General features: G+C 36.7%; 1 protein-coding gene across 2 annotated transcripts; it reads left to right on the top strand.

Moving 5' to 3' along the window:
- Positions 1-11931: 11931 nt before the first annotated feature.
- On the top strand, positions 11932-47071 carry FAM174A (family with sequence similarity 174 member A; the record flags this gene model as incomplete). Of its 2 annotated transcripts, XM_082650486.1 has the most annotated exons (3): positions 11932-12507; positions 34024-34158; positions 46566-47071. In XM_082650486.1, exons 1-3 carry the CDS (start codon positions 12068-12070, stop codon positions 46567-46569), a joined length of 579 nt encoding a protein of 192 aa, XP_082506612.1. In that variant the 5' UTR covers positions 11932-12067. The 2 variants fall into 2 exon arrangements, with proteins under 2 accessions (XP_082506612.1, XP_082506613.1); XM_082650487.1 differs by lacking the exon at positions 46566-47071 and having other exon boundaries at positions 34024-34162.
- Positions 47072-72089: the final 25018 nt, after the last annotated feature.

Below are 72089 nucleotides of genomic sequence, written 5' to 3' on the forward strand. Positions count from 1 at the left end.
CTGTCCTCAGTTCTGGTTCCTAGTTACCAATTCCCAGTTACAGGTAAGACCTATTCACCACCCTGTAATATTGGTTTTCAAAAAGCAATCATATTAACCTCATACATGAAATTCTTAATGCAATTAATTATTGTTTTTTTACTGAAAAATCTGTCCTTTAGATCTAATTAAATATTTTTCTGAAATACATCTGTTTAAAGTTCAAAGAAAGTTGCTCTTAAATATATGAATCGATTTTTTTGCACAGTTTAAAATTATTTAGAAATATATTAGATAGGATGTGTTACAGAACTATCTAATTTGAGGGTTTGAGTTGTATTATGTATTGACAAATCAGAGTTTTAGATAATTTTACACAAAAATATTGCCCTCACAAAATACGTTTAACAAAACGGGACAGTATTGTATGAGTGAGATTTTTGTGTTTCTAAAATTCTCTGCTCTTAAGAGTTTTACATTGAAAGATAAATTGTTTAAATGAGATGCATACAAGAATGTGAGAGTAAATGCAGCTTCAAGTTAAGCTAAGGTTTCAAAATAAAAACAATAAAACAACAAAATGAACAAAAGCAAACAAACCTACAAAAGCAAACAAACTTACAGTCACTATCCACTCCTCATCTTGTTTGTTCCTATCATGTCACTTTTTTTTCAATATTCGTATCAGCTTTGGCTACACCCTAGCTCACATCGCAGAAAGCTTGGCTGAGATTTTACATTTTAACCATTCAATAAACATTCCCAGGTATGAGACCAATCTTAGTGCCAGTTCCAAATTCATTGTAATGAATTATGAATGGCCTACCTTGGGTCAGGTGCCCACCTAGAACTTGCCAGATGTGGATCAAAAGTGGGGTCAGACTGCCCAGTGACCATGGAAGTGTGAGTGTGAAGCATCTTCCAAAGAGGAGGTACTGAAGATGTTCATGCAGTGCTCATACAGGTTTGATAAATTCAAAGGATGAATGAATGAATGAATCACACTAAAGCATAAAATCTATTTTAAAAGTTCTCATCAATAAGGTCTGATATATCCAGGAATGGAAAGTATTTTTCCCCTGGTGATAAGCAAGATAATAATTAAAGCATCATCAAAGATTGACATCATTCTTGGATACTTGTTTTCCTTCCTTTTCCCTCTGCTGTATTTGTCTTGACTTTAAAGTACAGAATTGGCTTTTCATCATTGTTTCTTCTGTTGTGAGAGAATATGTAGTTTTCACATGACAGGATGTTCAGTGTATGTTTTTAGAACTGCTATATTTATTAGCATCCTCCAGTGATGCACACCGAACAGAGTTGTTTGTTTAAAAAACATAGGAACAGTGCAGATATTAAATAATGGAATTCCTAGTTTCTACTTCCCTTAACTGCCTTTACCTAATTTAGTGAAGTTTTCTCGCACAGACACAATAAGATATATGAAAATTTTAATTAATAGTTCTATACATATTCTATAATTTTTCAGAGGTTTTTCTTGAAGCTGCAGTGCACTAAGCCAGGATGCAGGCCAAGTGTAGGGTAAATGCCTTCAAAAGAAACATAAGTAAAACCAAACCAAGAAGTATGCCAAGAAGTAAATGAATAAGTAGAGTGCATAAGCAGGAGAGTGATGCTGGATAAATATCTGAGCTACATCATGAGCTTGTGGCTTGTGATCATTTATTTGATATGCCAAGGTGGGTGGATGTACCACCTGGTTCCGTTTAGAAGTTTTAGGCACAGGCTAATCTCCTCCTCCCCCACCTTTAGGACCCACTCAGCAGATTTATACACACTCTGGGGCATTCCTGAGGTTACAGGTAGGTTGCCATCATAGTTTTATTTTACTGTACCCTTCCTACAAAATCAAAATTGGAAATTGCAATAGCGTTCATGGGAAGGAAATACTTCTTTGACTATCTCCCATATTCCACTTCTTAGTATGCCTGTGCTGATTGCTGGTAGTGATCATGAGCATGGAAGCCTGATTAGCATATCCTTACTAGAGTATCTAATTATAAGATTAATAAATAATTAATTAATTACTTGGGTATCTTTATTAGCATAATAAGGAATCCTTGTTAGGACTGCAACAAAATATTTATATAGCAAATATATCTGATGATGATTTTTAAAGGAAAATTCCTAATTTTTTTAAGCTGCAGATTTACATATTTGCTCAATGATTCTTGTCATCCTTTGAGATGAGCATTATGGATATGCTATATCATTTTCAACTTTAAATTAGATGGGTTTACTTGATAAAACAGGAAGAATCATTCACTGCTGTGAATGATTAACCATGGCAAAACTAGTTTTCAGACCAGTTACAAATTTCATTATGGCTTAAATAATTTTTAATGTATTGTACTCATAAAATCGAACTTTGCTGCATAAATCTGGTAGTTATATTAACTCCATTTAGAATAAGAAAAAACAGTTACTTTTAATTTTAAGCTTTTTTCCTTACTAACAAAAGGTTCAATTTTTAAAAATCTAAACCCCTTATAGATGTAGGAAGTAAGTCCTTTTATTATCCAACTGTTTGTTGACAGATAGCACTAGTGACAGAGTAGAAAACATTGTGTGGTACAAAAGGGTCCAATTTTAAAAATCAGGAGGTTTAAGCTTAGTCATGCCTTCAGTATTTTTGTCCACTAAAAAATTTATAGAACCTCTCTAGACATTCCTCTGCTCTTCAACAAAATTTAGAGGATTACATTTACTTCTATATAGTATGTAAGAATTCTAAGACTCTACATATGAAAATCTATTTAGTGTTAATTTTTTTCCTTCAAGTAATGGAATTTGATTAACCTAAAGAATTTGCACTATATCTTTCTATCTAGAGAGCTGTGGTATATGAATAAAAGAAACATTATTACTACTATTCAAAATTAGAAATCTTACTTTTTATTCATTCTGTATATTAACCTATATTTACTGAACACCAACCACATGCAGGCATACTTGTTAAATACAAAGGCAGTGAAAAATTCCTGTCCTTGAAGAGTTTACACAAAAGTTTCATACTGCCGACCAATGAGTTCTACAGCTTACAGATATATTTGATTTGGTGTGCAGTGTTGACTGCACAGTGTTTTTTTGATATTTTTATTTATTTTACTTGCTAATTAAAAAGTGATGTCACATAAATATATGAATTTATGGTTTATTTTGAGAAAAAAATCAACTTATGCTTTCTTGTCTTGTATGATGAAAACTGACTAAAAGTAAATGACATCTACTTTTAGACAGGACCATCAATCCCTAGTTGATTATATATGCATTTACCTACCCACCCCCAGCCTCATTTAGTTTTAACCGCTGATCTACAAACATAAAATTAATTGGGAAAATATCTCACTGAGAGAAGCCATACTGAGCCAGCTAAGTATGCTGTAAGAGTTTCATGTTAATGCTAAGATAGCCAATATATAGACCTAAGAAATGATTTTGTCAAGAGATAGGCATAAAGGATGGGATAAAGAGAAAGACATAATACAGTTAATAAACTTGTGAGAATCAAGGATATAAGACAATTTGATCATTTCGTTTATAAGACATTTCACAGCATATGAATTAATTTTTGTGTTAGGCTATTTATCTATGAATTCAGCCCAGGGAAATTCTATGCAGGCACATTTCAAATATTAACAATACTGGCCATTTCCTCATCTTTGAATTCTACCAAAATGTTTAAATATAAATAAGCCTTTAGGACAAACTTAAAGAACCAATAGGAAAGAAGGAAGAACTGTAAAGAGAATAGTAATATTAATCTGAATCAAAGGAGGAGGAGGCAAAGAGAAGGGGATGGTGTATGTAGAAAGAAAAAGAAAATAAAAATCATGACAGAGAAACAAAAAGTGCTATTTCACATGCCCCACTAGCACTTGGTGACTATTTGGTTTACTGCCAGCTAAAAAATGCAGGAAAATAAAATAAAATAATAATTTTAGTTTACAAGGTAGTACAATTCTAAATTAGTATGTAAATACTTATTATGTTTGGCTGCATCTTTTTGTTTAGCTTACAGTTTTTAAACTCCTTACTATTAAAAAAAAATCAAAAAGTTTGGAAACAACCTAACTGTTCATCAACAAGGACTTGATTAAAATAATGTCCTTATTATGGAAAACTTTGTAATAATAAAATCAGCCAGAGCTGATTTATCTTTCAATTAGTCACAATAGACATAGTGCCTAAGGCTCACCAGTACTTTTAGGGACCCATGAAAATGTGCTAATTTAAATTTCTTTTAAAATCAGAAAAAATAAATATAATAATAATAAATAATAATGAATCCAACCTTGATTATATTCATCTTTATACCAACACAGTCATAAAATAGAACATTATTATTATTACTATTACCATTACTGTTACTATTACTATTATTTATGGAGAAAGGGGTCAAAGAAGGCAAAAGAACCTAGGGCTCACAAAAATCACAATTCAGCCCTGAATAAAACAGTATGATAAATCTCATGATGTACTGATATGGAAAGATCTCCAAGGTATTTTAAAAAATAACACCAACGGAAAAGCAAAGTACCAAACTGTATGTAAAGAATACTACCATTTCATTTGTGTTAAAAAGGACACTTTTATATAACTTGTATACATATGTTTATCACTGGAAAATGCATGAGAAACTGAAAATATTTAGGCTCTGAGAGAGGAACTGTTTATCTGGTAAATAGGGATGGAAGACAGTTTTTCAGTAAATATCCTTTTGTACATTTTGAATTTTGAACCATATAAATTTAGTATCTGTTCAAATAAAAATATTTTTAAATATTTCTCAAAAATTTAAAAATATTTTTAAAGTATTTAAATAAAAATATTTAAAAACTAGTCGGTTTTCATCATACAGAAGCAACTGATCATTAGGAAGCACTTCTCTCTCTTACATGGCATCAAGTATATCCTTCCAAATTAATGAGCCATTTTAAGATATAATGCTTACTATCCCAATATCATATGCTCTTTCTGGAATTAAAAACACAAGTATATTGTCTCCAACAAATTCTAAATCTGGCTTCAGCTCTATCAAAGAATGGCAAGATCTGTTCACAAAGGCTTGCATATTTAATTGCCTTGGTGAATTTGGTTATTTTCTGAGGTGCCTGCCCTGTTTCTCAGCTTTAAGACATAAACTGCACCTCCTCCCCTGCCCTACTAATATCAACCACCACCCTATATTGCACTGAAGAGGCCCTAGAGCAGACAGTTGCAGACATATCTGTTACAGATTATAAATTTCATGACCCTATGATCCCAATGTCTCTTCATGCCTCGGTAAATTCCCACTGCCCCATAAATGCAGTTTTTAACCCACTTGGTGACACTCGTGCTAAGGAAGATTATACTGTGCACATATAAAGCCAGTCATAACTGCCTTGTCTCACAAAATAATCTCTATTTTCCCCTCAAGCCTGACACTGACTTCTCCTTTTAGGTTCATTGCCAATAGACTATCCCTCACCTTAGGAACACTAAACTGCTGCACAGGCTGAAATGTTAATTAATATAACCCTCCTCAATGAGGCCTTACCTTCTCCCAAGTGATGATGGCAATGAATGGGAGGCAAAGGTGTTATCACCCTACTCCATACTGACTCCACTCTCAGACATCACCCTCCTGTATTCTTGCCTGTACTTAGACCACAGTCTTGGGTTTACTTCCCACAGTTATTATTCACTGGATTGGGTGCTCAGTTACAGCTTATGAGACCATTCACCATTTAGTATTGCCTCAGCTCTATCCACTTCTGCTTTTCAAACAACTGACACAACAAATTTATTTTTTAAATCTTTAAGACAGAGAGACTCTGTCTACCTAAAACCCTAAAATGAGGTCACTGGCATATATTCCCTTAAGAAATAATTCACTGGCAGAGATGCAGAAAATATTTAAATAAAATAATACTTTAGTGATATTTTTCATAACAGTGCTCCAGCTAAAGGGAAACTGTCCAACGTAGTGATTACGTATAATAAATCATTAAAGTTCATGTTTACAAAGATATTTGAGACAAAATATTATTTATGACATAAATATAAAAATAGAATAAAAATTATATATACTTATTGGACTAAATATACAAGCAAAAAATTATATATGTATATATACATACATACAGGCACATATATAATATTGGAATAAAGGAAATTCTCAGGGTGGTAGAATTATTGCTTCTTTAAACTGTAAGTTTCTAAACTTCAATAGTATCAACGTATCACTTTTTTTATTAGAAAAAATGCCATCTTCATGATCTACTGTAAGAAATACTTGACAAAGATATATTTTTATTTGTAGCTATATATTTATATTATCTTTCCATAGATATAACTCTATTCATTATTTTTGGCTGGTTGCTGTAAGTCTAACGATATTTCTCCTTATTATTATTTTAACAATGCCTATTTAGCATCAATATTGTGTTACTTCAATTTTCACTTCTAATCATAGGAGCTTCCTACTTCATAAACCCCACTTCACACCTGACATTTCCCACCTCATATTTCACAAATGTTATAGCCTTACAACAGCATGATTCTACTTATAAACATTCCACTTCTAACCTTAGGAGTTTCCTACTTCATAATCCCACTTCACATCTGACATTTCAAACTTCACATGTCACATGTCATACTTCACAAATGGGAAAGTATATTTCCATTTAGTTCACCTCCCTTGTCCTTTACCTTTATGCTCTATTGCCATGTTTTTACAGGTACATGCATCATAAACGTGGCCTTATGCAAAGCATTAAATTCTTTTTAAGAAAATTAGAAGAGAATTAAAAAATTGATCTTTGCATTTACACAGTGATTTTCCATTTCCACTTGCCATTCTCTCCTTCCTGTAAATCGAAATTTCCATCTTGTATCACTTCCATCCAGCCTGAAAAACATCCTGTAGTGCCGTCTGTTTGAAATGAGTTTCCTCAGCTTTCACTTGCCTGAAAATATCTTTATTTTGCCATATTTTTTGGAAGACAATTTTACTGGATATATAATTCAAGATGGATAACTTTTTAATTTCTTTTTAGCACCTTAAAGATGCTACCGCTCCTGGTCTTCATTGTTTCCGATGAGAACTCTGCCTTCATATATATTATTGTTCTTCTGTAATGAATGCATCTTTTTTCTATGGCTCCTTTCAAGACGTTCTAATTTGGACTCTGATATCTGTGACTCTCTGTGTGACTCTGATATGCCTATATGCAGTTTTCTTGGTATTTATCTTGCTAACTGCTCTCTGACCTTCTTGGAACTGTAAGTGAAAGTTTTTCAATCATTTTTCAAAAATATTTATTGCCTCATTATAATGTTTTTTCTTTTGGAGCTCCAATGCATATATATTACACTGTGTAATATTGGTCCATAAGTTCAAGGGGGTTTGTTCATTTTTTCTTGAATCTTTTTAGATCTCTGTTCTTGAGACTGTATAATTTCTGTTTATCTGTTTTCCAAGTCCCTGTAAATTGGTGAGATCCAATCTCAAAACTCTGCCTCCTCTAAGAATCTCGTTAGGGCTTGGTTTTAAGCTTTGTTAAAGTGGGTATAAACAGGGCCTTTCTCTGGGTGTGGCTTTTATCATAAAGCAGTGATTCAGCTTGATTCCCACTTTGTTAGGAGGTGTTAAAGGGTCTATTCAGGAAGTCTGGGCCCTAAGTTCGAAGTCCCCAGCACTGCTTAATGTCTAATCTCTCTGTTCTGCTCTTACCTCTGTAACAGCCAGTCTCTTATTAACTTTGTGTGGCTGTGTTTGGTGGTACTGCCCAGCTCTCAGTCAAGGGTGTGTGGGAAACCACCACATGAACTTCATGACCTCCACAGACTCCTTCTCTTAATGCCCTGGTCCACAGATCCCAACCACTTCAAAAGCCCAGAACTCTGACCTCTGCCTCTTCAGATAAGAGAGACTTGCACATTCTGATTGAACTCCAGGTTGATGCACTATAGCTGGGAAATCTTCCCCAGGCAGAGATCCAGGGAAACTGTGGGGCTCACCTTGTTTCTTTCCTCTCAGGAACCATAGTCCATTTACATGGTCATTTTCTTTTAGATATTTAACCCTAATATTTATTCATATTCCTACTTGGTTATGTGGTACCTACCGCAACAACACTGTTCCTTCTTATTCTTGAACTGTTGCTCTTTAGTTGTCCTCTGACATTCCAATTCTGCCTTCACGTTTGAGCTCTTTAGTACATTCTCTTGACTTCCTGGTTTTGTGATCAGTTTGTATTCTCTTTTCATATTGAACTCTTTTTCTTTTTGGACTTCAGGGTATAGACAGTCCCACCTGATGTGGAAATAAACTGCCACTTAAAGTATAAGAGACTCAATCTATCAGATGTCGCTATGAATGACCATTCCAGTTGAGCCAACCTCCTACCTTCCCTCTTCCTTAATGGGAGGGGAAGAGGGAAGGTAGGGAATTCTGACACCAGAGAACACTCATTTGAGCCTTGTTCTCTATTAGATAGAACTGAAAATGAAATGCCTATCAATATAAATTGTCTTCTTTTTTGTTGCTAACATAAACAAATTTTGTCAGGGACTAGAATATGCCCATTTTAACATTAAAGTTCCAAGATTCGCAGAAGCTAGAAGTGGCCATGTGACATACCTTCTCTCTCCAGTGAGGTGTGTGTCAGGGCATCAGGTGGGACTTTGGGTAACCAGTTGTTTTCACTGTTTTAAAAAAAAAAAAAGACATACATGGCTCCTCATTTCTCCTTATGCCCATTCCCTATCCCCTTTCCACTTACCCACAAGGTCAACTTAAATTAGTCAATCCCACCTTTACCAAAAACACAGGAGAAAAAATAAATGTTTATTTGCTGTATGCCACTGATATCTTTATAGTTACTGGCTATGCAGCATTAATCTAGCAATAGCTGATTGAGACAATAAGCTAGACTCAAATCATGGAAACCTAGAACTAGGAGAAGATAAAATGCAGCACGCAATAGCCCACCTCTGTTGCTAGACTGCCTGGGTTCACTGCCCAGCTCTATTGTTTTTACTCATGTTGATTTTTACCATTTTGATTATCCTTGATCTCAGTTTCCTTAATTGTAAAACAGAATAATGGTTTAGTTTTAGTTTGTTTTTTTCTGGTAAGGACTAAACAAAGATAGTCATTTAACATTTGATAAAATGATATCTGGTACACAATAGATGCTTAATTAATATTCAAAATTATTATTCAATACTAGAGCAGGGAGGGAGGGTTAGATTTTACTTATCAGGCCAGTGGTATTTTACAGATTTCCACGGAAGACTGTTGTTCTGTCAGCTGGAGTGTTCCCTGATAAATTAGAATAATGGTGGTCTTTTCCTAGTATGCAGATTAATTTAAGTAAATTGATATAAATTACTTGTTCTAATAATTTTTCTCCCCTATATGTTTTTAAATCTCTAGTGATTGGCACAACTTGTTTGTGAGACAAATTAAAACATGTAAATGAACAAATATCATTATTATTAATAGAAAAAATTCAGAAACACCAATTATACTTAGTTTGACAATCTGTCTTTTAAATAGACATGTGTGCCCCCAAATTGTCACTTTATATTATACAAGCAAAATACAATATTTTCTCCCAGGAAACTTGCTCCTAGTTCCTGTGATTGAATTGAAAATACTGTTTCATGCCACTTTACAAATAATACAGTATTATGCAAAAAACACAATAATCTGCAGGTTTAAGATCTCTAGCAATATAAAAATAATCCCTTGTCAGAGGCAGGGAACAGAAAAGAGTTGATTAGTGACAGAGACATTAGGAAAATGGAGAAAATTTGACAACATTTGGACATAGGTGGTGAGAGAGAGAAGAGATTCTTAAACTTTAGTGCAAATAAAAATTACCCTGAGAGCTTAATAAAAATGCATACAGAGTCCATGTCCCCAATCCCAAAAATTCTGGCTTAGAATTTCTGGAATAGTGACCTAGAACCTGCATTTTTAACAAATCCCATTTCTGATTCTGATTCAGGTAGCTAAGAATCACATTTGGAGAAACACTAGAACATGATATGCTCTAACTATTTGGAATCACTAGTTTAACTCTGCTATTTCAGAATTATTTAGCACTTTGCAGTTACTGGCAAGCAATGATGCCAGTGGAAAGCCAAGGATAAAGGATGACTCCAAGATTTTATGCCTGAACACCTGAGTGAAGAATAATGCCATTAATCAAGACAAGGAACAAAATGGTAAAAATGAGATACTGTAAAGAAAGATGATGATGAACTTTTTTTGTTTTTTGATTGTTGAATATTGGACTTTTTTGAGGAGTGGAAGGGAGTGGCATTACATACTAACTCTCTTCCACATATGACTCTGAATAAGGTTGTGAATAAGGGAGAGAAGAAACCCAAGGAGCCACTTCATTACTGATAAATGCCCAGGTTGGAAGCTAAAATTAGGGTGTGTCACCGATGGTCTTCCTCACACTGGAACCCAGCATTAAGAGGCCTAGTCCCTGCAATTCTACGTGGCAAGAGCAATTGCATTGCTCTGCTACCTCCAAGCAGCTAGAAGACACTATCCTCTCCACCTTACCTACAATAGTCCTGTACACAATTTTTACTGTGGACTCTGTACTTGTCATTTATAACACACACTTCAGAATCAGAATGAATGCAAGTGTTTATTCTGTTATCTCCATTTGAACCTAAGTGCTAAGAGAGCAAGGATCATATCTTACTTGCCTACTATTCAATACTCAGACCCAGTGCTAAGAAAGGAGTAGAAAGTCTAAACAATTTGTTGAATGAATAAGTTTTTAAAAGAACAAATACTAACTTTGACTTCTGGTCTGGTGTGTGTTTGTATCTGCTCAAACCAAAGTTCCGTGTTACTGATGTCAAAGTTAAACAGGCAGGGCTTCCCTGGTGGCGCACTGGTTGAGAGTCCGCCTGCCGATTCAGGGGACACGGGTTCGTGCCCCGGTCCAGGAAGATCCCACATGCCGCGGAGCGGCTGGGCCCGGGAGCCATGGCCGCTGAGCCTGCGCGTCCGGAGCCTGTGCTCCGCAACGGGAGAGGCCACAACAGGGAGAGGTCCGCGTACCGCAAAAAAAAAAAAAAAAGTTAAACAGGCAAGGAAGACTTATCCAAGATTACTGCATTAGAGAAGAGGGGCCAGGACTCTGAGCTCAACTCACCAGAAAATAACAAAAAGCTTATGAGATTTTAAGAGTAGGGAGGCTCTTAGGACAATTCTGTTTACTAATTAGCCTTACCCAAAGAAAAAGTAAAATTTTCTCGTAGCTTCGTGGCAGGAGGTAGTTTTACAAATTGAAACAAGATGCCTGCCTAAGTTAGGCTCCTACCCTTCCAAAGAGACTGGGGAATAGGGATATCTTCTTTGTTGACATTTTTCAAAAGGATGGCTCCTTGTTCCTTAAGAAAGACAGCCCTGGGTTGTAACACCGGCAAGAATTTTTTTAAAGATTTATATTTCAAAAATGCAGAGAATCAATGTACACTTACAAGTTTTCTAACGTAAATACCCTAAGGAAAGAGAGGTCAAGGACCTAGAGGCAGGAAGAAACCTGTCTAAAATTTGTACCTGAGCTGAGGGAAACGTCAAGGCGGTCTTAATAAATGATTAGCTGTGTTTCTGCAGTTCTGCACCAACGAACTCAAATTACGAGCTTCCAATCTCTCATATTTTCTTCATGCAAAGAGCTGCTGCACACTTTAAACACCTTTTTTTTTTGCTTACTTTCTTACTTGTGAGCCAACCACGGATCTCTTCCCCGCGCCTCTGGCAAGGCGCGTGCGCAGATGGTCTTGCGCGCCTGACGTCACGGAACGCGCCAGCCCCGGCATGTTAGCAACCGAAAGCGTCCCTGGTAGCAGTGGCCGCTGAGATGTACGAACTTCCGGTTATCCCGGCAGCTGCAGCCGCTGACGCTTCTGCCACCTGCTGTGGCCGGGTCTTAGCCCGGGATTTGGTCACCCTTCGTTCTTCACTGCGCCCATGGTCCCACCTGGAGCCAGGGCGGCGGGCCCGGCAGCTCCCACGTGGTGAGAGGGCGGTCCGGGGAAAATGAAGGCGACGCACTGTAGCTGCTGCCTCAGCCACCTGCTCGCCTCCGCCCTCCTGCTGTTGCTACTGCTGCCTGAGTTGAGAGGGCCCTTGGAGGTACTGCTGCAGGCGGCCGAGGCCGTGCCGGATCCCATGCCTCCGGACCGTGGGCCGCGAACCCTGCCACCTCTGCCGTCCGGCCCCACAGCTGCCCAGTCCCCGGGCCGCGCTCCGGCCGAAGCCGAGGGACCACGGGGCGCCGAGGGCGTCAATAGCAGCACTCCCAGTGCGGGGCTTGCAGCCGAAGACCCAGGCGGGAAAGCGGGGGAAGAAGGCCCGGTGGGTGGCGTCCTCGCTGTGAGCCCCAACCCCGGCGACAAGCCCATGACCCAACGAGCCCTGACCGTGTTGATGGTGGTGAGTGGCGCGGTGCTGGTGTACTTCGTCGTCAGAACGGTCAGGTGAGGCGAAGCCTCGATGAGCCTCCCTCGCAGGCCTGAAATGGGCTATCTTTTGACCTGGCGTTGCCCTCTTCCCACCCCCAGTATCATGGGTGCCTGCCTGAGTGAAAGACTGTGAGGATGAATGTCTTAAAAGCCTGTGGTACCTTTGGGAGTATTTAAACCACCAAGTACTTGCTCCCTTTCATTTATAAGTTATAAATTAGTACCAAACCTCTAAATCAATCTTTATTTGAGTAAATTAATACTAATGCAGAATGACCTTATTATATGGGTACTTTATTTTATAAAATGTAAAAGAAGAAAAGTTCTTTTAGCAGTAGTTTCTTTTTTTTTTTTTACATCTTTATTGGAGTATAATTGCTTTACAATGGTGTGTTAGTTTCTGCTTTATAACAAAGTGAATCAGTTATACATATACATATGTTCCCATATCTCTTCCCTCTTGCGTCTCCCTCCCTCCCACCCTCCCTAGCCCACCCCTCTATGTGGTCACAAAGCACCAAGCTGATCTCACTGTGCTATGTGGCTGCTTCCCACTAGCTATTTTACGTTTGGTAGTGTATATATGTCCATGCAACTCTCTCACTTTGTCACAGCTTACCTTTCCCCCTCCCCATATCCTTAAAACCATTCTCTAGTAGGTCTCTGTCTATTCCTGTCCTACCCCTAGGTTCTTCATGACATTTTTTTTTTAGATTCCATATATCTGTGTTAGCATATGGTATTTGTCTCTTTCTGACTTACTTCACTCTGTATGACAGACTCTAGGTCCATCCACCTCACTACAAATAACTGAATTTCGTTTCTTTTTATGGCTGACTAATATTCCATTGTATATATGTGCCACATCTTCTTTATCCATTCATCTGTCGATGGACACTTAGGTTGTTTCCATCTCCTGGCTATTGTAAATAGAGCTGCAATGAACATTTTGGTACATGACTCTTTTAGAATTATGGTTTTCTCAGGGTATATGCCCAGTAGTGGGATTGCTGGGTCATATGGCAGTTCTATTTGTAGTTTTTTAAGGAACCTCCATACTGTTCTCCATAGTGGCTGTACCAATTCACATTCCCACCTGCAGTGCAAGAGTGTTCCATTTTCTCCACACCCTCTCCAGCATTTATTGTTTCTAGATTTTTTGATGATGGCCATTCTGACCGGTGTGAGATGATATCTCATTGTAGTTTTGATTTGCATTTCTCTAATGATTAAGGATGTTGAGCATTCTTTCATGTGTTTGTTGGCACTCTGTATATCTTCTTTGGAGAAATGTCTATTTAGGTCTTGTGCCCATTTTTGGATTGGGTTGTTTGTTTTTCTGTTGTTGAGCTGCATAAACTGCTTGTAAATTTTGGAGATTAATCCTTTGTCAGTTGATTCATTAGCAAGTATTGTATCCCATTCTGAGGGTTGTCTTTTCGTCTTGTTTATGGTTTCCTTTGCTGTGCACAAGCTTTGAAGTTTCATTATGTCCCATATTTTTATTTTTGTTTTTATTTCCATTTCTCTAGGAGGTGGGTCAAAAAGGATCTTGCTGTGGTTTATGTCATAGAGTGTTCTGCCTATGTTTTCCTCTAAGTGTTTGATAGTTTCTGGCCTTACATTTAGGTCTTTAATCCATTTTGACCTTATTTTTGTGTATGGTGTTAGGGAGTGATCTAATCTCATACTTTTACATGTACCTGTCCAGTTTTCCCAGACCACTTATTGAAGAGGCTGTCTTTTCTCCACTGTACATTCCTGCCTCCTTTATCAAAGATAAGGTGACCATATGTGTGTGGGTTTATCTCTGAGCTTTCTATCCTGTTCCATTGATCTGTATTTCTACTTTTGTGACAGTACCATACTGTCTTGATTACTGTAGCTTTGTAGTACAGTCTGAAGTCAGGGAGCCTGATTCCTCCACCTCCGTTTTTCGTTCTCAAGACTGCTTTGGCTATTCGGGGTCTTTTGTGTTTCCATACAAATTGTGAAATTTTTTGTTCTAGTTCTGTGAAAAATGCCAGTAGTAGTTTGATAGGGATTGCATTGAATCTGTAGATTGCTTTGGGTAGTAGAGTCATTTTCACAATGTTGATTCTTCCAATCCAAGAACATGGTATATCTCTCCATCTATTTGTGTCATCTTTAATTTCTTTCATCAGTGTCTTATAATTTTCTGCATACAGGTCTTTTGTCTCCTTAGGTACGTTTATTCCTAGATATTTTATTCTTTTTGTTGCAATGGTGAATGGGAGCCTTTTCTTGATTTCACATTCAGATTTTTCATTATTAGTGTATCGGAATGCCAGAGATTTCTGTGCATTAATTTTGTATCCTGCTACTTTACCAAATTCATTGATTAGCTCTAGTAGTTCTCTGCTAGCATCTTTAGGATTCTCTATGTATAGTATCATGTCATCTGCCAACAGTGACAACTTTACTTCTTCTTTTCCAATTCGGATTCCTTTTATTTCCTTTTCTTCTCTGATTGCTGTGGCTAAAACTTCCAAAACTATGTTGAATAAGAGTGGTGAGAGGGGGCAACCTTGTCTTGTTCCTGATCTTACTGGAAATGCTTTCAGTTTTTCACCATTGAGGACGATGTTGGCTGTGGGTTTGTCATATATGGCCTTTATTATGTTGAGGAAAGTTCCCTCTATGCCTACTTTCTGCAGGGTTTTTATCATAAATTGGTGTTGAATTTTGTCGAAAGCTTTCTCTGCATCTATTGAGATGACCATATGGTTTTTCTCCTTCAGTTTGTTAATATGGTATATCACATTGATTGATTTGCTTATATTGAAGAATCCTTGAATTCCTGGAATAAACCCCACTTGATCATGGTGTATGATCCTCTTAAGGTGCTGCTGGATTCTGTTTGCTAGTATTTTGTTGAGGATTTTTGCATCTATATTCATCAGTGATATTGGCCTGTAGTTTTCTTTCTTTGTGACATCCTTGTCTGGTTTTGGTATCAGGGTGATGGTGGCCTCATAGAATGAGTTTGGGATGTTCCTCCCTCTGCTATATTTTGGAAGACTTTGAGAAAGGTGTTAGCTCTTCTCTAAATGTTTGATAGAATTCACCTGTGAAGCCATCTGGTCCTGGGCTTTTGTTTTTTGGAAGATTTTTAATCACAGTTTCAGTTTCAGTGCTTGTGATTTGTCTGTTCATATTTTCTATTTCTTCTTGATTGAGTCTTGGCAGATTGTGCATTTCTAAGAATTTGTCCATTTCTTCCAGATTGTCCATTTTATTGGCATAGAGTTGCTTGTAGTAATCTCTCATGATCTTTTTTATTTCTGCAGTGTCAGTTGTTACTTCTCCTTTTTCATTTCTAATTCTATTGATTTGAGTCTTCTCCCTTTTTTTCTTGATTAGTCTGGCTAATGGTTTGTCTATTTTGTTTATCTTCTCAAAGAACCAGCTTTTAGATTTTTTGATCTTTGCTATCGTTTCCTTCATTTCTTTTTCATTTATTTCTGATCTGATCTTTATGATTTCTTTCCTTCTGCTAACTTTGGGGATTTTTTGTTCTTCTTTCTCTAATTGCTTTAGGTGCAAGGTTTGGTTGTTTATTTGAGATGTTTCCTGTTTAATAAGGTAGGATTGTATTGCTACTTCCCTCTTAGAACTGTTTTTGCTGCATCCCATAGGTTTTGGGTCGTCGTGTCTCCATTGTCATTTGTTTCTAGGTATTTTTTTATTTCCTCTTTGATTTCTTCAGTGATCACTTCGTTATTAAGTAGTGTATTGTTTAGCCTCCATGTGTTTGTATTTTTTACAGATCTTTTCCTGTAATTGATATCTAGTCTCATAGTGCTGTGGAAGGAAAACATACTTGATACAATTTCAGTTTTCTTAAATTTACCAAGGCTTGATTTGTGACCCAAGAGATGATCTATCCTGGAGAATGTTCCATGAGCACTTGAGAAAAATGTGTATTCTGTTGTTTTTGGATGGAGTGTCCTATAAATATCAATTAAGTCCATCTTTTTTAATGTATCATTTAAAGCTTGTGGTTCCTTATTTATTTTCATTTTGGATGATCTGTCCATTGGTGAAAGAGGGGTGTTAAAGTCCCCTACAATGAATGTGTTACTGTCGATTTCCCCTTTTATGGCTGTTAGTATTTGCCTTATGTATTGAGGTCCTCCTATGTTAGGTGCATAAATATTTACAATTATTATATCTTCTTCTTGGATTGATCCCTTGATCATTATGTAGTGTCCTTCTTTGTCTCTTCTAATAGTCTTTATTTTAAAGTCTATTTTGTCTGATATGAGAATTGCTACTCCAGTTTTCTTTTGTTTTCCATTTGCATGGAATATATTTTTCCATCCCCTCACTTTAAGTCTGTATGTGTCTCTAGGTCTGAAGTGGGTCTCTTGTAGACAGCATATATATGGGTCTTGTTTTTGTATCCATTCAGCCAGTCTATGTATTTTTGTTGGAGCATTTATCCATTTACATTGAAGGTAATTATCGATATGTATGTTCCTATTCCCATTTACTTAATTGTTTTGGGTTTGTTATTGTAGGTCTTTTCGTTCTCTTGTGTTTCCTGCCTAGAGAAGTTCCTTTAGCATTTCTTGTAAAGCTGGTTTGGTGGTGCTGAACTCTCTCAGCTTTTGCTTGTCTGTAAAGGTTTTAATTTCTCCATCAAATCTGAATGAGATCCTTGCTGGGTAGAGTAATCTTGGTTGTAGGTTTTTCTCCTTCATCACTTTAAATGTGTCCTGCCAGTCCCTTCTGGCTTGCAGAGTTTCTGCTGAAACATCAGCTGTTAACCTTATGGGGGTTCCCTTGTGTGTTATTTGTTGTTTTTCCCTTGCTGCTTTTAATATGTTTTCTTTGTATTTAATTTTTGACAGTTTGATTAATATGTGTCTTGGCGTGTTTCTCCTTGGATTTATCCCGTACGGGACTCTCTGTGCTTCCTGGACTTGATTTACTATTTCCTTTCCCATGTTAGGGAAGTTTTCAACTATAATCTCTTCAAATATTTTCTCAGTCCCTTTCTTTTCCTCTTCTTTCTCTGGAACCCCTATAATTCGAATGTTTGTGCGTTTAATGTTGTCCCGGAGTTCTCTGAGACTGTCCCAACTTCTTTTCATTTTTTTTTCTTTATTCTGCTCTGCAGTAGTTATTTCCACTATTTTATCTTCCAGGTCACTTATCCGTTCTTCTGCCTCAGATATTCTGCTATTGATCCCTTCTAGAGTATTTTTAATTTCATTTATTTTGTTGTTCATCGTTGCTTGTTTCCTCTTTAGTTTTTCTAGGTCCTTGTTAAATGTTTCTTGCATTTTCTCTATTCTATTTCCAAGATCTTGGATCATCTTTACTATCATTCTGAATTCTTTTTCAGGTAGACTGCCTATTTACTCTTCATTTGTTAGGTCTGGTGGGTTTTTATCTTGCTCCTTCTTCTGCTATGTGTTTTTCTTTCTTCTCATTTTGCTTATCTTACTGTGTTTGGGTTCTCCTTTTTGCGGGCTGCAGGTTCGTCGTTCCCATTGTTTTTGGTGTCTGTCCCCAGTGGGTAAAGTTGGTTCAGTGGGTTGTGTAGGCTTCCTGGTGGAGGGGACTAGTGCCTGTGTTCTGGTGGATGAGGCTGGATCCTGTCTTTATGGTGAGCAGGTCCACGTCTGGTGGTATGTTTTGGGGTGTCTGTGGACTTATTATGATTTTAGGCAGCCTCTCTGCTAATGGGTGGGGTTGTGTTCCTGTCTTGCTAGTTGTTTGGCATAGGGTGTCCAGCACTGTAGCTTGCTGGTCATTGAATGAAGCTGGGTGTTGGTGTTGAGATGGAGATCTCTGGGAGATTTTCGCCATTTGATATTACGTGGAGCTGGGAGGCTGCAGCACCAAGAGCCTTTCATCCACACGGCTCAGAATAAAAGGGAGAAAAAGTAGAAAGAAACAAAGAAAGAAAGAAAGAAAGGGAGGAAAGATGGAGATAAAAGAAAATAAAGTAAGATAAAATAAAATAAATATTTTATTTAAAATAAATATTTTAGTAAAATAATTATTAAGAAAAAATTTTTTTCAAAAAGTAAATAAAAATACGGACGGAAAGAACCCTAGGACAAGTGGTGAAAGCAAAGCTATACAGACGAAATCTCACACAGAAGCATACACATACACACTCACAAAAAGAGGAAAAAGGGAAAAAATAATAAATATTGCTCTCAAAGTCCACCTCCTCAATTTGGGATGATTCGTTGTCTATTCAGGTATTCCACAGATGCAGGGTACGTCAGGTTGATTGTGGAGCTTTAATCCGCTGCTCCTGAGGCTGCTGGGAGAGATTTCCCTTTCTCTTCTTTGTTCGCACAGCTCCTGGGGCTCAGCTTTGGATTTGGCCCCCCCTCTGCGTGTAGGTCACTGGAGGGCATCTGTTCTTCGCTCAGACAGGACGGGGTTAAGGGAGCCGCTGATTCGGGGTCTCTGGCTCACTCAGGCCGGGTGGGAGGGAGGGGCACGATGCAGGGCGAGCCTGCGCTGGCAGAGGCCGGCGTGATGTTGCATCAGCCTGAGGCGCGCCATGCGTTCTCCCGGGGAAGTTGTCCCTGGATCCCGGGACCCTGGCAGTGGCGGGCTGCACAGGCTCCCAGGAGGGGGGTGTGGATAGTGACCTGTGGTTGCACACAGGCTTCTTGTTGGCGGCAGCAGCAGCCTTAGCGTCTCGTGCCCGTCTCTGGGGTCCGCACTGTTAGCCGCGGCTCGCGCCAGTCTCTGGAGCTCCTTTAAGCAAGGCTCTTAATCCCCTCTCCTCGCGCAACAGGAAACAAAGAGGGAAGAAAAAGTCTCTTGCCTCTTTGGCAGGTCCAGACTTTTCCCCGAACTCCCTCCCGGCTAGCCGTGGCGCACTAACCCCCTGCAGGCTGTGTTCACGCCGCCAACCCCAGTCGTCTCCCTGAGCTCCGACCTCTCCCTGAAGCCCAAGCCTCAGCTCCCAGCCCCGCCCACCCCGGCGGGTGAGCAGACAAGCCTCTGGGCTTCTGGGGCTAGTGAGTGCCAGTCGGCACTGATCCTGTGTGCGGGAATCTCTCCGCTTTGCCCTCCGCACCCCTGTTGCTGTGCTCTCCTCCGCGGCTCCGAAGCTTCCCCCCTCTGCCACCTGCAGTCTCCGCCCGTGAAGGGGCTTCCTAGTGTGTGGAAACCTTTCCTCCTTCACAGCTCCCTCCCACTGGTGCAGGTCCCGTCCCTATCCTTTTGTCTCTGTTTATTCTTTTTTCTTTTGCCCTATCCAGCTACGTGGGGGAGTTTCTTGCCTTTTGGGAGGTCTGAAGTCTTCTGCCAGCGTTCAGTAGGTGTTCTGTAGGAGTTGTTCCACGTGTAAATGTATTTCTGATATATCTGTGGGGAGGAAGGTGATCTCCATATCTTACTCTTCTGCCATCTTCCCCCTCCACCACCTTAGTAATTCAGTTGTACCATATGAAATTTCTTACATTCCACCTTTTTAACCGGGAATACTGACAATTTTGTATGATTCACTCTTTGTCATAGCCCCTATTAGAAACATCTAGCATTCTTTCGCATGGCACTAAATATTTCAATGCAAAGTGTTACCGGTTGCATGATTAGATGGAAAACTGATACCTATGCGGGGGGGATGTCATAAATATGATCCTGTTTTAATATTGGTACATATGTTTAATATCCTAACTATCCTATCCTGATTTTAAATTTACAAAAATTTGAATTAGTAAATGGATAAATTTGATATCTTACACACAAAAAACCTTTGCAAAGTGAATTCATCTATAAATCTAAGTCATTCAAAAGTTGAAACTTACAAATGAATAGTTTTTTTAGCCTATTCTTACTACAGAATGTTAGATTATAGAATTACTTAAATTTCAGATTTGGTACAGATACGGACATGTAAATGACATCTTTCACTTTATATATGATGAAACTGACCTAGAAGACTAAAGTGGTTTAATTTGTGTCCCATGGAGTCTAATGACCATCTATGATTGTAAAATCCATTGTTTGCTTTGTTTGACTTTTTTTCCCATTAACGTGATGTCTGTGTCCTAAGACTATGATCAACCTTTAGATGAAGTAGACCAGGTCTTTATGTTGTACCAGGTTATGAGTAAAAGTAGAAGACTGTCACTTATTTTTCTACTCCTCTTAATGCCTTATCAAGTAGAAAAGGAATTATATAATTCAATTAGTGACACTTGTTACTGTTGTAAGTAACTTCCACTTGATACATTCCACTGTTACTGAAGTAAAGTTATTTTATGGCATCAATCATGATATTAAAATATTTCAACTATGTAGTAAGACTGATTTGGAAATCTATAATAAAGCCTCTTTAACTGGGTTAGTTGTGTACCACCTCTCTGAAGAGCTGACATGCAGAGCCAAGACGTCACTGTTAAAAGGAGCCAGCCAAGAGAAGAGCTGAGGAAGCACTGTGTAGTTTCCTCCTGTATAAATACAGTAGAGGGTAGGTTTATAGGAATGCACTGGTTTGTTTTCTAAACTATTTCACATTTTTTCCTGTAACTGCCTACCCTCTACTATTTCATATATTTCTTTAAGTGGATTTATTTTAAACTGAAAGTTTCCTTTTAAACATATCTATTTATTATTTTGTGAACAGAAAACCAACATCCCTTGGCTTAAATAACTGATTGAAGAAGTACAGTGTAAGCCAGTGGTAGACATGTGGTCCAGGGAACCCTGGAGGGTGGGAGGGTTCTCTGAGACCTCTTCAGGGGATCTGCAAGATCAAAACTACTTTCAAAATAATACATGCTAAGTTTATAGGGTACAAGAAGTTCATTGATACAGTTTCAAACTGCACATTGCAACTAGCTTTTAAGAAACTACTTCTTGTTGAGTTTTGGTGTACTATCAAAATAGCATAAACACCAGTATCTGAAAACACTATTAAAATGCACCTCCCTTTTCCAAGCTCATATCTACATGAACCTGGATTTTCTTTATATCCTTCAACCAAACAACACATTGCAAATGATTGAAGGCAGAAGCAGATATGAAAATCTAGCTGTTTTCTATTTTCTCTCTTTTCATTTTCTATCTAGTTCTATCCATTTAAGCCAGACATTAAAGGGATTTGAAAAAATCTAAATCTATGCCAATTTTCATTTTTCTGTTTTCTTTTTGATAATGTATTTTTCACAAAAAACTATGTTAATATGTAGTAGATTTATTCTAATTTTAAAAAGCAAATGATATTTTAAAGTTTTCTTAGGTTTAATTAACATATTAATAATCCACATAATTGATATATATATAATCCACATATTTATAAGCTCTTTGGGGTCCTGAATAATTTTTAAGAACGGAAAGGAATTTTAAGATCAAAACATTTGAGAACCACTGGTGGAAACAATATTATTTGAGTTATATACTGTTGGTTCACAAAACCCAGCAAATCCAGGCCCACTTTCTATTAAAGAGGAAGTTAGAAAATGAGGTGTTACAGACATATTACCACTAAACTGAGACTTCTGTCTTGATATAAAGAAATATTAGAAGAAAATTGAAGCAGTAATTACTTTTCCCACTATATAATTGTTAGTTAATGGTGTCTGTATATTTTCTATAAATATCCAGAGTATCCTAAGTGTTATGTTTCATATACATATAAATAATGAGTCTGATGATAACTTTTTGGGGATGATCTTTTTTCATTTTGCTTCCGCCTTATGTATAATCTTATATATAATTGTTTATCGCCATTGATTTTCTATCTTCATTTCTGTAAAGCTCAGAAGGGTACAGTCTTTTCAGTCTAATTCTGTTGGATGACTCACTAATATTGTGTGTTAACAGCCAAATTCTGAACCTATGGCTAAGAAAAACTGGACTCTTTAACCAGCATCTAGTACATTCATTTAGTCCGAGTCCTAAATTTAGTTGGCCACCTGATGTCCAAAGCTTGACTGATGCTTACAATGTCTGGGCAATGTTCAGAACTTATGCTTTTTGCTTCCAGATTATGGGATGAAAACTATTCATTTTGGTGAATGCCCATTTTGACCCCCCAACTTCCAAAATAGTTGTGACAACAAAGCAGCATTATTTATTTGTGCCAAGGGGGAAGAATGGGCCAAAATCATCATTTCATTAACTGATATGTGAAAACACAGAATATTTTACTTGTAAAGTAGTTGAAGTCCATGAAATGTCCATATTGTTTTACTTTAATCTAATTCAGTTATAATGAATGTGTAACTAGAGATAACTTTCACTTTGAGTCTGGAAATATTCCAAATAACAATTAGATTCTCTCTGTAGAAATTGAAATATATAGAGAGAGAAGGAACAGAGTAGGCTTCCTAAGATTAATACATAGTCTTTATGAGAAGAGGCTGTCTCATTCTCTGTTATATCCCCAGTGCTGAACGTTATGTACAAAATAGGGTAGGCACTGAGTCAGTAGTTGCCTAATGAATGAGCGTTCTTAGTTCTTGTCGGGGATCAGTGTGAGTCTGGGGAAGACTCAAAAACATGAGAACAAAGGCTATTTACTTATCTTTTCTTTTTTTTTTTTTTTTTTTTTTTTTGCGGTATGCGGGCCTTTCACTGTTGTGGCCTCTCTCGTTGCGAAGCACGGGCTCCGGACGTGCAGGCCCAGCGGCCATGGCTCACAGGCCCAGCCGCTCTGCAGCATGTGGGATCTTCCCAGACGGGGGCACAAACTCGTGTCCCCTGCATCGGCAGGCGGACTTCCAACCACTGCGCCACCAGGGAAGCCCTACTTATCATTTTTTATCCAAGGCTAAGTACAGTGTTTGCACTCAGACATTTAGTAAATGAACTAAGTTTGATTAGACTGAGAAAATAAATGTTTGGGTAGGGAAAACAATTATTTTATTACGTTTTTCAAAAGAAATAACATTCCCCATCTTTCTCCTCCTGTACACTTTTCCTTTCATGCTTCATTCTAATATTAAAGGAATATTAGATTACTGCTTCTATCAGTTACTATTTTAGTTAAACAGATAGAACAAGCCTGGCTAACTTAAACTAATGGGGATTTACTGGAAGAATGTTGAGATCTCAGAAAGTTAAAGAGAAACTGGAGAATCGGTTCTGGGAACAGGCAGAAACTAAGTCAGCTTAGGAGACAAGACATCAAAATACCACACAGGTTTCTTTGCAGGAACATACCATTGTATAGATACGCAGTAATTTTCAGTTTCTTTGTCCCTCAGCTTAGGAATCAAATTCCATGGAAGGAGAAATAAATTAAGTCTCTCTATTGGCAGAGGTGGTGGGAATCTTAATTATCATCTCACCAGACAGTTTATTGTGGTAGAGATACTACCAATAAAGGAATATGGGTGCAAAAAGAAAAGAATACTATCACCGAAACAACATATTTACACCTCCCTGATCCATCTTTGCTCTAGGAATCAAGGAGGAATATGAACTATTCATACCCACCTTGCTAGATATTTTTTAGCCTAGCGGTTTAAAATGCCAGTCCCTATGAGTGGCTCAAAAAGTGTCATGCAATTTGACCAGCAGTCTGTAAGGTCACTAATCACCTCCAAGCTACCAAATGTTCTTTATTCTACCAGAAGGGTCTTTATTCTGAATAGCTCTACTGCATTTGTTACCAATCATTTAATTCTTGAGTAATTTTCCTCTATTGGCTTCTGATCCTTTTTACTATTTTAACCCCTTTTCAGTATAGTCTTATGGGAAGTCAGACTTTCTGAGTTCTAATCCCAAGAGCTGTGTACTCTTGAGTAAGTTACACAGCAGCTCTAAAGTTCAGCTCAGGTTTTGTAAAATAGAGAAAATGATAGTATTTACCAGAACCGATTGTTTCAAGGACCTATATCAAGTACTTAGCACAGTTCCTGGCACATAATAACTGCTCAATGAATTTTACTAGTGATAATGATTATTATTTTTCTTATCACTCTTTTCTGGTCTTTTCCATGGATCTTTTCCATTTTCTCTTATAATAAGGACAAAAATCTAGGCTTCTGAGAGTGCTTCTTTTAATTATTTATTTGTAATTGAATGAAAGAGTCCTTAAATTCTATAGTGATTTACAATTTTCAGAAGTTTCACACAGATGATTTCGTGCTTCTAAAGCTATCTCTTTAGTCTGTTCTTCTACATATGATAATGGGGTTTTCTGTATTTAAACAATATTTATCATGTGCAGTTCTGGGAGATAAAAGTAATGAGGTGAATTTGTTGGGGAATTTGGGCCAGGGTAGTGCTCCCCCACCTTTTTCGTGCCATGCCACACTTAGAAATTGATATTCATGTAGGGTAAATGCTTGAGACTATTTGCCCTGATCTCTGTCTACGTTGGACCCTGTTAGCTACTCCAAAGGGCTAAGGAGATCTTTGTTTTGGCACATCAGTAAACCATTTGCGTGTATGACACAGTCGTTGTGAAGTGTTTATAGAATGGTGCTGAATATGGACTATGTAAAGAAGTAGTTGGACAAGTTATCATATGGGCCACCTTTAAATCCAGATTCTTAAAATGAAGAGAATCATATGGAAACATACAAGTGGGTGATGGAACACTGGTAACCTAACTCAGAGAAGCTAGGATGCTCAACGCCCTTATCAGTTAGGAGGTTTTTACCTGTGAGTAATAGAATATCCAATTAAACGTGACTTTAACATAAGGACATGTTTTGTAGTTGATTCTTATCATGAATATGAGCAGGCTTAGGCTTAGTTCAGTGACTTTGTGAGATTATCAAGGATTCTGGCTTTTTCTTTCCTTGTCTCACCATGGGTTGGCTACCTCAGCTTTAAGCATTATGTTCCCACACAATAGTATCTCAAATAGGAAAGAGGGAAGGGGGCCTGAAAAGAGGCCTTCTCTTCCTATGTTCTTTTTTTATCAAGGAGAAAAATCTTTCCCAGAAACCCCACTACTTGAGTTAACCCCTTCTGTCTCATTTGTCTGAACTGCTTCATCTACTTAGCCCTAGACAATGACTGGCAAAAGGGAAATTATATTTTCATGATTGGTTGCACCAATTATTATGATCATTATGTATCTCTTCGGGCTGGGCTCAATTGCTGTCTAACCAAAATCATGGTACTGTTAAGGCAGAAGAGAGTTTCCTTTAGGATAAACAAAAAGCAGATACTGTTACAGTGATCAAAACTAAGAGATGGCCTAACCAGAACATCATAAATGTACTTATTATTGTAAGTAGCTACCAAGTCATTACTTTTTACCATGAAAGGATGAACCCGAAAATGCAATTCACTTAAAACAATATATCCAGACTGGTATAATGTAAGATCATTGTATAAGGGATCAGAAGACTGTTTGGTAGCTAATTTTGGACGTTGGTTAGAATTACTTTGAATCATTAGGAAGACAATATAGCTTAATGTTTAAGAACCTAGACTTGAGAATCAACCTGCTTGTATTTGGATCCTAGCTCTACCATTTACTGTCCCAAATTTAATTTTTCCTGAGCTTTGACTTTCTATGTTTAGAATGAGGATACTTATAGGATTGTTGTGAGGATTACATCACGTAATGCTTGCAAGCTGCTTAGCTCAATGCCTGACATATGTGTACACTCGGTAAATAGTAATATTCTTAGTGAAATTTTTCTGTATCTAGAATTGCTATTGTAATATATTTGGGGGTTTTTTACAGTATTTTCTGTAAAAAAATGTATTTCCCCCATTACCATACTCTGTGGTGTTTGACCTCTTAAACTATAATCAGCAAGAGGTTAGGTCTGACAAGGCTAGAGATGGGGTGGGAGCAAGGAGAAAAAAGGAGGTTGTAAGAGAAATCTGCTAGAATGTTGGTCATAGAGCCAGTCAAAGGTGAGGCGGGATGAATCTTAGAGGCGCTGGTTTGTAAATAAGACTTTAAAGTCGGTTGGGGAATAAACCCATGCTGAACTGTTAGAGGTGAAGGTCAGGAGAATTATCAGTCTTCACATCCCAAATTCTAGGGCCTAAAAGAGAACACTAGGAAATCTATATAAAGACAAAGAGGAAAGATGACAAGGGAGCTATGTGCTATGCACCTTCATGTAGGATACTTCATAGCTAAGCTATATGACATTTACTTAAGGTTTACTTCACCTGGGGGTATCCACCAGAATACCATCAAATGGGAGACAGACCTAAACACAAGAACTGATTGTACATGCTGAATTACAGGGAGCTTGTTTAGAAAAGGGGTCTATCAGAGAAAGCAACATTCCAATAACCTAAACATAGATAAACATGCATTTGATCTTTTCTTTTTTAACTTTTAGGTATTAGCAGTGAACATGTTACGGGAGATGAAGAGTGGCAGGATACCTTGCTGGGGAATCTTCTATTTAGTGCTGCACTTGGTCAAGCTTGTGATAGTGACAGAGCCTGGTAACTTATAAGCCAAAAGAGAGGACCCAAGAATAATTATGAAAAGAAGCCAAAAAGATTCAAAAGTTCTGTAGTCTATCAACTTGGAGTCAATAACTTATGACAGCACCATTGCTTTACACTAAAGTGGTATAATTACAATGATCCTTGAGAGATCAAAAAGAGTAGAATTAACTCATTTTATCCTATATATTAAGGCATGGATAGCTCTAGTGTTGGATATGGCTCCATGTAGAATGCTGAGATTTTAAAAGAAAAACAATAGTTTGGCTTTTGAAAGGATAAACTTCAATTATTTAGTGTGTAAATGAAGAATAACTACATGTTATAATATGGTAAATTTACATACCCAAAAGATAAAAATGAAACTCCACAGCACAGGATACAAGTTGAATATTGGTGGTTCTAATTGAGGTAGCATATGAGAATCACCTGGGCTAAAGCAGGTAGGCTAATCTACCTAACACATCCTAAATGAGTATCTTAGAGGTCCTGGAGTGAATGCATGTTTAATATGCTTAATTATTCTAGCACTGTGTGTGTGTGTCCTGAGCCAGGGGGCTATTATCCAAATTACAATATAAAAATTGGCTAGATCCCTTAGGTTTTGCTGTGGTATGGTTCTGGAGATGGTGTTCTTTCTGGCTTCTCTTATACCAGAGGTGATGATTTGCATATAAAATTGTAGGTGTCTTTGTTATACAGAGAAAATGCAAGACCTATTGTGAATCTGAATATTTCAGTTAAATAATTTAACAGATATTTATTAGGCATATGCTTTTTTTTTTTTTTTGCGGTACGCGGGCCTCTCACCGCTGCGGCCTCTCCCGGATGTGCAGGCTCAGCGGCCATGGCCCACAGGCCCAGCCGCTCCACGGCATGCAGGATCCTCCCAGAACAGGGCACAAACCCGCGTCCCCTGCATCGCCAGGCAGACCCCCAACCACTGCGCCACCAGGGAAGCCCTAGGCATATGCTTTATGCCAGTCCTTGTGTGCTGTAGGCAGAGGGATAAGAACAGATCTATTTCCTGTTCCCATGAAATTAATGGTCTAATAGAGAAGGTAAAAAGTTACAAAAATAAGTGTGCAAGTACATCTTTGATAAGTTCTTCAAAGGATATGTGTATGGGTGGTATGGAAGCCAATAATAGGTGCTTGTGACCTAGCTGGGTAGATTAGGGAAGCCTTCCTTGTAAAATGAATGGGCAGTACCACAGCAATATTGTGGTGCCAATGTCAGAGAAAGCATAGCTGTTATGAGGGAATGAGGGAAGGCTTTGTCAATGGAGTATAGAAAGTGAAGTAGAATGTAGAGTCAAGAGCAAGGTGAGGCTAGAGAGAAAAGTATGAGCCATCCTGTGTTGAACTTTATAGGCCTTATTACAGAATCATTTACTGCCAAGCAGTAGGAGACCACTGGTAATTTTAGAGGGGAGACTGCTGAGTGACCAGAGTAGACACAGGTAGACAGTTATAAAGCTATTTTAATAATTAAGGCAATAGATAGTAGCAGTGGTAAGCACTATAAGTGAACTTCAGTGATTCTTAGGAAGTTCAGTCAATTGGACTTTGTGATTGTGGCAGCCGTGGAAGTACACTGATCAAACCTCCCTTTAAGAGACCCTGCTGTGGGGATAGCCTCTAGTTTCCACAGCTTTGGATCTGTCACAACATCCATGCCAGTGCCATGATTCCTAAACCTGCTTCCAGCCAATGATTGAATGTAGCCAAATCTGGTCATCGTGACTGAAAGAGGACTCCCTTCTCTAATAGGCAACCTTTGCTTAAGGACATACCATTGGTCTGGTCAAAACTTTCTCAGAATTGTATTGCACTGGTACTGCTGTTCCTATCCTGTCATCCTTCCTTTCTACTCTCACAGGTGTCAGACCTGTATCACCCTCTGTAGGATTTCTTCCTCATCTCCAGCTTCCTCCCTCTTTATCCTTCAGAAGCCTTTCCCCTGATAAATCTTCTGCATACTGTATTAGTTTGCCAGGGCTGCTATAACAAAGTACCACAAACTAGGTGAACTTAACAAAATTTTATCATGTCGCAGTTTTGGAGGCTAGACATTCGAAATCAAGGTATTGGCAGTGTCGGTTTCTTCTGAGAGTTATGAGGGAGTGACTGAATGTTTACGTCCCACCCCCCACCAAATTCATATGTGACTGTACTTGAAGATAAAGCCTGTGAGGAGGCAAAAAAGGTTCAATGAGGTCATAGGGGAGGGGCCCTCTCTAATAGAGCTGATCCCTTATAAGGAAAGGAAAAGACTCCAGATTGCTCTCTTTCTCTTCCTTTATACTCGAAGAAGAGATCATGTGAGCACACAGTGAAATGACAGCTGCCTACAAGCCAAGGGAAGACGCCTCAGAATGAAACCTATCTTGCGGTACCTTTATCTTAGACTTCCCAGACACAAGAATGGTGATAAATAAATTTCTGTTGTTTGAGCCATCAAGACTATGGTATTTTGTTATGACAAACTGAGCAGACTAATATAGAGAAGGTTCTTTTCCAGGTCTCTCTCCTTGGCTTTTAGATGGGCCAGCTTCATGATCACTTGGTGTTCTCTCTGTATCCTTATCTGTCTCCAGATTTCATCTTTTTATAAGGACACTGGTCATGTTGGAGTAGGGCTCATTCTGATGACTTCATTTTAACTTGACTGACTCTGTGAAAACCCTGTTTTCAAACAACATCACATTCTGAGCAACTAAGGATTAGGATTTAAACATATGAATTTTCAGGGGACACAATTCAACTCATAACATACTCATCTCTTACTGGTGTCTGCTTCTTGAAAAACGTGATTAGGTTTGGTGAATGGGAGATGAAGATGAAAGAGATTTCAGATAAAATAATTTTTACTGTGTGTTATATATTGGGTTGAATTTCTTCATGAATATCATAGACAACTAAAATTGTGGCTCACCAATTTTTATTTAGTTATGTCTCAGTGCAAAAAAAATGAGTTCCAAAACCATTCTTGATCAGTAATTCACTTTTCTTGCCAAAAAAAGTCAAGGCAAACAAATTCTGTATCATTAGTCGTACCTTTATTAAGATTTACTCTGCTTTATCATTGTGCCTAATCATATAGGAGAGTGTATGTCTATAAAATATACACTAAATACTATATTCCTCAGTCAGTTTTGAATGCGTAATAGAAGAAATTAAGAAATAATATTACTTATATAATTCCTTACTTAATAATACCCTACAGGCATTCAGTTAAAACAAGAAAATCAGATCGGTACAGCAAGTTACAGCAGGTTACATTGATTGGTTTTCTCCCTTTCACAGAGTAGTAAAATGAAATGGAGTTTTATTCTGTTGTGTTTATTTTATGTGGCACCATACATTTTTACATAAAATTTTATCAACCTTACTTAGTAGTTTAGTTTTATTTTTCTACTGTAGCTTTTACATGTTATTTAAACAGAAATAATTCTTACCGACCTGAGTATAATGGAACATAGAGGAATCTGCATCTATTTTAGATAGCTATTTGAATAATAACTTGAATACCTGGAAGGTATCTAATCAAGATCATTTACCTGTGATTGCCATGTGATGAATGAATATAATTCAATATAATAATAAACCATATTGCTATTTTCTTTTGCCTTCTTAGGCGTCCATATTTTCCTCTCTACACATTTATAGATAAAGTCCCAATTTTTTTGTTAACTGAAGAGCCAACAAAATATTTTTTCATGTTGCAGTTATGCGTTTACTATGTCTGGTAGAAAACTGTGCATATCTATGATTATATGTATGTAGTTATTAACATACTTGGACAAATTGGGCATCATGAGCTTAATGAAAACATTAATTTGTAGGATAAGAGCCATAGCTGTTAGAATTGCATGAATTTTAAATCCTCCTCTCTTTTGTTTAAAAATAATGTACACTGCATATTAAAAAATGGAAGTAGCCTTTTTACTTAAAGTTTCAGTATATTTTTATGTGTATTGTATTTTTCACTTCATATTTATTAGTATTTTAAGTAGGCGGTTCATTGAATCAGCCCAATAATTTTAAAGCTTTATAAGTGTTTCTGGCTTTCCCTGAGAAAAATCACTGCATATGGATGTGTTTTATTATATTTGATGTTTTTATGGCCATAAAGCTGTCATGACCATGCAGCCATCACCGCCTATATCCTTGGACTTAGGAAAGACATTCTTAGGGAAGTTGCATTTCAAGCTTAAATTCTATTTAACAATATATAGTTTTTTATTTGACTTATTCTTGTATGAATTAGTGACGTTTACTAAAATACCACATTCATTTTAACTGAACTGCATTCCCCTATTTATTTGGTGCCTGAGAGTACACAGTCTTTGCATATGAAGTAGGTTCTTATTAAAGAGTTTGGATTCAGAAAGTGGTATTTATATACACGTTAAAAGACAGTAGAAGCTGAAATAAATGATAAAGTGCTCACACCAATGCAGTCAAATGTTTAAACAGAAAGAGAAAACAGTGTTATTGGGCAGATTAGATTAGCCACTCATTGAAAGATTGGAAAATCATTCAAGGTATGATGATGACCTTGGAAAGTGGAGAAGAGTGTCAGCTGAGATGTCAAAAGTCCTTAAACTCTATGTTCATATCATTTCCTTTTTAAAGACTTGGCAAGGTATCCTGTGACTGACAATGACCTGGTTATTAACATATTGACTATTTGATATGTAATATGTGACTTGAAAGAATCTAGTTTATTTCCAAAAATAATATCACATGACTGAAAATGCCAGAATGTTTGGAAGCCATATGGTTTAGAAAGTTGAGCAACAGACTGGCAAAAGGGAAGAGAAGAAATTATGACTCTGAATATTCTTAACTTAAGCTACCAAGTGGCTTCACTCATTCTTATGTATTCACTTTTTAAAATCAAAGCAATGCGTGCAAATGTTATTAAATCACGTGGTTCAAAAAGACCAATAGTGAATTATAATTCCCCTGTACCTTTCTATTCCTACTTCCAGTGTCAGTACTTCTATCATTTCTGTTCTTAGTTCTTCTGTGAATTACTTTCATAAGTCTAAATCAGAGATTGGCAAACTGACCCATAGGCCATATCCAGTCTGCTGACCTGTTTTTCTAAGGCCTATGAGCCAAGAATGTGTCTTACATTTTTAAAGCGTTGTAAAAAAATCAAAATAATAACTGAAGAAGTTAAGATGAATGTGTGACAGAGACCATATGTGATGTACAGTGCCTAAAATATTTACTGCCTGATCCTTTACAGAAAAAAGTTTAGATTTCTGGTCTACATAAGGTGTGTGTGGATGTGTATGTTTATCAGCATACACACATATTCAATGCATAGAAACATGCACACATATATATACTTGTAAATTTAACAACTAAACACATGTAATTTTTCACTATATAAAGACAGGCTTATACTTCATACCATCACCAGTTCTACCTCATTTTTGCCAGTTATTAGTATTAACTCTTTCACTGGTTATATTTGTAGCTCTAAATACTATACTTAAACCTCGGTTTCCTTTTCTACCATCTTTGGGTGGGCACATAGAATAGATTTTTAGGCAGTAATTAGTGGAAATTATCTTGGTTTTTACCTAAAGTTAGTAATATTTTGTAAATTTTGATCACTCAGCCAGGTACTTTATACCCAGAAGCTAGCACAATGCCTGATGCTTAGTAAGACTCAAATATTTCTTAGTAAGGCTCAAATATATATACACACACGGGACAGTTGGTCTCCTAGGGGTCCCCACTATGATTTTTACAGAGGCTCGTATTGCTCTATACTTGGTGCTATAGTTGTAGTATTTCTTATCACACTTATTACCTCACACAAAGTGAATCAGAATTTAAGTAAACTTATTTGTTATTACTTGCTATCTTCTGTTTTGTTTTTAAACTCCCATAGATACTTGTGTGAAACATTTTTCTGTATTTTTCTGTATAGAAACATTTTTCTGTGTATAGAGTTGAGGTTGTTACGTTGGAGGTGATATAGGCATTGATTTCAGGGTCAGATTTGGATCACTGAACTAGAATATGATGTCACTCAGACCCTCAACAAATATTTAAGGAGAATCTTAATCAGACACTGTACTACAAAGTAGTAATACAGTGCTGAACATGATAGGCATGGCTTCTCCCCTCATGCAACTTAGTGGGAGAGACAGGCAAATAAACACTCAAATAAATACATACGCAGCACACATAAATGCAAACTTCTAAATAATTAGAAGGAAAAGACAAGTTATTTGAGAGAGAAGGAGACAGCGGGGTTCTAAATCATGAGACGCCTTCATATATATACAGATAATAGTTAAATATTAAAATATTTTCTCTCCTCTAGAGCAGTAGTTCTCAAACTTTAGTTTGCATCAAACTCACAAGGAGTGGTTGTTCAAACACTGGTTTCTGGGCCCCAAATTCAAAGTTTCTTACTCACTAGGTCCGGGTGGGCATGAGGATTTGCATTTCTAATAAGCCCCTAGATGACTGTGATTCTGCTGATCCAGAGAACCACACTTCAAGAACCATTGATCTAGGATAGTGGCTTTCAGTACATTGGAGACACTTGTAGAACGTTAATAAGCTATTGATGTCTAGTTCCTATCCCTGGAAATTATAATTTAATTGTATGGCGATACGGCCCGAGTAAGGAGCTTTTTAAAATACCCTAGGTGATTCTGATATGCAGCCAGGAGTGTACGCTACACAGTCTAGAATTTGAGTGCATATATACATACAGTTTCATAGTGGGGCAGAAAGTACCTAACGCTGCACAGTGGTAAGGCATGGAGGAGATGGGGAAAAGGCTGGAACATAAGCCTTCAGTAAAAATATTGTACCAGAACTAAGACTTGAGGAATTATCTGTCAACATTATACGTTGACAGAAAGAGAAGAAGGTATGTCAGACAGAAGAAATGGTGATGGCACACAAACATACAGGAGTAGCTTTTGTTTAATTGATAATCCTAGGTGGTAAATTGGTTTCGTTTCTGAAATGTAACCATTCTGATATTGAATGCCTCCAATGTCAGAAACTGGGATAATTTATTTTTAGTTTACAAGTAAGTATAAAGATCATGTATTACCATATTCAAATAATTTTTATTCATTAATGTTCTATTTAATAGGATGAGAAGAAGAAACCGAAAGACTAGGAGATACGGAGTTTTGGACACTAACATAGAAAACATGGAATTGACACCTTTAGAACAAGATGATGAGGATGATGATAACACATTGTTTGATGTCAATCATCCTCGAAGGTAAGTGTTGAGCAGTTTAATTCCATGAGTCAAGAGGTACTTTGACAAGTAAACTGAAAAAATAAAGTAGAATTTCATTTAACAGTTTGTATCCTAAATGATTATTTTCAGTTCTATTTAATGAAGTTCTTTGTGATACCCAACAAATAGCTCACATTCGCATTGCTTTGCTAAAAGAGATGTAAACAATAGAATATCATCCCCCAAAGAAATCATTATTGTAAATCTCCTTGAAGAGCTTGGTCCTTTTAACTGCTGCATAATAATAATTCTGTGTGTGTGTGTGTGTGTGTGTGTGTGTGTGTGAGAGAGAGAGAGAGAGGGAGAGAGGGAGAGAGGGAGAGAGGGAGGGAGGGAGGGAGGGAGGGAGATTAGTAAACTTGATTTTCTTTTTGCATTCTGAAAATATTTTGGTTTTAGTCTGGGTTATTCTATTTGTAAACAGTGTTTTTTGCAGAATTGTGGGACTAATCGTCAGTGGTCTGACAGTGTGGCTATAACGTCTATTCTCAGATCTATTCTCACTGAGTGTTAAGACCTTTCCTAAAAGGTTTGGATAAACAAAGTTATATGGATATAGACTAGTTTCAATGCAAATAGAATGAGGAAAGGAGGCAATAAAGGTTCCACTCAATAGGGAAAGACATGTTGAAATAGAGGAGGAAATTAGTTGGATGAAGGAAAACTGGAGTCCAGAATCAGGTGCATATAGAAAGAGTACAGAAATCTGGGGGTTAAAAAAAAGACTCAACAAAAATTGGGCTATTAAATCAAATACATATGAGCTTTTAGTTGCTGGTAATTCATTCATTTAATAAAAATACATTCATGAAATGCCATAAAATAGTATTAGAGACCTGATATATAAACATGAACAAAACAACTGTATTTGTTCATTAGGGATTCAGTCTCTTAGTGAAAATAAACATGAATAGAATACATAAAAATGTTTTTATTTAGAATATTCTAAAGTTTATTTAGAACATTCAAATATACCCCCTGAAAGACCTTAAATTGCCTATAAAGTATTGTACAATGCCCATTAAGTCTAATATTGCCAGTTGTTGACTGCTTCTTTAGGTGTGAACCTGATGAAGTTGCTTGCATGCATTTAGGAGCCACTGTGTGTAATAGATACTAATCTTTACACACTAGAATGACAGTAATTGTGAAATACAGTTGGGAACTGAGACTGACTGAGGGAACACCTCACCATTTCTCTCATCTTGGGCTCACCCTACAGAAGGTGCTCATTGAGGAGGATGGGGGGTGAAGTCTCACTTTTTATATAATTATTTTCCTTTAATTTTCAGCAAAGTTTTTATAGTATTTAAAGAGTGTGGTATTTGTAGTATTTTAAAAAGCTAAATGCATACGAGGTACCTCTTCTGTACACACACAGAAAGGGAACACAAAAAAGGAAGCTGTTGACTTAGGAAGTCGGGGTTGTTTCCAAAGAGGAACTGAATTTGAAGCCCAGTTTGTCTATTTTAAGTGTGCTTGACAGTCAGAAGCAACCACCCAGAGCTTAGTAGTTGTGAAAAATGATAGTTGTTCAGAATGTAAGCAGCAGAAAATGTCTGGAATGCAGCCTGTTGTGTGTGCACATGTATTTATACATGAAAGGTGTTATACCTGGGGATCAGCTGTGACAAGTCATGGGGATGGGCAAGGTCTTTTTTTTTTTAGCAAAATAGGAAGAATTTTTTTTTTTTTTTTTTTTTTTTTTTTGCGGTATGCGGGCCTCTCACTGTTGTGGCCTCTCCTGTTGCAGAGCACAGGCTCCGGACGCACAGGCTCAGTGGCCGTGGCTCACGGGCCCAGCCGCTCCACGGCATGTGGGATCTTCCCGGACCAGGGCACGAACCTGTGTCCCCTGCATCGGCAGGCAGACTCTCAACCACTGCGCCACCAGGGAAGCCGGGAAGAATTTTGTAGTCTTTTAAGGAGTTTGGTAGTGCCCTGCTATCATTGGAGAACTATTGATGCCGCTTGACTGAAATATATGTAATCAGATAACGAGATCTGTGTTGTAGTAGGGGGGAAAGTGGCCTAGGAGTGATGAAGAGGGACAGAACTAGGGAAGGTAGGAGGGGCATAAAGAAGGGGACAGTTTCCATGAGATATAGTTACCTGTATCCATCTTTTATTCTGTATTTTGCTTCATCACAGACCTTTCTCCCATATTTATCCCTCTCTTATGCCCTGCTTCTCATGAATCTTGCATTCCATTAGGCAGCTAGACATTAATCAGAGTTACATAAACAGAGAAAGAATAAAAATAGGGTGGTGTGAGAACCAATAGTGGGGGCACAGAACACTTAACCAAAAACACATGGTCCAGAAAAGCCTCTTGGAAGTGACATGTAAACTGAGACTTGAGACATGAGTAAAAATTAGCTAAATGAAAGGTGGATACAGGGGCAGGAGTTGGAGACAGAACTGCAGTCACAAAGTACCAGAAGCAAAAGAGTATAGTATAGTGTATTCAAGAAACTCAAAGAAGTTAAATATATGCTATATTAATATGTGTGAAATAAATGAATGGGTGGATGAATGATTTTTGAGCTTTGAATGCAAAAGGAAGAGGGTAAGGCAGAACAAAGAATCAGAAGGCAGGCTGTGATCCATGTTAATCAGTTCGAAATTATTCTACAGGTTACAAAGAGACACTTGGAAAATTTTAAGACAGGGAAAACAATCAAAGCTATAGTTCGAAGATTACTGTGCATAAATTGGAGAAGAGTAAGATAAGGAGTAAGGTGACCAGGAAGAAGACCCGTTAGATGGTACACGTACATGGGGTGGCCTGTGCTAGGTGATAGCAAGAGAAGTAGAGAGGAGTGAATTATTCAAGAGGCTTTGAAAGGTATTATCAACAAGATTTAGGTATTGTGTTTGGGGGGTGAAAGAGAGAGAAATGGTAATAATGGAGAAGCAGTTTTGGGAGTAATGATAATGATAATTATCAGTGATAATTGATAGTGAAATCAGCTTGAAATTTTTAGTATTATGATACCATTTACTTAAAAAACTTAGAATAAACTTTAACGTACATATGTCTAGATTAAGTAAGGAGAACAGCACACTGTTAAGTGTACTTACCTATTCATTCATTCATTCATCCAATAAATGAATGATGTAGCAACTAGTTTATACAGCAACTATTTAATGCCTGGCACTAGTCTAGGTGCTTGGAACACATTAAAGCAACAGAATAGAAAAGACAAATTTTTTAAATCCTGACTTTGTGAAGCTTAGCTTCTAGTGGGGAAGAGGTGAGATTGGGGGGTTGACAGTTCATTTTCATTTTTACTTTTCCTTCTATATACTTCTATGTTATTTGATTTTTTTTTCTTCAAAGAGCATATGTTCATACATTACTTAAAAAGAAAAAACTTTCTGTCTGGGAATAATTTCAAATCTACAGAAAAGTTATAGGAATAAAAATAGTACAAAGAGTATCCTAAACTTTTTATCTAGAATCACCTTTCCTTAACATTTTACTTTATTTGTTCTCTTGTGTTCTCTCTTTCCTCACATAATATAGATATGGAAGATTGCATCCCTCTCATTTTATATTTAAGTGATGTTCCGGTATTTCCTTATAATTAGATTCAGAGTATGCATTCTTGGTGGAAATACTACATAGATCTTTCTACATCCTTCTCAGGATATTGTATCTGGAGACACATAGTGTCCATCTGTCCTTCAGTAGCAGTGGTAATTGTGATGTACCTCTTCAAGGTTTTGTCTAATTTCTCTAGTATGCACTGTTTTTTTCCCCTTTGCAACTAATAAATAGACATTTTAAAATCATGAAAATATTTTGCTTATCATCAACATTTCCCCCTAGGTTTAGTACCCATTTGTCATGATTCTTGCCTAATCTAATCTTCACTATGTTAGTTGCAAAATAATGATTTTCCAACCACAACATTTCCTCCATATTTACCATTCAGCATTGACACTGTACTGTAAGCAAGAGCTTACCCTCATTTCTTCTTTTTCTACCTATCCGTGTGCCTATCTAACTATCTATCTATCTTATCTATCTACTTACCTATCTATCTACTTATTGACATTATGGAATCATGATTTTCTCTTTTTTCAAAGGTTTATAATTCACTGATGTACTTGCCAGTGGGAGCCTCTTCAAGCTGGCTTCTGTGCACTTGTGATTTGCTCCCTTTTTTTTTTAAGCACTTCCTTACATTTTGGCCTAACAAGGTGTTCCAGGCTCATTTTGTACCTACCCTGCTACAGCCATGGAATCAACCATTTCTCCAAGGAGGCTTAGTTCCTTTGGGTACTAGGTGAGCTCTTTGTTACTGGGCGTCCTTGCTTCTTGGCCCTGTCAGCAGACAAGCTTATGAAATGTATACATAAGCACACATGCGCACGCACACACACACACACACACTCGTGCACACTTATACATGCATATTTGCATATATGTGCATACTTTAGATATTATTACTTCACACCTCCCATTCTACCATTCCAGTCCATCCCCACTGGGTTCTGTCTTGCCTTCTTCCTTTTCCATAGTGGCATTTTTCTTGTTCATTGTGTTAAGAATGTCTCCCAGCAACATCCTGGCTCCCAGCAACATCAATATGTTTACTTCTTTGCTCAATCTTATAATAAAACTAATATAGTTTCAGAATTGCTTTGCCTAGAGCACTACAATAAACAAATCTACCAAGAAGAGTTTAGGATTTGTTTGCAGTTTTCTCCTCAGAGCCTCATCCTGCCCAGGACTGAGGGTAGTCAGATACAGTAAATAATTTGGCTTAGTTCTTTTTTTTCTCCCCTCTTCTATGTGGTTGTAATAGTCATTTGAAATATAATTTAAGTCATTTCCTTGCTTCTGTTTTAGATTTATTCTGTCCTTCCCATTTTTATTGTTTTTTTTTAAAATATGAAAAACACTAACATGCTTCCAAAAGTAAAAACTATACCAAAAAATTTTAAGAATATACACCCACTCACTCTCTGGCACACTCAGAGAAGTAGCACTCCCTCATATCCCTTCCACTCCATTCTTCCCATCTCACCCATTGTAGATAATCAACTTCATTATTTTCTGGTTTGTCCTCCTGTGGTTCTTTTGATGAAAGTTGGTTGGAATATGTTATTTCTTATGTTTCTCTTCTTTCTTACACAAGAGGTAGCATATAGTGTATATTCTTTTATATTTTTTGGTTGCACTTAATAGTATCTCTTGTAAGTCATGCCACATAAGTTCATAGAGATTTTATTTTTCACAGCTACATAGTACTCCACGTTGTGTATGTATCATGATTTATTGAATCAGTTGCCTATGCTCTGATGTTTAGGTAGTTTTCAATGATTTTGCAATTACAAATTATACTGCAATGAATAAACCTGCACATACATATTTTTATATTATTAGAGGTGTATGCTCAGGGTAAATTTATAGGAGTGGGATTATTATCAAAGGGTGTGAGGTCAGTTTTAACCATGAATATTGGAGGTGCCTATGATATCCCAGAGGACATAGCAAATTGGATGGATTCATTTTTTCACTAAGAGCAATGATAGACTATCTGCCATGTATCCCCAGGCACTCTACTAAGCTCTGGGGATACAGTGGTGAACAAAAATGGACAAAATGCCCAGCCTCATGTTGTTAACAATAGATATACATACATAGGCCAGAAATACAGAACAAAGAAGTCTGAGCTAGACTTAGGATTCCCAATTATTGTTTTTTGACCTTGCTAAAACCAGAGGTAATGCTCTTCTCTAAGCCCGACCTACTTTTGCACCTTTTAAAATGAGCAATAAGATGGATATTTCAGGGTGCCAAGAAGCAAAGACCAGTTTTTCTATTCCCCTTTTATTTTCTTCTTCAAACAGCATTAAATAACACCTACACTGATTTTAGATCTCTACTGTGATTTTTTTTCAAGGTCTATGCACACATCGACCTCTTTTTCTGTCTCTCACTTTGAGGAAGGTAGACTCATTTCTTTTCTAGTAATGGACAGAAGTTTCAGAGAAGTGTGGATAGAGGTGTGTTTGTATTCCTATTACCTTCTGTAACTTAGAGATTATTTTCTGTTGAGATATACAGTCCAAATTCTATTACTTCATTTGAAGTAGATTCAATGGCAGGACTTTCTCTGATCTTCCAATGTTGGTATTAGATATTAAACATGCATTATGCCATCAATTTATTCAACATTTCAAATTTATCTTGTGGGAAAGATGCACAGATCTTCCTCAACTTACAATGGGGATATGTCCTGATAAAGCCAGTGTAAATTGATGATATCGTAAGTCGGAAATGCATTTAATAAACCAAACTTAACTGAACATCATAGCTTAGCCTGGCCTACCTTAAATGTGCTCAGAGCACTTATATCAGCCTATAGTTGGGCAAAATCATCTAACACAAAGCCTGTTTTATAATAAAGTGTTGAATATCTCATGTAATTTATTGAGTACCACCCTGAAAGTGAAAAACAGATTGGTTGTATGAGGACAAAATGGTTTTAAGTGTATCATTTGTTTACCCTCGTGATCACATGGCTGATTGGGAACCATGGTTCCCTGCCACTGCCCCGCATCACAAAAGAGGAAAGATAATACTAGCCTGAGAAAAGATCTAATTCAAAATTTGAAGTATGGTTTCAACTGAATGCATATTATTTTCACACCATGATAAAGTCAAAAAAAATTGTTAAGTCAAACCATCATAAGTTGGGGACTATCTGTATAGATCCTATTGTAACTCACTTTAATAACAGCTGATAATCATGGTTAATGCCATTTGTTGCTCTCAATAAAAGGGAAAAATCAATACTTATATGGAGAGTGTATCACAAGGTCTTCGTAGGCCCTGAAAGGATTTTCAGGAAGGGCTTCCCAGAGCAGTCACATAAATGGTAGAAAAAAGCAAAGGAATGTATGACAGTGGTAGAGAGAATGTCTTTAGAGGGATAAAATCAGGCAGGGGTCCTATCACTGAGCCAGGGGGAAACCTGGACAGAGTGGGGTAGCAGAACTATAATAGGTGTAATTATAATAATCACTTGATAGTAAATACCTGCCTTAGTGCAGGATGTACCAGACACTGTGCTAGGCTCCTTAACAATGAAATCATCAAGACCATCTTGCAGGGTAGTTTCTATTGCTCTCACTTTAAAGATAGGAAAACTGGGGCTTCCCAGGTGGCGCAGTGGTTGAGAGTCCGCCTGCCGATGAAGGGGACACGGGTTCATGCCCCGGTCTGGGAAGATCCCACACGCCACGGAGCGGCTGGGCTCGTGAGCCATGGCCGCTGAGCCTGCGTGTCCGGAGCCTGTGCTCCGCAATGGGAGAGGCCACAACAGTGAGAGACCCGCGTACCGCAAAAAAAAAAAAAAAAAAAAGCTTTAGGGCTTCCCTGATGGCGCAGTGGTTGAGAGTCCGCCTGCCGATGCAGTGGACACGGGTTCGTGCCCCGGTCCGGGAAGATCCCACATGCCGCGGAGCGGCTGGGCCCATGGGCCAGGCCACTGAGCCTGCGCATCCGGAGCCTGTGCTCTGCAGAGGAAAAGATAGGAAAACTGAGGCTCAGAGAGTTTAAGTAATCTAGGCTTCTCTTCCTGATGAAATCTCATTTCATTTTTCAAATATTTATTTGATTTATACCCATAAAAAGAATAATTCTAAAGTCTGTTCATTCTGTCTTCTGTACAAGCACTCGCTATTGTTCATTTTTCAAATGGGACCCCCAAAATTAGGAATATAAATATTATTATTTGCCTGCCTTGCCAACTGCAGTGCAGAATCATATTAGTCTACAGTATAACTGCTGGTGATTCTTGTTGGATCATGTCTTACTGATGGTTCTTTCATTGTTTAAGTGCTTTCTAAAATTAGTTCATCTTCATTTTCCAAATTCTATCCACAAAATAACGGGAAGCAAGTCATTTCCAGAGAGGTAAATTAATTTCCTTGCTTAAAATTTCATCACAGTATAAAACTATCCTTTTGTAGTCAGCTCTTTCTGAGAGGGGTATTTTTAATGTGGCTTTTAGTACATAAAAATTTTAATAGTAATTGTTGATGGCTAGAATTTGGAGTACTTATTTTTAACTTTCTTTGCATTAGATTGAACCATATGAAACTGCTAGTATATGGTTTAACCTAAATTTCCTGAAGGAAGTTTATTATTTCATGTAATAAGATATAACAGGTAGGGCCAACTCCAGGCACAGTACATCAGGGCTCTTGGCTTCTGTTCTTTATGATCCCTTTGACTCTGACCATCTTCAAGTGCGGGCTTCATTCTGAGGCCAATAATAGGATGGTGCCAGCAGTTCCTATAATCATGCCCAGAATAGTAATTTTCAGTGGAAGTTAGGGACCAGCTATCTTGTGTCTCCTTCTTAGGAATGAGAATAGTTTCCCCAGAAACTCTGTTTAACAGAGTTTTGTTTTTGTTTTTCATATCATTGGTTATGTGATCGTTCCTAAACTAAACACTTGCAAGAAAAATGGAAGTACCATGATTAGTTCAGAATTATTATCTGGGGTTGAATGGATATTGAGGAGTTAACCATCCTTACCACTAGATTTAAGCATTGAGGTTAATACAGTCAAATTGGGAAAATTTGTAGGTATGTGGAAAAAAAATAGCTCAAGCAGTTTAGTTAATATGACTTCTCTTGAATTTGCTATTGATATCCTAATTTTGTATATTAGAGGTAATTTCTTTTGTTTGGTTACTGAAACATTTTGTGCAAAGGAATTATAAAACTGAAAACCAAATATCAATTCTTTAACAATTGTGTAGGACGTTTTAGCTCTCTCAGATAGAAAAACCGATGAGTAATCAGAGACAGCTGTATATTAACTAAAAATTACCTTCATTTTTCTTTAAAAAAATGTTGGAAATAAATACTCATAAGCAGTCTCAAAAACGCAGTTTAAAACAGTGCTTTACAACACAAAACAAGTGGAAAAAATACCTTGTTATTCTGTTTGATTTCTGCTGAACAGTAAAGTTATTATTATTGTTTTATATTGATGTACACTAAAGGACATTTTGGCAATCTTGGTAGCAGCTTCTAAAAGCTAGTACTGCTATCACTTCAAGGCTATTCTAGTGATTTCTGCCAAGTATGTAATTTTAAAAACTCTATATTTGCTTTTTAGCTACTTCCATTCTGCTTCATTAAATTTAGTATTGTATTGTATGTGTTCATTACATTTGTGCTCAATGTTACTTGGCTACAAAGTATTTTCTGGTTATTAACATCAGCATATCATAGTCAGGAAGCAGATTTGATATAAGTGTGTTAACCAGAAACTCTCATTAAGAAGATCTTATTCAAACAGTTATCAATTTGAAAATAGTTCTAATTTCTAAATCACTACTTTCAATGTGGAGCATAACATTTTATCAGAATAAACACTAAGGTTATTCAAAGTAAATAGAATATGTATAGGAATATGTCAAAGTACTAATGCTTATTTTAGATAGAAATTGGTATTTAAGGATGTCCAGTGTGTGTTACTAGTAGGATAGTCTGTAGTTTACCCATTTAAAGGGAACTATGCTGTCTTTGTCATTATTTAAACAGGTAATAAAAGAGAACCTTCATGTAGGGTTTTGGGGTTTTTTGTATGTTTTACTTTTTTGTGGACATTGAGCCTTAGAAGAAAATTTGCCTTGCTCCATTCATCATCACAGTGTCCTTATTGGTTAAGAACATGAATAATTTGTATATTATTTCAACAAATGATATGTAACATTAAATTCTGTTTGGTAATGCTGTTTTCTCATCTCAGCACATGGTCTAGAGTTGCCTGTCTAATATGATAGCCGCTAGCCATATGTGGCTCTTCAACATTTGAAATTTGACTAGTGTGACTGAGGAACTGAATGTTTAATTTTATTGGGTTTTAACTAATTGAAATTTTAATTTAAATTGCCAGATTGCTATTGTGTTGGACAGTACAGACCTAGAACAAAAGTGTTTGACTGATCTGGTCTAAACTAATTCTGTCAAATGGAAACTTACAGAACAGTTAAATCACAAGTTTCTGTTCATATAGCAGTCGATCTATTTAATAAAATGTTTACTTACTGCTTTGGTTCAGGATTTATATTCTGCCGTGATAGTCTGGATTGCAGACTCTCTGAGGTATATAGTGGGATAGTTGGGCGTGGGACGCAGAGCATAGCCACCTGTAAGGTTGATTTATGTGAATGGAGCTGCAGGACAGTACAGGGACAAGGACCTCAAGTTTATGGACAGAAAAAGTCCTAAACACAATTATTAAGGCATTAACCTTTCCCATCATTCTCAGATAGTGTTCATTCTTTAAAATCCAAAGATATTATCTCTTCTTTAAAAGGACCAGGGAGGAAAAAAAACTCCAGTAATCTAATATTTGCAAATGTATTTAAATGAACAAAGAATAACAATACTCTTGACTACACTAGGACAGTTTTTCCTTTCAAACTTGATTTGGTTTAATAGCCATTTTGATAGTTTAAGATTTTCCCAGTGAGCTCTTAGTTTGTCCTTGAAAATGTCTTTTTTTATTGTATCATTGCATAATGTGTAGAGACAGAACATTCTTGAAGCTTGAAAAATACTCACACTGAGGTTTCCATAAAATGTATTGATACTACAGACTTGCTTTACCTCATAGAAAAACATGTGGTAAAAATATTTAACATGAGATTTACCCTCTCAAATTTTTAGTTACATAATACACTATTGTTAACCTTAGGTGCAATGTTATTTAACAGGTCTCTAGAACTTATTCATCTTGCATAACTGAAACTCATACCCTTTAGAGTAGCAATTCCCCATTTCCCTTTCCCCTCAGTCCCTGGTAACCACCATTCTACTTTCTGCTTCTGTTAGATTGACTATTTCTTGCTACAAGTAGTAGAGAACCTAGAATTACAGAGACTCGAAAGTCTTTTCCTATCATAAGAAGTATGCAGGAGTTGACTCCTGGCATCTATTCAATGGCAGTTTGATTACAGGATCTCTACATCTATGCAGTTTTCCCAAATCTTTTCTGATGTGTTTTATCGTGGTTATATGGCTGCTTCCATTTTAGCCATCACATCTGTATTCCAGAAAACAAAATAGTGAGAGGCAAGAACCCAAGCCACATCTGTCTCTTTATCAGGAAATCAAAATTTCTCAGAACTCTCCCCTTCCCCCCAACAGACTGCCACCCTACTTTGCTCACAAAAAAAATCAGTATTTTTATTAGCAAACAGAAAGGAGATAATAAATATTGAGCAGACAGCTTATAATATGTCACTCTGGCTATTCAGAGTATTTTCTGAAGGTTAAATTTGGCAACTGGCAAAAGAGAAATGTTGGGTTTGGAGTTGGGTGTCACTAAATATAGGCATGAATTCCGAGGAATTATTTATTGTTCATGAGTAGCAGGTTTTTTAATGACCTTCAATATATATTTTTAAAAAGCTTAAATTTACCCTCAAATTAAAATTTATTAGAATCTCATTAGCTTGTAATAATCTAATCATTTAGAGGTCTATTATAGATTGCTTACTAAAGATTCAGACAGAACAATAAGTTGGAAGAGAGTATTACTCATTCTCATAGGTATCTCCAGTGAAGTTCTATGTGTTAATGATGATTATAAAGGACGGTTTATTAAGTTAGTAAAATCTGCACACCTTTGGCTTTGGTTGGACTACGTGCTTTTGGTTGTAATGGCTCTTATTAGCAGAAGTTTCTTGGAATCTATGGTTTGGATTAAGTAGCAGTAAAGCCTGATGTATAATTAGAATTAAAGTCTATAAAAATATGTGATGAAAATATAGCCTCATATTACCATAAACTAGTCAATAAGGTAAGAAAATGGGCAAATTTGCCCATTATATAGTTTAGAGAAAACCTTATCTTCTGTATGGATAAATTTTGTAACTGTATTATAAATATTAAAAGCATTTTTTATTTGTTTCATTGAATATACTTCCAGGCCTGCAACTTCAATTAATCCTCATTTCTGAAGGTTTAGACATAGGATCAGTTAAGAATTGTGTTTATAGAAACTATACATAAATAACTACATTGTATACTTAAGTCAACTAAAGTTGTTTATGAATATTATATAAGGATATAACTTTAGTATGACTATGAAATAGCCTTTAATTACTCACAATAATTATATATAAAATTCCTTTGAAAAAGTTAGAATTATAATTTGAAGAATATTATCTGATATAATTAATATAGACAAAGTAATCATGTGTTTTATTGGTGCCATTCATTATCATTTCCTTAAATACTTTCATTATCTTCTGTCATTTCAAATCTTTGGGAATATTTTTAAATGTGTTTAAATTTGTTCCAGTATGGGCATTTATAGTATTTTTATTTTCCTTGCAGATAAAAATGTGCCTTTTGATGAGAGGACTTCATCTTTCTACAATGAAGAGCAGAATTTCTATGTTTAAGGAATAAAAAGCCACTTTATCAATGGGGGGGTATTTAAGTTACATATATTATGATAACCTTTAATTAATTTCTTGTTGCAATAAATACTGTATCATTTTATTATGTATTTCTCTGTGTAGAAGTGCTCTTAATGGGCTCAGAGTTGTTGGGAATAAATTGTACCATAATAGAAATTTGAAAATTACTTTAAAGCAGGGTATTTTCTGATCAGTTTTTCTTTCTTGCTTACCTTATTATTGTAAACTGTTTACATACTAATCAGTTAATTTTTTTTTTTTTTTGGCCAGTTAAGGTTTTGTTTTGTTTTGTTTTTTTTCCTGGAACTATAATTCCCAACAAACAACTGGTGTGTAAAAACAATTTAAAAATTTCTTTACCAAGATGTATTTCCCATTTTTGTGGGGAAAAGAAGCCAAATTTATTACTTTGCATTTGGGTTTTTTGAATATTAAAAATGTCTGAGTTGTATGCAAAACAATAAATATGATTTAAAATACTTTTAAAGTGGTACAGAATGTGTTTACAAGATAAACACAACACTATAGAATTACATATTAACATATGTATTTTATTTGATTTCTAGAAAAATCTGTCAAAAAGAGTTATTGTATTTTAGCAACTTCCTTGTTAAATTATGATACTACTTTGATTAGATATTTCAGAAACCAGTGAATTTCAAAGCCATTTAATATATTTACAGTATTGTGAGAGAGAGAAAAGTAACGGTGAAAACATTCCCATCACATTATGACATAGGAGAGTAAGGAATTAAAGTATGTGTATAGACCTTGGAGTCAGACAGACCTAGATACAGAGACTGACTTCATTATCTTCTGAACATGTATTTAACACTACTGAGCTTCAGTTTTTCACATTCTAAAAATTAGAGGAGAACTTAAAAGTATGGGTCACAAACTCCTTTGCCAAGAGGGGCCATGGAGGTAATTTAAATGTGTGTGTCAGGATAGGCTAGTCATATAGTAGTAACAGATGGTCCCCAAATCACAGTGGACTAACAGCAAAGATTTATTTCTCATTACCCTGCCCATTTGTTATGGACTGTGATTCTGCTCTTCATTGTCTTTTCTCCAGGGCCAAGGCTGATGGAGAAACCTCTGCCTGGAATACTGCCTCGTAGCTAAATGTCCAGATGTGGTGAACTGCATGCTAGTTCACAAGCTTCTGCCCTAAAGTGATATATTTCATTTCCATCTACATTTTATTGGCCAAAACAAACCCTGGAGCCACTCTAGAGTTCAGCAAGGCAAGGTTAGGTAATCCTCTAGCAATGAGGTAAGTTGGAGTATTTGGCCACTTAAAATGCCAACTTAGTTGGCATTTTACCTACATGCTAACTGGCAACTTTATAAGAAATATATAGTTTCTCTAGGTTACTACTTTAAAAAGAGTATCTTTTAACTGAATGTGAAATTCTGACATGTTGGTTAAAAACGCTCTTATTTCATTACTTTCATATAGTCATTCCTGAACTGCAAATCTATTTTAATCATCATCATAAGTCACACTTTGATTAAAGTGCCAGATAGTACACAAAATTTTATTTAGCTATGTAAATAAATTTTCATTAGATGTGTAACAGGCATGCTGATAAAATGGTTAGGATTTTCACCTACAAAGCTAAATACACATTATAAAATAGCTGGTGATATCTTGATGTTTGAAAACATGTTAACTATTCTCCTTTCCCTTTTGTACCTCCTTTTGGCTGTTTTATTAGTAAGAGTCTAACCAAAATTAGAGATCAATGGAAACTAGTGTAATTGCATTCACAGCTCAGGAGGGGAGTAAATGGAGGGAAAGAATAGGTTTGGAGTATATAGCTGTTCTACACTTGATCTGGAAGCCTGACCAACCACTGCATGTGGCTAGAAAATCAAGTCACTTCTTTCTGCCTAATTTCTCATAATTATAATTATTAGGCAAGTAACTACTACTGTGAAATCAAATCCTTGGGTTGGGTACTCAACCTACACCTTATCAGCTTCTTGCTGGTTCTGGAGTTTAGTTGTTTACCAAGGATATAATCTATTACCTTTAATCAACTATCCTCTTTTTTTTTCTTTCTTTCTTTTCTCTTTTAATTTTAGTTTTATTCGTATTTGCTTATTCAATATAGTTTTACCTAATTTACTTTCTAAAGTGAAGCAATAAAGGAAAAATTGTTTCATGTTGTAAGGTAAAAGAACTTGTAAGAAAAATTATTGAAGGGATGAGTGTAGTTAAAATAATCCATTTCATAAACATGTGTGATTGGAATACTTATTTCCCCAATACTCCTCAGCCTATCCCAGCACTTTCAAGGATGGCTTTCATAAACAGCTTTATCCTCAGTGACTTATAAAAATCCAGCAAAAATTATTCTCAGTACAGACGCTATGCTTGACTTACTAAGATAGATGTTTGATAGTCCCTGTAATTTCACATCAGTCCCTACATCAGAAGTTGAACATTTTTAAATCCACAGTCTATAATATATTTTGCCTGCCTGTATCAATAGCATGTTACAAGGCAAGAGGTAAAGGCAGAAGGGAAGAAGATAGAAGAGGGACCTTCCCCAAAACTTTCATGTCTGTCTGGCTGGTTAAGAAACAATGGATGCTGCGTATTTCATTAAAAGATCCTATTATAGAGCATAGTATAGGATCTCTAGCCAGGTTTCTGGCTCTTATTTTTCATCTGACTCTAAATATATGTGTTTTTACTTGGATTTCTCTCCATTCTAATTATACAGGTTCCTTCAATACTCATGTCATCAGGGATGAGGCAAAATTAGGGCGTTTTTCTCAAATAGGCATTTGAAGCAAAGTAAGCAAACATCTCTGATAGTTATTCCTCTTAATCTGCCAGGGTCCTTTTTAGGGCAACCTGGCCCCATACCTATTTTCATTACTTAAAAAGGATTAGGAATATATTTTATCCTTTGACTCTGTTCGCCCACTAGCCTGAAGAAAGTTCTTTACATAGGGTGATTAGGCTGTTTTTTTTGTTTTGTTTTTTAATCCTTTATCTCCAAAACAGGAAGGATGGCAATCTTTAAGCTTCAGACTTTAGCTCTTATCTCTTTGTTTTACGTATATTTCCCACTGACTCTGTTGTTACTCTTCATCTGTGCATGGTCTAATCTCCCTTCCTAAAATTCCAACTGTATTTTACCCAGTAGGCTTCATGTGGGCTAATAGCTTCTTGTGGATAAATGACCTAAATTTTAGGTAGACAAGCACCAGTGTAGTCAAGGAGGTCCAAGAAGCCTGCAGATATACTTGTTTCTAAGCAACAAACATGTGACCTTTAATTAGATGCCCTTGGCTTGTCAAATTTGCATTACACCATGCCCAGAGCTATGGATTTAACAAATCCTAAGATCTAAGGTAAAATCAATAGGTGTAGGCTTTCAGAGAAGATAAACTCTATATCATTTCTGTTGGTAATTATTTCTTTCTTGGAATATGGCAAGCTGGGCTTCAAAAAGTAATCATTCCAATTCTCTGGCTCATCTTTTCTAATGGATTTCAATATTCTGTTTTCAAGATATGGATAAGTGAATTTAATTTCACAATATCCCATAGTTTTGAGTTTTTTTCTTTTTTCAACTTTCTGGTAAAATAGACTTTGAGGGGTAGATCAATCAAACTTATTTTTAGCATCCATAAAGGTCCACTGTTACTGTTCCTGAATTAGTTGCCTATCAAGGTACTTAACATTATTCCTAGAAAAAAACCCACTCTGGATATCTGTTCGTAGTTTTATTTACTTTTAACTCCTTTATGATGTACACAGTATAAAAAACAAATATATCTGGGGACCTGAAAGTCAAAACTATTAGCAGGACCAAAGGGACTCTTTATAGAAGTGTTAAAAAATAAGATTTCTTTTCTGCAGAAAGTATGATGGTTCCTAGCCTATGGAAATTTTAAAAACTATATACATGTGCTGATCCCACACTGAAGAATTCATGTTATATCAGCATAGGGAGTGGCCTAAGTATCTGTACAATTAGAAAGCTCCATAAAAGATTCTGTTGTAATCTCAGATTGAGATCCTCTACCAGTCTGAAGATTAACCACATCATGATTAAGAGCAGAGCTTCAGAGACTAACAGATTTGTACTGTATTCTGGCTCCATCATTTTCTTCAACTTAGTTGTCTTCCGTATTTCGTTTTCCACAGTCTCTTATTCTCCACATATAACTAACAGTTCAGACTAACAACACAAGTGTGCTAAATGCTTTAGACTTGTTAATTCATTCAGTCCTCACAATAGCTCTTTCAGATTATTATTTTCATTTTGCAGACAAATATACTGAGGCTCAGAAAATTTGAAGAATTTGCTCCAAATCAAACAGCTATAAAGTAGCAGAATGGCCTACTGAATATGAGTTTAAGAAATTTATTTTTACTAATGTAAATCTCAGTTTCCAAAGAAAGGATAAGGTTGTTTATAAATGTATATACAATAAAAAGATAAAATAAATTTGAGGAGTTGAGGAAATTGAGGCACAGGGAGACAAACAGTAGGAAAATAAGGTCATACTATGATTTTATTGCCTCACATCTATGCTCTGAAATTCCATACATTTGTTATAAAGGTGTCATAAATGTCACTCAGTGTCACTCTGTTGCTAGTACAGAGACCAGAGGGAAAGTCAGCCTTAGCATTTCCCTCACCTCCTGTATCCAAATCAACACCATGTTCATATATACATACAGTCCAAGAGGACACTTGGCAGTACCCAATCTAATTTTTTTCCAAGTTAAAATTATTGGACATATACTCTATGGGCTTGATCATTAGTATATTAGTTTGCCATTTTTGTTGTGAAATGAACAGAAATGTTCTAAGAGAAAACCCTTATTTTGTTACTGGTTACTATCTCAGCCAATCTCCAGATTGAATTAGAATCTCCTATCTACGTACATATCCTAACTAGGCTCTTCAGTTTTCTTAAGAAAATGCTAACTCTATCTCCACATCAGCATTTGTGTCTATCTTTAATTATATGCAATACTTATACTGCTGGATTTTATCAGACTGATTTATCAACAGCTTAGTAGCAAGAAGGTTTTTATAAAGATTGATAGTAGAAATCACTGGCCACCACTTTCTCTATATTCTGAATTTTATTCTTAGATTAATTTGGACTGCCAACAACTGTAAAACTTCATTGTTTTTCATTTTGTAGAATTGCTTTGGACTGTCTGGCATTATGAGAGAGATGTTATAAAAATATATAGCTGTGAAAGATATGTCATATTTAACTTGTTAACAATGAGTAAATTGTATACTGCATCACACCATATCTTTTTTTTTACAAGGATCTATGAGAGATATTTACTTCAATTCAGTATCAGAAATGTTTGGGTTCCCATTGAACAGCTAGTTTGATTTTTTATTTTATATACTCTGGCAATTTTGTAGCTGTGTGACTGATTCTTTTTCTTTGCACAAAACTCAAAGCTGAACCAGCAGCCTCTGTTTAGCGAAGTACAACACGTTATGGTATCATTTTGTGTATTCACCTCATCCCTGGAGTATGTTTGTGTACATGGCTGTGTGTAACCAAAAGCCCAAATAGGAGATTCTTTTTCCTAATGTGTTGAAGTCAGGAAGTTTGTGGTTGATAGTGCTTCATTTATAGCTCAAGGAATTCAGGGTCAAGGTCTCTAAAAATGTTTTGGTATTTCCTTCATGGGCTTAAGATGATTGTTCCAGCTGTAGGCATCATTCCTTTGTTTGCAAAAGGAAGGAGGAAAAGACCAGAAGAAACATGGCTGGTCCTGATAAGAGGTGTTCCTACCGTCTATTATTTCACATCAAACCTCCTCAAAACTTAGTAGCTTAAAACAATTTATCATCATCACATACGCTTCTGTGTATTGACTAGGCTCAACTGACTGTCCTTACTTGGGATATCTCATGTGATTGCAGTCAGACTGTGGCTGGTGCTGGAGGCATCTGAAGGCTTAACTGGGCTCAGAGTCCAAGGTGACTCGCTCACGTGGCTCAGTTGATGCTGACTGTTGGCCAGGAACTCAGCTGAAATGCCTACATATGGCTTTGGCTTCTCATAGCCTGGCAGCTGGGTTCTGAGAGCGAACATCCCAAGAGTAAGTGTTAAAAATGAAAGCTGCAAGACTTTTAATGACCTGGTCTCAGGTGTTTTTGAATATTGCTTCTGACACATATTCTGGTCAAGAAAATAACTAAAGTGTCCTCAGATTCAAGGGGAGGAAATTACAGCCTACCTTGTCATGTGAGGAGCAGCATGTGTGGGCATGGAGACAAGGGATCAGTGGAGACCATTTCTGAAGACTACCTACCACAGTCTGTTCTCTTGCTACCAGTATTCATGTTCGTTCATTCCACATGCAAAATAGACTTATTCCTCTACAATATCTCCCAGGTTGTATTCCATTATGACATTGGTTTAAAGTGTAGGATCTGTCATTTAAATGATGTTCAGGGGATGATGAGGGTCCAGTTTCTCAAATGCAGTTTCTCAAGCATGATTTTTCTCTAATGGAAGATCTTGGAACTAAAGAGACAAGTTATCTGCTCAGTAAATTCAGTAAGTTATCTACTCAACACAATATTACAATGGTGATACAAGGGTATGAAATTTGCAAAGCAAACAACAACTCCGATTTTAAAAGGGAGCGGGGTCTGACAGGAGGCACATAGCAGTCACTCATCCACAAAAGGCTGAAATCTAGCTGAGCACATGTCACCAGTTCCTTGATTGAGGCTGAGTCCTGCTTCCTGAGAATGAGTCTGACACTTGGGTCTGCCTTCTAGTTTTCTGGCTATGCTCTCTATCACTTCCCTTCTTTTCATTTAGAACTGGCCTATGTTTGCTGCTGAGTAGCTTTCTCAGCCTACTTGCTGCTTTTAGAAGGTTGGAGTCCCCAAGGGCTCTTTTTTATTGTGAATTGCTTCTATTCCTTTCAGTCCAGTTTTATTAGGGTTCACTCTATTAGACAAAAGCCATCCCCACAATTCTTTTTCTTTTATTTTAGGCTGAAAGACTCAATAGTGTGGAATTATATCCTTAATATTCTTAGGAGCCCTATTTTCTGTAAGACACTCTGTGATAGTCATAGAAGCTTTTTTGTTTTGGTTAAGGCCCTATCAGAAATGTTTCTGAGGTGTCAGTAAAGTGTGCTCTAAAGGCACCATTGAACTGAAATTTATTCTCCTGTTACGTGTTATTAGAAATATTCTGGGTTTGAGTTTTGCCCTGAAGACATTTCTTGTTTTGAGAAACCTCTTGCTGCCTACAAAGACTGGAGATGATAAACAGTTCTATTTCTGAGCCCAATAAATCCTATCTCTTTTATTTTCCCTCTAAATTCTTCTATAAAACACTGAATATTGTCTTTTTTAGCTCATTCTTTCTCTATCTGTATCTTATCCTATTCATCTAACAGAAAACAATTGGCACTTTCAACATTCTTCCTGGAAATCTCCTTTGCCTGATATATCAGTTCATTAGGACCATTTTCTATTTTCTACATTACTTGGAGCATGTCGTTACTAAACTTTGTCTAACTAAAAGGTTTCATATGACCCGGTTTCAAAAATTCCTGACCATCACTCCTGCTATATCCTATCAGTCAAATCAGTCACACAAAAAATAGGAGTTATAATGAGGAAGAAGGGAATGGGTATTTGGTAGGGAACTAACAACATTTGCTATCTTGAATAGAGCCACCTCTTTTCCAATGAAGACATCTCAAACTCTCTTCTAGTTGCTGCATGCAAATCAAAGTTTAAGATATGTAATCTTGATGATAGGTAATTTCACCAGCAGGGCCATGTGTAGTTCCTGGCTGTCTGGCAATTTATTAACTAAAAGGTAAATTGTCCCCAAAATAGGCACAATGTTGGAGAAAGTATAGATTAACAATTATGAAACCTTCCATTTGGAAAAAGATAAGATTAAGAAAATACAGAGAAGTAACATCCATAGACATTTTCAAATTCTGCTGATAAGAATAGCAAGGACTCCCTGAACTAGTGGCAGAGTAAGCTCTGGGTCAGCCAATCTTGTACTCATTCCATTTTTATGGTCCCTGGCTCTGCTGAGATGCTGCACAGATCTGATACTTCAGGCTGTTGTACTTTTCAAAAGCAATTGCCTATTATTGTGTGTTGGGGGAGACTGGGAATTGTTTCATACCTTTTTTAGTGGAGCAATGACAGTCACAAGATTTTGCAATCTAGACTGAGTGTTTGGTCACCTACTGTTTTGTCCGAAAGTTAGGAGATTACCTGTGTCCAGTCAGTATCCTGTAGATGTAACTGTAGCTAAAGATCTTACCTAGTGAAGGTTTTTAATCTTGAATATTCTCTTTACTGAATAGCCTTTACATTCTGCCCATTCCCCCTCCCTTAACTTAATGGTCATTGCCTTGGAGTAATTTAAAATAATGTATATGGGGTAAGGCCAAATCCTTAATCGCATTTTTGCCTTCATACTAGTTGCATTTGCCTGGCTGCCTACCAGTTTTATCTCTTGCTAAGGTTGCTGCTTTGCTGCCATTGCAATGGCTTCTATTTAGGGTGTGAAATATGTTTGTTTGTTTCTAGGCCCCAAATTAGGGGATTCTCTGCCAATATAGATGTTACACTGTAGGAAGAGAGTGTTTCTCTTACAAAAGTGGCCTTTCCTCCCATCTGTGCTTCCAAGCTATCTACCTCTCACCTGGGTTCATCTAGCTCTTGTAGAATTTTCTTAAAGGTGGCAATAGAGCTAGCACTAGCCAACATTCCAATCAGTCCTCACTCTTCCCAACAGTACAGCCTCAGTCAATGTATAGTTTGATTCAACAAAGTTCATCAGATAACAATTTGACCAAATATTTTCCATTGTATCTGAAGTGTGACCAATTTTCCAGTGTCAAGTATCTAAGAGTTGACTTTTCATCTTTCCACTTTCTCCATTAAGTCAAGTCCATATTTTAGTCCCTGTTACTTATTTGTAGTAACAATTACTGAATCAGTCGCAGTGCTTGTGTGCAGAACAATGCATTTTAAATAATTTAATTAGCAATAGTTAGTTCATAAAATCCCCAGAAGAGCCAGAGAAAAACCTGTTCACAGAGAAACATTACTGCTACCATGGCTTGTCACCTAACACTTATAACACTAGGAACTTGATAACAGAAACTTCTCCAGCTGCCCCAGAAAAACATACCTCTGATTATACATGCCAGAAGATCGGATCGCCCTGCCCGAAGGCTGACTCATTTTGCTTCATTCTATTGCCAAACTTCTGCTTGGTATCGCAAAGCAGTCTGGGGATTGTAGTTTTTAGCTTTACAGCCTCTATTTTACAGAAAAGCAAGCTAAAAAGGATGCAAGTGGATGTGTAGAATCTGCCACACCTGTTTGTTTTGTTTTTTTTATTTTTGGCTGCATTGGGTCTTCGTTGCTGCGCGCGGGCTTCTCATTGCGGTGGCGTCTCTTGTTGCGGAGCACTGGCTCTAGGCACGTGGGCTGCAGTAGTTGTGGCTCGCTGGCTTCAGTAGTTGTGGCTCGCAGGCTCCAGAGCGCAGGCTCAGTGGTTGTGGCACACGGGCTTAGTTGCTTCGCGGCATGTGGGATCTTCCTGGAACCCGTGTCCCCTGCATTGGCAGGCAGATTCTTAACCACTGCGCCACCAGGGAAGCCCTGCCACACCTGTTTTTTATTGTATTTTCCTTCCTGGTTAAGCAACATAGCAGAGTGGCAAATGCAACACAGTAGGTTCAATAGTCAGAGTTCATATGCCACAGGCTGTGTGCCCCTGGGTATTACTTAATTTTTATAAACTTTAGTATCCCTATTTTGAAAAACTGGGATAATAATACCACATCATAAGCTTACTGTGACAACCATATAGGAATAGTACAAGTACTAGTTATTTGCATAGTGTCTACATGAAACCAATTCTCACTAATAGTTGTAATTCTCAAGAATAGTAATACTTATTGCTGTTATAGATTATTTTCACTTTGAAGCAATCTCCCAAGTTTTTATTCAATTTGAAGTTTTTCTGTATTTATTTTGAAAAGGTACTTCAGGGATTTGAAGTTTCTTTTTGAAATGAGACATGGCTTAAATATAAATAATTCTGAGTATTAAAATATTTTTAAAGTTGCATGAAAATTTAAGACTTAGTAGTTAGAAAGTATCTCAGGATTTTTCTGGGAGAGCTATAAAGGTCTTATGTAAACAAGTTTATCAGCTCACATTTCTCTTTGGGCCATGGATAACTTTATTGAGTCTATTGAGTCAATATTTAGTCACTAATTCCACAAAATTTTTTTAAGCACTTACTTATGTGCTAGTCACTTTGCCTAAAGGTGAAAAGACTGACAAGATCTCCACTCACATAGAGTTTATATTCCAATAAGGGAGACAGACAATATGCCAGTAAACAAACATGGGTAAAATGATTACTGATTTTGATAAGTCCTGTGAAAGAAATACCTAGTTGCTATGTTAGACAAGTGTTGGTAGGGGCAGGGTAAGCTACTTAGCATGGAATTTAAGAAATGCATCCCAAAGAGGGTACATTTAAAATGAGACCTAAAGGAATGAAAAGAGACAGATGTGTGAAAAAATGGTGGGAAAGCATTCCAGGGAATTACAATGTCAAGTTCCCTAAATGGAAACTAATTCGAACCATTATAGAAACTGAGAGAACACCAGGCTGCCTGGGGTTTAACGAGTTAGAAGAGACTAGTGCAAAGTTAGAAAGCCAACATGGGCCGGATTATGCAGAGTTATAAAGGCCTGGCAAGAAGTTTGGATTTTATTATAACTGCAATGCAAATGGGAAGCTATGGAAAGGTTTTTAAAGTAGAGAAGTTGTCTCATCTAATTTGTGTTTAAAAAGATCCCTCTGGCTGTTAGATAGAAACTAGACTGGAGTGAAGTAAGAGAAAATTGGAGAAACTAGTTAGGAGGCTTCTGAAATAAGTAGGTGGTGTATGGGACTAAGGTGGTGAGAAATGAAATGGATTAAGAAAAGGATACTTGATACGATTTAGACATATAAACCAACTGGACCTATTGATAGATTGGAGGGGGAGATAAAAAAAGGAGAAGTCAAAATGAATCCCAGGTTTTTTGCCTTAGTAATTGCGTCAGTTGTAGTATTGTAACTGAGATACGGGAAATTAACAGAAGATTAGGTTTGAAGTAAGTATTTTGTGAGGGAGGGGGAGGTGACCAATATTGACCAAATCAATATTTTCATTTTGCTCATGTTGACCTTAAGATTTCAATGAGATGGGCAAGTAAGGATCTCAAGTAGACAGTTGGGTCTGGGTCAGGAACACAGAGGTAGTAAAATATGAATTTGAGTATTGCCAAAATGCAATGATATCTAAATCCATGACTCTTGGTTGGAGATAAAAATGTTGTGCATTATCGACATAAAGAAAATACTTATTTTGGGGTGGAAAATGAAATTACCTAGGGAGATTATATAAATTTAGAGAATAAAAGTCATAAGATCACAGTCCAAGGAACCTCAATGTACAAAGTTTGTAAAGAGTTCTGTTATGCATGTTCTTAGATTACAGACTGCAGAAAAAGAGTCGGTATGTTTCTGTGCAAGTAATATTTGATTTTGAAAAAGTCTTAGAGATGGATGGGGTCACCAGTCACCTAGGGAGAGTGTATAGATTTAGAAGAGTAGAGGGCCCCAGACTGAGCTCAGAGAAACTTCAACTTTCAAAGGTTTAGTGGAGAAGGATACACAAAAGAATTTTTTTAAAAGAGAAAAACCATGAGTTAGTGACACAATGGCTGAGAAAGGAAAATGGAAAATACTTTAGGAGAGATGGAGTGGTTAACTGAATCAGATACTTCTGAAAGTTTTAATAACATGACATAGAAGTATATAATGAGTTTAGGAACATGAAATTTACTGGTGGCTTTACTAGATTCCTATCAATTAAATGATGGAGACTTAAGCCAGAAAAAGTAAGTTTAATCCTGAGTTTGAGATCAAGTAGTTACAATATAGAAAACAAGAGTGAAGAAATGGAACCTAGAGAAGGAACCAAAGTCCTTTAGAAAGCAAGGATTATGGGGATCTTGAATTCAATGGGGAAGGCTTGATATTTTATAGGAGCACAAAATTTTCTTTAGATGCAACAAGAGGGAAGGGGAAGTTGAACACAGACACTGATAGGATTGAGAAATTAGTCATGAAAAAATGAGAGATTGCACATTTGATTTTGATAACATAATCAGTAAGAACAGAGCTAAGAAAATGATAAGGAAATCTTTTTAAAAAAGGCAGGGGCGAGATGGTATAAAATAGCAATTTGAGCCAGTAGAAAAGCAAAATTACTAAGAAGGATATGGGATTGCTCAGTGCTCAGTGGTACATAATGTCTATTCAAAGTTATTGATCATAATTTGAAAGGAAAACCAGGTATGTGATTACTTAATAGTTATTATTTCAGGTTTCTCAGAATATTTTTGACCACAAACGACAAAATCCCAAATAAACCAGTAAGGAAGATTTATTTTCTCAATAAAAAAGTCTCAACATTACATTGGTCCAGGGTCCATTAAATCAGTGGTTTATAGTAACCAAAGCTCATTCAACTTCCCTGGCTAGTCTCCAAATGTTGGCATTTTCTATGACTAGCTCCCTCATGGATACAAAATGGCTGCCCCAGTTTTAGGAGCCATATGCAGACATCTAGGCAAAAAAAGATGTACCATAACACCACTATCTCTTTGTAAGAGTTTCCACTGTTTCTGGAAACCACTTAGAAAACTTTCTTTTATTGGCCAAAGTTCTGTCATATTTTCAAGCTTCAGCCACTCCCCAGCAAGAGGAATGGGTAAACATGGTAGCTTGGTCTAGTCAGAACCTACATCTGGGATTGAGTCAGCCTTTCCTAAATTACCTGCTCATGAAGAATAGTATGGTGATAATAATAATAGTAGTAATAATAAATAGACTTCTTTTTGAAAGGGAATGGGGAATGACTGTTGTGTAGGCACTAAGCTGTTTATGTTATAATTGGGTATAACTAAGTTTAGGTTCTGCCAAGTGAATGCAAAAGAAAAAATGGAAGACAAGGCATTTGGGAGTATTTGCAAGTGAAGATTAAAATGATTAACAATGGGATCTAAGCTGGACAGTGAGAGAAAAGAAAACATGACAGTCTTGATGGACTGTGAGAAAGTGAAGATATCAATGGGTTGGTGATCTCAAAGAAATTAAAATATTGTGGAAGTGGTGGGAATATTAAAAACAACTTTCCAGATGGAAAATGTTTTGAGGTTGTGAGATATTTGAAATTATGATTGTGAGGTTGGTAGACTTTCTGGTATTAATTCTGGTTAATCTTTTGATATTTATCTTGTGATGGGATGTGGTTTTTAAAAATGGGTCAGGGGCTTCCCTGGTGGCACAGTGGTTGAGAGTCCGCCTGCCGATTCAGGGGACACGGGTTTGTTCCCCAGTCTGGGAAGATCCCACATGCCGCGGAGCGGCTAGGCCCGTGAGCCATGGCCGCTGAGCCTGCGCGTCCGGAGCCTGTGCTCCGCAACGGGAGAGGCCACAACAGTGAGAGGCCTGCGTACCGCAAAAAAAACAGTGGGTCATAGGGCCCAAGACTATTTCTTCTATAGGTTACAAAAGTTGGGCTTAAAGACAGGTTTCAACTATTAAAAAATAGAGATCACTACTGAAATGCAGTTCCTTAAGATTTTCGTGGTATCTCAGTTAATAATGGTGGGGAATAACTAGATACTTCATGGGAGAATACTAAAAATAAAAGGATATATAGTTTATCATATATAGGATGTATGCAAAATATTTATCTTTTGTAGACATAAAAACGAGATGGTATAAAAAGAAACAACCTTGGAGTTAACTGTAGTTTGTCACCGATGCATTGCCATTAAATAACAAATACCGTTGTCCAAAATTTTGGGCTAAAGAAAATTAGACACAATGAGGGATGATATTTGATATGACGGATATCAGGAAGGGACCTTTAACAAGCTGTGTTCCTTAGTGGAGACCTAGATTTTATTTTCTTTTCATTTCTTTCTTTTGTCTTTGTACCCAGGCAGCATGCTTTTTGTCCTCAGCATGCTCCCTTGCAGAGTGCTTACCCATGGATATGAGCTGAAGCAACATGAAAACCCGCCAAGGCTGCTGTTTGAATCAGGCTCTGTGTTGCAGCTGTGTCTCACCATCGAAGCTGGCGGACTAACATGATTTAGGTTTATGTGTCCACGGTTAGCAGGCCTTGTTTTAGGCAAAAATATCTATCGGCTGAGCTTCAGGGTTCATAAACACAGCTGTCCCCTACTTGGAGGCTTGCTTTTCTTTCTTTTTTCTCTTTACCCAAAAAGCTTAAAGCTATTATTGCCTTCAAAGCTTAGGAAAAAGTCAGCCTCGTTGGGTAGGCCAGCTCTTGTGTGCATCAGTTAAATTCTATGCCAAGATGCATTAATTATTTATAAACGCTGGGTTTTAAAATGCTTCACTTTGAAAAAAAGATACCCATTTCTACTCCTACTATTCTTAGATCTTCAAAGTAAGTAAATGACACAGGAAAAATTAAAGCAAGGATAAATCTTCTAAAACCCAAGAATTTTTAAAGGGTACTTTCCATATAGAAAAACCAAATAGAAAACAGATTTATCTCAACTAAAGCACAGATTTCCTGAATTCACCTTGTCATTATTAACATTTATATAATTGCTTTTAATCCCTTTTACTTTTGGAAACTTCAGTACATTCTATTCAACTCATCAACAATTTAATGATCACTTACTACATGGAGCACACTGGGCTGATACATTGGGAAATAAAAATGATAGTTATTTGCCCAGCACTCAAGTAGCTTAGATTATATATAGTGCTTTAAAAGAAATCAAATCCAGTAACTTTTAGTTGCATAAGCCCTCTAGATTTTGCTTTAAATATATTAAGACATAGTTCACAACAGAAATTTCTATACTAAATTTTTTCTAAATGTACACACACAGGCATCTTCAGAGATTCAAACTCATCCTTTCTTGATACTTCTTTCCATTACTCTCATTTACCTCATTATTTCCCAGAGTTTTTTCTTTTTTTTAACATCTTTATTGGAGAATAATTGCTTGACATTGTTGTGTTACTTGCTGCTATATAACAAAGTGAATCAGCTATACATATACATATATCCCCATATCCCCTCCCTCTTGCATCTCCCTCCCACCCTCCCTATCCCACCCTTCTAGGTGGACACAAATCACAGAGCTGATCTCCCTGTGCTATGCGGCTCCTTCCCAATAGCTATCTGTTTTACATTTGGTAGTGTATATATATCAATGCCAATCTCACACTTCGTCCCAGCTTACCCTTCCCCCACCCCATGTCCTCAAGTCCATTCTCCATGTCAGTGTCTTTATTCCTGCCCAACCCCTAGGTTCTTCAGAAACTTTTTTTTTCTGATTCCATATATATGTGTTAGCATATGGTATTTGTTTTTCTCTTTCTGACTTACCTCACTCTGTATGACAGACTCTAGGTCCATCCACCTCACTACAAGTAACTCAATTTTGTTTCTTTTTATGGCTGAGTAATATTCCATTGTATATATGTGCCATATCTTCTTTATCCATTCATCTGTTAATGGACACTTAGGTTGCTTCCACATCCTGGATATTGTAAACAGAGCTGCAATGAACATTGTGGTACAAGACTCTTTTTGAATTATGGTGTTCTCAGGGTATATGCCTAGTAGTGGGATTTCTGGGTCATATGGTAGTTCTATTTTTAGTTTTTTAAGGAACATCCATACTGTTCTACATAGTGGCTGTATCAATTTACATTCCCACCAACAGTGCAAGAGGGTTCCCTTTTCTCCAAAACCTCTCCAGCATTTACTATTTGTAGATATTTTGATGATGGCCATTCTGACCAGTGTGAAGTGATACCTCATTGTAGTTTTGATTTGCATTTCTCTAATGATTAGTGATGTTGAGCATCATTTAATGTGTTTGTTGGCAATCTGAATATCTTCTTTAGAGAAATTTCTATTTAGGTCTTCTACCCATTTTTGGATTGGGTTGTTTGTTTTTGTGATATTGAGCTACATGAGCTGCCTGTATATTTTGGAGATTAATGCTTTGTCAGTTGCTTCATTTGCAAATGTTTTCTCCCATTCTGAGGGTTGTCTTTTCATCTTGTTTATGGTTTCCTTGATGTGCAAAAGCTTTTAAGTGTCACTAGGTCCCATTTGTTTATTTTTGTTTTTATTTCCATTTCTCTAGGAGGAGGGTCAAAAAGGATCTTGCTGTGATTTACGTCATAGCATAAATATGAGTGAAAACATAGGCAGAGTGTTCTGCCTATGTTTCCTCTAAGAGTTTTAGAGTGTCTGGACTTACATTTAGGTCTTTAATCCATTTTGAGTTTATTTGTGTGTATCATGTTGGGAAGTGTTCTAATTTCATTGTTTTACATGTAGCTGTCCAGTTTTGCCAGCACCACTTATTGAAGAGGCTGTCTTTTCTCCATTGTATACTCTTGCCTCCTTCATCAAAGTTAAGTTGACCATATGTGCATAGGTTTATCTCTGGGCTTTCTATCCTGTACCATTAATCTATATTTCTGTTTTTGTGACAGTACCATACTGTCTTGATTACAGTAGCTTTGTAGTATAGTCTAAAGTCAGGGAGCCTGATTCGTCCAGCTTCGTTTTTCTTTCTCAAGATTGCTTTGGCTATTCGGGGTCTTTTGTGTTTCCATACACATTATGAAATTTTTTATTCTAGTTCTGTGAAAAATGCCATTAGTAGTTTCATAGGGATTACATTGAACATGTAGATTGCTTTGGGTAGTATTGTCATTTTTACAATGTTGATTCTTCCAATCCAAGAACATGGTATATCACTCCATCTTTTTGTTTCCTCTTTAATTTCTTTCATCAGTGTCTTATAGTTTTCTGCATACAGGTCTTTTGCCTCCTTAGGTAGGTTTATTCCTAGGAATTTTATTCTTTTTGTTGCAGTGGTAAATAGGAGTGTTTTCTTAATTTCTCTTTGAGATTTTTCATCATTAGCGTATACGAATGCAAGAGATTTCTGTGCATTAATTTTCTATTCTGCTACTTTACCAAATTCATTGATTAGCTCTAGTAGTTTTCTGGTAGCACCTTTAGGATTCTGTATGTATAGCATCATGTCTTCTGCAGTGACAGTTTTACTTCTTCCTTTCTGATTTGGATTCTTTTATTTTTTCTTCTCTGATTGCTGTGGCTAAAACTTCCAAAAATATGTTGAATAATAGTGGTGAGAGTGGGCAACCTTGTCTTTTTCCTGCTCTTAGTGGAAATGGTTTCAGTTTTTCACCACTGAGAATGATGTTGGCTGTGGGTTTGTCATACATGGCCTTTATTCTATTGAGGTAAGTTCCCTCTATGCTTACTTTCTGGAGGGTTTTTATCATAAATGGGTGTTGAATTTTGTCGAAAGCTTTTTCTGCATCTATTGAGATGATCATATGGTTTTTCTCCTTCAATTTGTTAATATGGTGTATCACATTGATTGATTTGCGTGTATTGAAGAATCCTTGCATTCTTGGGATAAACCCCACTTGATCATGGTGTAGGATCCTTTTAATGTGTTGTTGTATTCGCTTTCCTAGTGTTTTGTTGAGGATTTTTGCATCTTTGTTCATCAGTGATATTTGCATGTAGTTTTCTTTTTTTGTGACATCTTTGTCGGGTTTTGGTAACAGGGCAATGGTGACCTCGTAGATTGAGTTTGGGAGTGTTCCTCCATCTGCTATATTTTGGAAGCATTTGAGAAGGACAGGTGTTAGCTCTTCTCTAAATGTTTGAGAGAATTTGGCTGTGAAGCCATTTTGCCCAGGGTTTTTGTTTATTGGAAGATTTTTAATCACAGTTTAAATTTCAGTACTTGTGTTTGGTCTGTTTATATTTTCTAGTTCTTCCTGGTTCAGTCTTGGAAGGTTGTGTTTTTCTAAGAATTTGTCCATTTCTTCCAGATTGTCCATTTTGTTGGCATATAGTTGCTGTAGCAATCTCTCATAATCCTTTGTATTTCTCCAGTGTCAGTTGTTACTTCTTCATTTCTAATCCTGTTGATCTGAGTCTTCTCCCTTTTTTTCGTGATGAGTCTGGCTAATGGTTTATCAATTTTGTTTATCTTCTCAAAGAACAAGGTTTTAGTCTTATTGATCTTTGCTATCATTTCCTTCATTTCTTTTTCATTTATTTCTGATCTGATCTTTATGATTTCTTTCCTTCTGCTAACTTTGGGGTGTTTTTTTTCTTCTTTCTCTAATAGTTTTAGGTGTAAGGTTAGGTTTTTTATTTAGATGTTTGTTGTTTCTTGAGGTAGGACTGTATTGCTGTAAACTTCCCTCTTAGAACTGCTTTTGCTGCATCCCATAGGTTTTGGGTCATCGTGTTTTCATTGTCATTTGTTTCTAGGTATTTATTGATTTCCTCTTTGATTTCTTCAGTGATCTCTTGATTATTTAGTAGCATATTGTTTAGCCTCCATGTGTTTGTATTTTTTACAGTTTTTTTCTTGTAATTGATATCTAGTCTCATAGTGTTGTGGTCAGAACAGATACTTGATACGATTTCAATTTTCTTAAATTTACCAAGGCTTCATTTGTGATTCAAGATATGATCTATCCTGTAGAATGTTCCATTAGCACTTGAGAAGAAAGTGTATTCTGTTGTTTTAGGATAGAATGTCCTATAAATATCAATTAAGTCCATCTTGTTTAATGTGGCATTTAAAGCTTGTGTTTCCTTTTTATTTTCATTTTGGTTGATCTGTCCATTGGTGTAAGTGGGGTATTAAAGTCCCCTACTATGATTGTGTACTGTCAATTTCCCCTTTTATGGTTGTTAGCATTTGCCTTATGTATTGAAGTGCTCCTCTGTTGGGTGCATAAATATTTACAATTGTTATATCTTCTTCGTGGATTGATCCCTTGATCATTATGTAGTATGCTTCTTTGTCTCCTGTAATAGTCTTTATTTTAAAGTCTATTTTGTCTGATATGAGAATTGCTACTCCAGCTTTCTTTTGATTTCCATTTGCATGGAATCTTTTTCCATCCCGTCACTTTTAGTCTATATGTTTCTCTAGGTCTGAAGTGGGTCTCTTGTTGACAGCATATATATGGGTCTTGTTTTGGTATCCATTCAGCCAGTCTATGTCTTTGGTTGGAGCATTTAATCCATTTACATTTAAGGTAATTGTCGATATGTATGTTCCTATTACCATTTTGTTAATTGTTTGGGGTCTATTATGGTAGGTCTTTTCCTTCTCTTGTGTTGCCTGCCTAGAGAAGTTCCTTTACCATTTGTTGTAAAGCTGGTTTTGTTGTGCTGAATTCTCTTAGCTTTTGCTTGTCTGTAATGGTTTTAATTTCTCCATTGAATCTGATTGAGATCCTTGCTGGTTAGAGTAATCTTGGTTGTAGGTTTTTCCCTTTTATCACTTTAAATATGTCCTGCCACTCCCTTCTGGCTTGCAGATTTTCTGCTGAAAGATTAGCTGTTAACCTTATGGGGATTCCCTTGTATGTTATTTGTTGCTTTTCCCTTGCTGCTTTTAATATTTCTTCTTTGTATTTAATTTTTGATAGTTTGATTAATATGTGTCTTGGCGTGTTTCTCCTTGGATTTATCCTGTATGGGACATTCTGTGCTTCCTGGAATTGATTAACTATTTCACTTCCTATATTAAGGAAGTTTTCAACTATAATCTCTTCAAATATTTTTTCAGTCCCCGTTTTTTCTCCTCTTCTTCTGGGACGCCTATAGTTCAAATGTTGGTGCGTTTAATTTTGTCCCAGAGGTCTCTGAGACTGTCCTCAATTCTTTTCATTCTTTTTTCTTTATTCTTCTCTGCAGTAGTTATTTCCACTATTTTATTTTCCAGGTCACTTATCCATTATTCTGCCTCAGTTAGTCTGTTATTGATTCTTTCCAGAGAATTTTTAATTTCGTTTATTGTGCTGTTCATCACTGTTTGTTTGCTTTTTAGTTCTTCTAGGTCTTTGTTAAATGTTTCTTTATTTTCTCCATTTTATTTCCAAGATTTTGGATCACCTTTACTATCATTACTCTGAATTCTCTTTCAGGTAGACTTCCTATTTCCTCTTCATTTGTTAGGTCTGGTGGGTTTTTATCTTGCTCCTTCATCTGCTGTGTATTTCTCTGTCTTCTCATTTTGCTTAACCTATGGTGTTTGGGGTTTCCTTTTTGCAGGCTGCATGTTCATATTTCCTGTTGTTTTTGGTGTCTGCCCCCAGTGGGTATGGTTGGTTCAGTGGGTTGTGTAGCCTTCCTGGTGGAGGGATCTGTTGCCTGTGTTCTGGTGGATGAGGCTGGATCTTATCTTTCTGGTGGGCAGGACCATGTCCAGTGGTGTATTTTGGGTTGTCTGTGACCTTATTATGATTTTAGCCAGCCTCTCTGCTAATGGGTGGGGTTGTGTTCCTGTCTTGCTACTTTCGCATGGGGTGTTCAGCACTGGAGCTTGCTGGTCGTTGAGTGGAGCTGAGTCTTAGCGTTCAGACAGAGATCTCTGGGAGAGCTCTCACCAATTGATATTACGTGCAACTGGGAGATCTCTGGTGGTCCAATATCCTGAACTCAGCGCTCCCACCTCAGAGGCTCAGGCCTGACCACAAGCTGGAACTCCAAGACCCTGTCAGGCACATGGCCAGGTACTTGGGGATTTTCTTGCCGTTTCAGAAGTCTGAGGTCCTCTGCCAGCATTCAGTAGGTATTCTGTAGGAGTTGTTCCACATGTAGATATATTTTTCATGTATTTATGGGGGTGATGATGATCTCCACATCTTACTCCTCCACCATCTTGCTGGTCCTCCCATAAAATCTAGAATCTGGAGTGGCTGCCTCTTTCTTCTCTCTCTCCTTGCCCTCCTTGTACAGTGGTCCAGTTTCAGATTTCACCTGGGAAGCTCCAAGTTTTCCCACCAACACTGCTCCCTAAAAGCCTCCGCTGACTCCCTCCCATAGAGTTTTGTGAGGAATGTATGTTGGCAAAATTTTTCTCTACTGCTTCTTTGCTCAGTTTGTTTCTTCCCTTTATATTCATTGAATTTTTCATACCATCATTAACTTAGTGCACTTTACACATTTCATTGCTTTGCTGATCTATCAGGTCATTAACAGAACCATGAGGAAGTTAAATAATTTACTGGTTTGCTTGAAAGAGCCCAAGTTTTCCAGGCTTGGGGCATAATGGAAGAGCCATCTGTTTGTGAAACATATGCCAGATGAAGAAGCAGGCTCAAGATCCCAGATTCCAGTCATAGACTGAAGTAAATAAGCATAGGTATTGTTTTTGTGCCAGAAACCATAGAATGAACAGATCAGAATCTAAATGATATCTTAATTATATGTTTTTAAATACATTGCCAGTTAACACCAACTCTATTTTCACTATGAAGGTCTAATATTACCTTCAGAAGTTTAGCTTTTTATCCTGTCTTCTGACATTAAAATATTCATCATAAAAATTTTGGAAAATGCAATTTCAGAGCCTACAAATCTAAAATAACCTGATGTCCTATCCCTGTAACATACTGTATATGCACAGACATGCACTCAAACATGCAAATGTGTAAATATACATATATGAACTATAGTATAAGCAGTTATTTTTAAATTTAAAAAAAATTAATCTATGTTCAGCTTAGCCAATAATTTTTAACATAATTATTTTTACAGACTGCACATATTCTATTTTGTGGAATAGTGTAATTTATTTAATCAAACCCTATTGTCAATCATTTATTTCATTTCTGATTTTTTATAAAGAACCCTAAAATAAATGTCTTTGTATATACATTGCTGCATGGATTTCACTGTTTAGGATAAATTATAGAAGTCATGATGTTAGATTAAGTACACAAGTATAACTGCTCTCACTTCTACAAATACATAGAAATAGTTTTTAAGGTTAAAACAGTATCACAGTGCTAAAAAAAAAAATATATGAACAAGAAATATTTCGGAAGTCAAAGTAGGAAGTGAAGCTCTATAGTCTAAGAGATTCTGGGCTCAGAAGCAGGAGTTGAGCCTAGAACTTCAACCCTTGCATATAAACAGAGGCCTCACAGCTCATGCTTGAGTCATAAAGCCAGTCTAGATACAAGAAAGTAGTTAGTAAAGTTTTGCCCACTTGTAGGAGAAACAAACTGTTTGTACGTGGTGGAGGGAGTAAAAAGAGGTCACAGTACAACTTGGATCCTGGCCAAACCATATGCTGGTTTTTAAGACAGAGATGCTGTTGTCTAGAGTTCTCAACACATTTGGATGATCTGTTTCTGAGCTTTGGATCCCTTGGGGCTCGGCTGAGATGACCTCAGAAAATACTGCACAAAGAGGACTGATCTGGTGACCAAAAGAGAAATATTCCAATGCAAGATGAGTTTTCAAATTAAGATTTGCTAACTTAAAGGACAAGAAGTTTAGTTCTTTCTCACATAACAGTACAGAGTGGGAATTTTAGTTTGGCGCTGACTTTACACATGTAATTGTTCAGTGACCTGGACTTGTACATGTTGTTCCATCTTTAGTAGCTGGCTTCAAAAATTGTTCTTATCACCATCTTGAAGGCCACAGGAAAGTGGAAAGAGCATGGGGCATCGTGGACAGGAGGTTTATGAGCCACGTGTGGAAGTGGCATATGATGCTTTTATTCAAAATCTGCTAGTGGACATCTAGGAGTCTCACACTGTAATGAATTATGGAGTAAAAGCCTGTGGTTATTATCAATAACAGACTAATATAAAAATTAAAATATTGGAATTAAAATATAATAGTTGATATAGTAAATCTAATAGAAAAGCTCTACAGTAAACTAGGCACATCAAAACATATAATTAGAAATGTAAAACTGAGAAAATCACTCAGAATTCTAGAACAGAGAGATAGAAGAAAACAAGGGTGTAACTTAATTTATAGGGGCAGCACAGAGAGGCAAGTGGGGAGAGATACAATTCAAAGTTATAATGGCTAAAACTTTTGAGAACTGAAGAAAGTGGAGCATATTAAATTAACAAATAATAAAAAAAGCAGAATAAAAACTAAAAGATACACTTCCTACATTCTAATAAAACTACCTAATACCAAGGACAAATAGAGAAAGCTCAGAACTACCAAAGAAAAAATCATGTTTACAAACAACTAAAGAAAAAAAATTGAATGTAGCAGACCTCATCTATAATAAAAAAAGACAATAGAATTATATTTTTGTCTGAAGACAATAGAATTATATTTTTTAATGGAAATGTAATTTTGTTATAAACCTAGAATTCTCTGCCTAGCTAATTTTTTACTCAAAAGTGAAAATAAAATAAATACCTGTATAAGCAAAACATGATTAGGAGTTTAGTAGTTGTGGGAAGTTTAGGAGAAAGACGATTAAAAGATACACTTCAACAAGAAATAAAAGGAACCCAGAAGAAAGGAATGGAAAGTGAGAAGAAATGGTGAAAAACCTAATTGATAAACCAAGTTGTTAAGTACAAATAAGGTAAATTTATAAGAAGAAGATGGGAAAAAGAGGAGTATGGGGAGGAGGTGAAATTTATTTATGTGCTGACTTTGAACTTTGTCAGAAAACATATAAAGTTAATAAGTTTGTTCAACATTTATGGCTAATCAATGAAATTAGAAATAAAATGTATCACTTAATAATGAGTAATGGGGGAAAGGAGGAACTTAATTCAAAAAGGGTAAAAGGAGAACAAAGCAAAGGCAGCATGGTATATATACAAGATTGCAAAAGTGAAACCGAATACACACTAGTATTAATATCAACAATAAAGATAGAAGGAATAAACTTATTTATGGGACACAAAGATTGGAATTATACAAATATAACTGCTCATTAAAAGAGACACATCCATATTTTAAAAATATAAAGAGGAGAAAATAAAAGGGTGGAAAAGGATTTACTAGACCACTAATAATAGAAAAGTAGCATTATGTGAAAAATAGAACTTAAGGCAAATTAATTAAATGGGATATAACTAAAGAAGGTTACTTAATGTTAAGAGGAAGATCATCAATCATAATGTTGTATGTACTTAAAGCATAGACCTGAAAAGTACAAAGTACAATCTGAGATAATTAAAGGAGAAAAAAAAATTAACAACCATGTCAGGTTTTCTATATCCATTTCTAGAAACAAAATAAAAGGTCAAAAATACCAATTTTTTCCTTCCTTGGCCATATTATAGTAGATTGGTGATATGAAAGACGCCCTAACTTCAAAACAACTGGATCATAGATATAACACACTCTGTAAAGCACTGCTGGTTTCATATGAGGTAGTAGTGATCTCCAAGGAAAACCCCTCCCAAACAAGTGAGCAAACAAGACAAGAATTGGTGCTAGAGGTTCAGGCAACAAGTAGAGGCACAATGGATATCACCCGCATAAAAGCTGTTGAACCCTTAGCTTTGGACTAGAATCAAGGTGGAGGAACTGAGGCTAGGACTTAGTGAAACCTCTTACCTGAAAATGGTTAGAATGCCACCCATGTGGGTGGTGCTTCCCAGCTACTAAAAAGAAGCAGAAGCAAATCTTATCTTGAGGAAGGCTTTCACAATTTAGGGCCACAGGACTCCCACAGATTAAAATAAAGCAATGAGCTCACAATCAAAAATAAAAAAAAATATAGACATTGTCAAGACAACGTGTAACAGTCATAGAAATAAAGTATCATAGTTAGATTACTAAGGACTGAACAAAAAGTAATTTAGAGGACTTAGGAGACTGTGTGCAAAATATCAAAAAGGAAAAAAAAGGACAATCACAAAGATGAACAAAAAATAAGTGATTCATAGAAATGTATAGGCAAATTTGAAAGAAAAATGGAAGTGACAGAAATGGAAAAAAATAATTTTAGGACTAGAAAATCAACAATATGTTAAGCAGCAGAATACACATAGCTAACACAAGAAAAAATATCTTGAAGAAATTACCTAGTTCTGAAGTTCTAGACATTTTTTGAAAGTATAGCTAACAGAATTTGCTCATGAGTTGGAGACAGTTTATAAAAGGAAGAAAGCGTTCAAGAATAACTCCAAATTGTTTTGCTCTAGCAAATGGAGAAATGGAATTGCATTTAACTGAGATAGTCAGTTTGAAGGAGGATTGACTACCAGTATTTCATTTTAAGATATGTTAAATTTGATATGTCTATTAGCCATCGTTTTTGTGAGTAGGCAATCAGTCTGAAGGTCAGAAAGAGGTCCTGACTACAGATATACACTTAGGAGCCATCAGCCTATAGGTGGTGTTTAAAGTATGAGATGAGACATGATTGCAAAGGGCATAAATGTAGCAAAGATTGAGAAGAGAGAAATTTTAAAGATCATGTCTTGGAGG

This window comes from Grampus griseus (genome assembly GCF_964374135.1).
Source record: "Grampus griseus genome assembly, chromosome: 3".
In the NCBI taxonomy this organism is placed as follows: Eukaryota; Metazoa; Chordata; class Mammalia; order Artiodactyla; family Delphinidae; genus Grampus; species Grampus griseus.